The sequence below is a fragment of the Periophthalmus magnuspinnatus genome, chromosome 15 (assembly GCF_009829125.3).
Source record: "Periophthalmus magnuspinnatus isolate fPerMag1 chromosome 15, fPerMag1.2.pri, whole genome shotgun sequence".
Classification (NCBI taxonomy): domain Eukaryota; kingdom Metazoa; phylum Chordata; class Actinopteri; order Gobiiformes; family Gobiidae; genus Periophthalmus; species Periophthalmus magnuspinnatus.
In genome coordinates this window covers 13719169-13780116 of record NC_047140.1, presented here as the reverse complement: position 1 = coordinate 13780116, position 60948 = coordinate 13719169, and the positions used below count along the sequence as shown (strand labels likewise).

The window sequence follows — 60948 nt, the reverse complement described above, 5'->3', positions numbered from 1 at the left end:
TGTTGATGACATTAGACTCAAAGTATCAACAGTGACTTTCCAGACAAGTGTCAGGATGAAAGTTAGAACAGGTCCACAATTCAATAAAATTAGACTTGAGAGAAAGCAAAAATAAAATAAAACAAACAAAAACTGCTACAGTACTATAATGGGCCGATTTTTCTTGTTTTGTTTGTGTGTAGGCAGCACGGTGGCTGAGTGGCAACACTCATGCCTCACAGCAAGAAGGTTTGGTTCGATCCCCGGGTCGCCCAGGCCTTTCTGTGTGGAGTTTTGCATGTTTCTCCCCGTGTCTGGATGGGTTTCCTCCGGGTACTCCGGTTTCCCCCATCAACCAAAACATGAACGCCCTTCGAGACAACTGTTGTTGTGATTTTGGGCGTTACAAAAATAAAATTAATTGAATATTATATCACAACCTGGTGAATTTGTTGGATTAAATGCACAAGTAACATTTTGTATAGGAGGTCATTAAAATGTCTCAGTTGATTTTAAATTAAATATTGCATTCCTAAAGATCATTGATTCATTTACCTCAGGCCATATCAGGGCTGTGGTTCTGTGTCGTTTTATTGAGTATGGGGACCTCTGCTGGACCTTTGGTGCAGTACAGGGGAGACACAGTAACAGCTTTGGGGTTGGGACTCCAAATATATGTAGCCTGCGCTCTTAGTTTTTTTTTTTTTTAAAGGGCTGCACTAGCCCTGATGAATGATTGGCTGCAGGTGCTGGGCTTCAGGTAGTGACCATTCAGATCAGAGAAAGGCATTTTAGGTTTAAACCAACTGGATTTGAAACTGAACCTCATATGTGTCTCTCGTTTGTGTTGCCATTCTGCTTTCTGCTTGGATAATCGTATGGAGAACCAAAAACACCAAATTCTAACATAAATAACTTGACCATCATGTCCAAAGTTTAAGAATAAATCTGCATTAGAATTGTATCAATAAAAGCTGTTTTCCATGTTTACCTCATACCTGGGGACAGAGGGAGGTCAGGTATATGGGATTTGAAATCTAAATCTTGCATGCAGTCCCTTTAAATATTTTATATATATAAGCTTTAAAATAATAATACTTGACCCATTTGTGTTTTGCATTTCACACAATGTAGTGCAGAGACAGAAATACATAGTCTTCACTCAAAATAAAAATACATTTAAGAGGTGCACTAAACCTGTTGAATGTTTAATGTTGTGGAATATTACCAACTTCACACTCACTTAGTCCACTTCTTTATACCATCTATTGTGTATAAACACTTCATAACTTTCAGAGACTAGTTCTGTCTTCACTATAACATTATCGACAACTAGCATGTCAATAGTGATTCCTGATTCTCGGAAAAAAAAAAAAAGATTGTAGTAGACGGGACCTATTTTGATGTCAAGAGCTGCTTATACAATATATCTGTACTAAGACAAGACAAATTTTGCTAAAAAAAAAATTAGGAAAATCTGGCCTTTAAAGACTATTAAGACCAAGATAAGATGAAGATCAAATTAAATTAACAGTTTAAACATTCTAAAACAACACTGTAGACAGCAAGACACTTATTCATCTAAAATATAAATCTTTCACAATGCCATTACAAGTTCTATGAGGATGAGATTTTTCAATTAACACAAATACACATTTTCAACAGATCAGGTTATAAGTAGGATTAAACACCCAAAAGTGGGACTAAAGGAGAGTGATGAGGGGAGGAGGGGTAGGGTCTGGGGGTATAAATAACAGTGATTGGTCTAACAGGTATTCACACTTCAAACTCCGCCCCTCCAGCCAGGTGTTTGTAATCAGAAACACCCGTCTGTAATCAGGGCAGTCTAGCGTGATGTTGCTAAATAGACCGGGGCAGGCCGGGCCGGCGTAGTCCAGAGAGCGGGAGCCAGGGCAGGAGGCGAGAAGCAGCCGGAGACCAAGACGGAACAGGAGGCAAGACAGAGGGGGGACTGTACCGGAGCTGGAGCGCAGAGGCAGGAGCAGGAACGAGCGAGAGCAGGGATGTTGACACGCGGACGGTCTGGTCCGAGACGGTCCTGGAAACAGGGAGAAGACGAGCAGGAATACGCGGACGGTCTGGCCCCGAGTGTCTTCTGCCGAGCCCTCAAATACTCGGCAGCAGGTGGAGGTAATTGCGCTAATGCGCTCCAGGTGCGCACGGGAGGAGAAGGAACTCCGCCCAGCTCCAGGGTCAGACAGGTGAGGGAGGGGAAAGCACACAGGGAGACAGATACTACAGGCATCATGACAGTGTCTTGAAGTAGAGCTGCTGCTCCCTCACAATACAAGAGAAGGAGGAGCAGTGTATAACACATTGTACGCTAGGTTTAGACTATCTGCAGGTCGGGTTCAATACTTTGAATGGGTTACTTGCAGATTGCCTGCCACACAACTATGCCAACTGTGGTGTGTATTTGACCAGAGCAGCATGATTCATGTGGGTTCAGTGTTAACACACATCTAATAGTATGAAACCCACTCCAAATTTCTGCGGTGTCAGAGAAAAAAAGACCACAGACCCATGCCTCAACTGGACCTGCCCTCTGCCAAGATCAGTGTGAGTGGATGCATTGATTTTAAAGACTTTGTAATACCAGTGTACACCCAGCGTTATGGTGTCACACAGTTCTTCAGTAGACTAAAGCTACAGAAGACCCTTTACAAACCTGGTTTTGTCTTATAGTTTCCTCTTCGCTCCTCTTCTTCCTCTTCCTCCTCTGCCTCCTCTGCACTGCTCTCCTCTTCAATTCTTTTCTGCTCTGGACAATCCTCTGTATTCTGTCCTCTTCTATGTGGAAGTGCTGTTCTCCATTGCCGTTGAGCAGCTCCTGGACCTTGGTCAGCACTCTGCGGCTGAGTCTGAACTAAATAATCCTATAAATGAGTGAATTTATACAACAAATTTCTAAATTATGTGTGGCAGAAAATTCATTACCAAACAAACAATAAGCGATTCAATAAATATTTGTTGTTTGGAATCATTTTGTTGCACATTTTATATAACCACTATGACCCCATGCCTCCCTTCTGCTTTATTTGGCCAATTTAAAAAAAACAAAAAAGCAAAATGAATGTTCAAACTCACCAAAGGACATCGTTTCTTCCATGACAAAGCGTCTGAGCTGCTCTCCACCTTTGTAAAAGGAAATGATATTTTCAGCTGTGACTTACAGGAGCTCTAGTATCAGGCCGATCAGAACACGCAGACACTTTAGCCCATTTGGTCGGTATGTACAGAATTCCTAAAAAAAAGTCATGTTGTACAGGTGCTTCTTTTCTTCTTAAATTAGTTTTACGTTACTACAGATATATTGTAAAAGGTAGACTTTATTGCCCTCGTAGGGAAATTTGTCCTCTGCATTTTACCCATCCTTCAGTACCTCAGGGACACGTCATCAGGAGCAGTAGGCACCACAGTGCAGCACATGGGGACCCATCTCCATGATGTTGTTGCTAGTCTTGGTCAAGACTACCTTAGCTGGAGTATTTGACCTATTGTGCATGTTTTGGGTTGATGGGGGAAACTGGAGTGTGCCCAGAACCCACCCAGACATAGGGAGAAACAAGCAAACACACAGAAAGCTGTGAAAAGTGCTTATAAACTCACTGCAGTGAATAATTTGGATGCTAGGAATATGTTAGGAAAATGAGGAATACGTTTGGACCACTGCTCTTTAAATAATTTTATTAACATTTTTAAAATAGTAAAAACAGAGATGGGGAGCAGATAAAATGAACTGTTATGTGATACTAGAAAGCATGAATTGTCTTTACACCCCCTGTCAGCGAAACAATTATCTGGGACTTATCTGTCACACACAGTTGTTTCCACTTGGCTCTCGTCAAATCATGAATAAAATATCCCTGTTCCTGATAGTTGCTTTCTTACAGTTCTCAAACAACATTTTTTTTGACATATGGGCAATATCATAGTCAGCTTGATGTTTTGTTTTGTGTTATTTGACCCTTGAACTATGCATGAATGAATGCACAGTACAGAGGAGGAACAGTGAATACAGAGGAAGTGATGCCAGTGTGCTGTTAGCATGCTAGTTGTTGTTGGTTATACACTCACACCTGAACTGTAATCAGCGTCCAGGTGTTTCGTGGAAATTCATTGATTGATATTAGTCTGGTCACCACTCCCTCTGTTGGGTCTCAAGCCCGGTCAAATAATACGGACTAATAAACGTGCCAATCACATTAGAAAACGGGGAGATTCACCGGTGACCAGACTCACATTTTTGTAAAGTAGTGAAGAGTGTATTCTGGATCCTAGGCAACAATCACATTAGACTTGCATACAAACTTTAATTTGCAAGACTTTGTGGATCAACCAATCACAGCACAGCTAATGTGCTAGTCACCGTGTTTCAAATAGGAAGTGATATTAGGCGTGTTTCTGGCCTCGTCATTTTGGTCTTCAACTGTTTGTATTAACCTGCTCTACATGATCCTGGTATTTTTATTTCACAATTTTGTCCTTGAATCAAGATATGAACATTAATAAAAGACAAATTAGGCACCTTTTTTTTTCCCTGAGGTCACCCCCGCTAGTGTAAGCAACAGGTTTGATTGACCGTGTTGCTTAGGGCTCCGGATTGGCCAAACAATGTCCAATTAGACAAAAACTAAATCCTTCATGCAGACTAATTTTTACCCCATTATAGGTCCTTATCTGGGGCAGGCCATTGAGTCATGATATAGGCTACAGTTAATGAAAACACAAAAACTGTATCATTAAATATGCAGAAGGAAACCATGATAACACTGCACTGATCCAAAGGTTGTGATTACTTTGCAGGTTCAGACATTGTATTTTGTAATGTCCATGGGCAACACACTTCAATCATTTGTGCTCAAAACACAGACACATTCACATAGAAGAAAGGCATCTGAACACGACAAAACTGGAGTGGCATTTGAGACATTTATTTTGGCACTTTAAGAAAACAAAACGTCTCACATTGTAACAAACCCATGTGGAGAACTGCTCCGAGTCACAGACTTGACCGACTGAGAAACCAGAGACTGGAGTTTGAGCGTGATTATTTTCACCAGGTCTTCAATGGACGGAGGCATCGCGTCCAGCCAGGCAGAGACTTTGTTATGGCTCTCAATCAGTCTGCGAGCCTCATCTGCCCCTGAGGGAATAACAGGGACTTTCAGAGAGGATCTAACTTAAGCTGGTAGCACACCCACACCAGAAATATTACATAGTGTACATTTAAAAGAATTCTGAATATTTTAGTTTAGATTTATTCTGGTCTAAGTTTGGGACATTTTAAAGTGGGACAAAACAACTAAACTGCCCACAACCACATTTCAAATATAAGTTGCTAAATGGAACAGTGTCTGTGGACTAAAGGAGAGAGTGAGGAGCAGGAGGGGTGAGCTCAGGGGCACTTTTCACTAGAGAGTTACTAAACTAAAATTAGCAGTGAAAAAGTTGATACAGCGTTTAGTTTCACTTTTAAAGACCATTCAAATGTGAAATGTCTGTACCTGCCCTGACGTAGCTGTTAAACACATACTCCTTAAGCCTCACTTCTCGTCTGGCCCATTCTCTCTCAAACAAACTCTTCCACTCTGGTTTGAACTGGTCCTTCTCACAAATAATGGACACGATGTCTGTATGGAGAGAAATAAGACAATCCAATGAATTAGCATCAAGTATGAAAAGGATAAAACCTGTAATATAATTATGTGAGTGTACTGTCACTGAGCACTCCCATGAGAAAATCAACTTCCTGAATCAAAGTTGGGGTTTCCTGATATATTTCAAATGGAAAAGTAAATATCATGCTGGGGGGTTCTACGTGTATGCCTATGGAGGAACACAATGCACACGTTTGAAAACACTGCCAAAATAGTTTTAATAGTTTTAAGATTTGTATTTAAAAATACAAAGTGAACTTAAACAACACATTTTCTGGAGTCTGTGAACACTCTCAAAATGAGCATTCATGATCCTGTAGGACTAGGAATTTCAACTAAAATGGTGAAAATCAGAGGGACTTGTTTAACAGCACAAATCATCTCACCTACTGTAGTTCCAGCAAAGTAAGTTCTTTATGATCAGAGTGTGGTAACATCTTCAGACAGAGCAGTACTTACTGTTAGCATCACACCCCAAGGGAAAGTTCAGTTCAGTACATCAGCTGCAAAATATCAATAGTTTCTAATTGACCTGGGGGACAGGTCAGAATGTCTATCTCTATCCACATGAATCAAAAACTGGCATAAAAGTCATCCTCTTCTCTGTCACAATAATGTCTGACTGTTCCTTCAGCTGATCCTGACCAAAATCCTGGCAGAAGATAGAAAGATGGCACTGCACTGTGTGTGCACTACTGCAAAGGCACCAACTGAAACATGGCTCTAATACAGTACAGTGAGATACAAAACAATTCTTAAAAAAAAAATAAAAATCTATAAATATTTGTAATAACAAAAAAGCATCTTAATCCTCACCGAAGGCTCCGACCTCCTTCCTGAAGTAGATCTGCAGAGCGGCCTCCACCACCTCCTCCAGACTCTTGCCTCTCATCTCCTCCCTCAGAATCTTCTCCACCTCTTCTCGGGGCTGTCTGATCAGATTCAAATCTGACGAGCCTTTGACTGAATACAACACAAAAAAACTTTGTGTTTGTGTATACACACACACACACACACACACATCCATACAAAGTAATTAATAGGCAATAATAATAGGTAACTGGTCCTGTTTACATAAATGATCAGGTTAGAGATGCTGACATGACATGAAAAACAGAATTAGGTTTAACAGACTGTAGTGGTCCAAAGTTATTTGTTATTTTACTAATGCATTTCTAATGCTTTTCTCAACTTTCCCCTTTTCCCATCATGGTAATGCCACACAAGTATTAGAGTATTTCTTCCAGCTCTGAAATTATGTGGTTGAACTTACACATATTGGTGAGGTGCATGCTCGCTACATCTGCAAATTCGTACAAAGGTCGCTCAAAAAATCTTGCTGCTAATTCCTCAATTTCCCATGATCCCCAGGCCCAGACTTTATGCAGGACGCCCACCATCTTCTGCAGGTCTTCATCCACTGGCTCCTCTGCACCAACAAAATGAATTGTTAAAATCTCTTGAATTCAATTTGGCTTGCAATAGGGTTGTAAAAGGTTTTGAAAATCAGATAATAGCAGTATCAAAACTGGATACTCATTTCAGCAGGTATCGATACTGAAAACAAATCACATAACTGGATGAAATTAGACTGATCTAAACAATTTCATTTTGAGTCTTATCAGAACTAGTGTAAAACCAGATGGTGTAAAAAACAAACACTCTTGAAATTTTAGTATCATGAAAACCATAGTTTGCAATAGTTGACTTGATATTTAAATAATTATTTTCAGGCAGTTTTTTTGACAGTTCTGATTTTGTGTTGCCTTTGTTTACTTATTGTTTACCCCACTGGCAGATGATTTAGCTTGGAATTGATAAAGAAATACAAACTTGAAATGTGTCCTAGTGAATATAACTCATGTAGATTATGGTGATTTACCCTCAAGCTCCTCTGTAGGTTCCTGTACCGTTTTAGGTCCAGGATTTTGGTGTGGATCTGGTCCGGACTCGCACAGGTCCAAAACCATCTGGATCAGCTGGTGTCCCTGAGTCTCCAGTCCACTCTGCTCTGCGTCTCCATCAAACACGAAGTACCTGTTAAAAGGAAAACATTCATTTTGCTGCAAGAAAAATTCCAGACACATTCAATGTCAGCATGGATCAGCGAGAAAGACGGGAGACGAGAGGCTTGCAGGTCCTAATTGTCCTATGTTATTATTTATTAGTTCTTCTATGTTATAAAAAACAATTTTGTATTTTAGACAAGTGAATACCTCCATTGTATGATCATTAATGTGGTCTGTTATTCACATGGCCCAACCTGTTCCCGCACTGCTCCACCAGCCACACCAGAGCTTCCCCTTCGCTCTCGATGTGCTGCTCGATGGTAAACTCCCCGAGCCAGTGTCCTCGCGTGAACACCAGAATCGTGCGCCTCCAAATCTGCTCTCCCAGCGGCCTCATATTGTCCCGTATGATCTTCAACTGCTCCTGAGTGAAAGACGTGTCTGCTGGGATCATCAGAAACACCGCACGGCCCTGAGTAGACCGACCTCCTGCCTCCTGGTACGCCCTGAACGCCTTGAGGATCTCTGCCCTGACATGCTGAGGAACTAAACTGGGAGAGAAATACTTCCACCACCCAGGAGTGTCCACCACAGTGAGTTTGAGATGTTCGCTCAGGTCCACACTGGCCTTAGTACACTTCATAGTTCGACCTTCTTGTTCAAGGTCTCGGAGGAGAGCACGGCGGACTTTGGTCTTTACAGCGAAAACCCAACCCAGCAGAACAACGGTGATCTCAGAGAGGGAGCAGTCTGAAAAAGCACATAAGCAAAGAGTTAATATTTCATGCTTAATTTTATTTTATTTACATTTATTTTATATCAGTACGTTTGATGTTATCACTTTGTTTCAATATGGCATTAAACTCCATGGAGACAGTCGGGTGATATAACCTAACCAAACCAAATTCTTATTTTTTTTAGTCATGAATCTAGTAATTCAATAAATGCAAGATTGTTTGATATTTAGAATGTTTGTAATTTGTGGGTGAAATTCTTCTCACCTGTACTGTCGCTAATATTTTCTAAACAATCCCCAGCTGAATGTGGTACCTGCAGTTGACCCTTATCTTCAACTTGGATCTTTCACTTACCAACAGTGTCTGCACCAGTGTGGATCACCCCAGACTGTCCCTGCAGTTTAAATTTTTATCTGGAGCTGTTTTAGTTTAGTTTTATTTAGTTTCAGTCTGGTTCCATGACTTACCCTTCGCTCTTGTCCCCTCCTCGCTTTTCTTCCTCCTCTTCCTCCTGCGCTCTGCTCTCCTCTTCACTTCTTCTCTGCTCTGGACAATCCTCTGTATTCTGTCCTCTTCTATGTGGAAGTGTTGCCCTCCATTGGCGTTGAGCAGCTCCTGGACCTTGGTCAGCACTCTGCGGCTGAGGTCGGGAGTGCTGGTGTTGTCCATCAGGTACCTGTGTCCACACCTGTCCAACAGCTGAGCCAGGTAAATGCCCTCCCCCTTCAGGTAGTCCTCCAGGGAACTGTGTCCCAGCCAGTCTCCACAGGTGAAAAGCAGAAGACTGTGAGTCCATACGTGTGGGCCCAGCAGGCTGAGGTGGGCTGTGACTGCCCGGGCACAGGCGCTGGTGAAAGGCAGGTCCACCTCACACAGGAGAATGAAGGCGTGTGGCCCAGGCCGAGTGTGGGACAGACTCAGCACCAGCTCCTGCCTCACCAGCTCAGCCGTGTCCTGGAGGTGGTAGCTCCGCAGCCAGGCAGGTGCTTTCACCAGCCGCACCCGCTTACCCTCCACCTCTGCAGAGCGGGTCACGCTGCGGGCCGTGCGTCTGCCCCAGTCCTGGGCACTCGACCCCTCCAGGCCCAGTAAGGAACTGGCCACAGCGTTTGTCCCAAACCTCTGAGATCCCACCAGCACCAGGCGTAGCTCTGAGTCTGAAGAGAAGAAAGCCAAATGTTAATCTGTCTTTTACAATCTCAATGTCTCTGTACATTACACAGGCAGCTGGGTGACATTTCTTTGCGGTGACTGCATACCAATGATTAGAGCTGAGAGTGGGAGGAAAACTATGGCTTAATACAGCTGCTCCTAGAAAGAGTGCTAGTAAAATACAGCATGTTCCTTAGACTAAACACCGCAAAACAAATAATGGTACACAAAAATCTTGAGTACATGTTTTTGCATGCATGTTCTTTGCAAAGGACTTCTTGTAATAGCTTTTAATCTGTTAACTTTGGAAACTATGTGAAATTTCAAAGTTATTCACGTAACAGAGTACTACCTACTCTTGACAATCACACAATATTCTGCAGGGATGTAGGTATGCATATTATATTCTCTGGTTCATTAATGTGCTTTCTCTAATTGATAAATAAATACAAAATATATAGTCTAACATAATTATGTCCCCAGTCCCTTTAATCAGTTCAAGGAGAGAGGGTTTATGCATGTTAGAATTGATTCACTCACCATCAAATCCTTCTGCGTCCATTGTCCAGTATGATAAATCCTTTCAGCTGTTCAGACTAAACGTGATTACGGAATAACCAGGAAGTTTTTATGGTTAAAGGAGTTTCCTGTGTAACTGGTCTGGTAGGGTTACATGGAATTTAGAATCTATGCTGTGTTACATAACTGTGTGGAAAAGCAGTAAAGAGATAAAGAGAAATTGATCTTAAAAGGCTTAAAGGGTTTTGTTTCATTCATACATGTTTAACACACAAACCCACATATTTAGGAGTTTTTCTCTCAAATGGAAAACACTCACACTTATGATGGCATGTGGTAATACAGAAAGAGCTTCACTGTGTTTGGAAAAAAACAAATGACATCACTAGGTGGAACAGAGCATTTTGAGCTTTGGAGATATCCTGATAATGCTGGATTACTCAAATGTGTGAATAAAACAAAACACAACTCAGGGTATGTTTTCGAAGAGGTAACAACATTATAACATCACTTAAAGCTCACAAGGACCCATTTTGTGCACTACAGGACTAAGCATGTAGCTAAAATACCTTCTGATAACAATTATACACTTCACCTTGCTTATGTTGGAATGTGGTTTCATTGGTCCCAGTTAGTTTCATCATTTGGGAATATTTCTTATGCAAATGCAGTTCAACAAAAATATATATGTTCATGATTGGTGTCACTACTCTGGTGTCAGTTTTATTCACCACAACAGTATATTAAGAATTATTTATCCAAAACAATGTCATCTCAACAAAGAAGCTATGAGTTGATTCTAGTTTTGGCTTTTAAAGGTGCACTATGTCACTTTTCTGGTGCAGGGTCTGGTTCATGCTTGTCTCTATAAAGATTTTGCCTGGAATAATCCACAGTAGTGTTTCACATTTTACAGGAGACTATGCTGGTCCTCCACAGTTTAAAAGGTACAGGTAAAACACAGAGACTTGTTTAAAATTGTATTTGTTTAGTTTTGCTCATACACCACTTTATAAGTCAGACCTGGACTAGACCTGGACTAGACCTGGACTAGAAAACAAACTTAGTCAACAGCAGGACTGAACTGGGCTCAAACCAGGATGAGACCAGCATGTTGCTTTGGGAGAATCAACATGGAGATGTTTTAGCATGTTAAAAAATAAAATGAGAATGAAACTAAACTGATCTTTGGTGCCTCAGAGGGGCCTAAGCTTTCTTGATCCAGATCTCGTTGTGGTGAAAGAGGGAGAACTGGCTCTCGTATCCAGCACCGTAGAAATGGCCTGGTTTAAAACTTTCTCCAGCCTCTTCTAGATCCTGCTTCAGTTTGTTTGCATTGTCTCGACCTCCCTCCAGAGACGGAGTTCCTCCAAAAGACCTGGAACATAAAACACAATAATAATGCATTGTATTTATATTGCGACATAAGTGCTTTATACACTCACTCCACACTCGGCGATAAGATACTTATGTGGCACAGCCGTCAATCTGCAGCATTGGCCCCTCTAACCACCACCAACCCTCACGCATACACCACATTCAAACTAAACAAAGTGTCTTGCCTAAGGACACAACAAAAGTTTGCACTAGAGTCACTGCTGTCCCACTGTAGCACCTGATATTCCCAGTGATCTCTCATCCAAGTGGCCAGACCCTGCTTAGCTTCAGAGATCAGACGAGAACGGCCACAGACAAGGAGGTATGACCTGGTCCAGGTAAGTCCAGGTATATCCAGGTAAGTCCGGGTAAGTCCAGATAAGTTCGACGAAGTCTTGGTTTGCGAGCTTGTGAGGGCAGTGACTGGAGGCTAAGCTTTTACAAACACATTTTTCCATAATGGTTTTAAGTTCAAAGTTAATTTAAAGCTTCTATTTTACACAAAATTGACTCTTGTGAGTTTTAAGAAATATGCTGACTTGATAACAGCACTGAACTGTATTCACATGTGCATAGAGAGAGCAGATCAGAATTCACAACAATGAACATATTTACAATTTCCTCCTTTTTTAACCTCAACGCATCTCACATTTAAAACCAACACATTTATAAATGTGTCAGAAAATGTATGAGGCTGAGGTAATGTTGTGTTCATGTGCTCCTCGGAAACTCTGGATTCCGAGATGAGATGCCGAGGTTCTGATTCGCATTCATGTCCTTTTGTCTCGCAAAGTTGGGATTCTGATGTCACCATAAATAAAATAATTGAGTGTGCTCATGAACAGAGTTTAAAAGCTGTTAGCCTTCTCAAAACTTAATGTTATTTGTTTACTTTAGCTAGTTAATGTTACATTGGGAATTAATGAAACAGTTGTAGATCTTTCTTGTTCATATCTGTTGCTCTTATGAAATGAATAACTGACATTTAACCCATGAATGTAATAACTTTTAGTCAAAGAAGTCAAATGTGTGTGGACTGAGTTCTGAAGTTATTTTTCTGACTTGTGTGAGTATTCATGTGCATTTTCCAGAGTTCCCAAGAACCAAAGGAACACAGCAGACCAGCAGTTAGCAAGTCTGCCATAACCTAGGATTATACACTGGTAATCCTAGATTATGATAGATTATTATTACATTATTTATACATTTAGTACAACATGTGGTTAAACATATGTTTTGAAAGGTAATTGTCTCTTGTTTGATATAAATTGTGAAGTTGAATCTGGATCCTCACTTAATCCCATATCGTATTATTATACTATTATTAGTGACCAGAGCAAGAGGGCGTGTTACAGACTTTAGTAAGACTGACCTGACAAAGATGGCAGTCTGTGGGAATGTCGTGACTGTCACTGGCCCTTGGTCACTGTCAGGAAGGGTCACATCTGGATTAACCATCCAGCACATCCCGTACTTCGGCCCCTCCTGCCCCGCCTCCTCATAGACGAGCACAGGCCAAGTGTTTTCAGCTATGGCCACACCTGTGCAGCAAATTAAGTGGACCTATTATACACATTTTTCAGAACTTTTAACCATGTTACAGTTCTTTCATTCTCATTTACCCTCTCGAAGTTGTATTTGGGGTTATTCATGCATTTTGAGTAATCCTTATTCTCCTGTTTTCAAGTCATCATTGCTTCAATTTACCCTTGTTTTCACCACCACCAGAACATGCCCACTGCACTGTACTTTGTTCTCCAATTTTATTTCCTTAATCGATGATACATGTAGGATTTAGCAGTATCATATAGCAATTTTGGTACAAAAAAAACCCCCAACTACTTGCTAGAGTGATCTGCAGCTATCCATTGGAGGTGCCCAAAGCAAAATGGCTTTTTGTTGTGATGACGTGGCAACATCACCTCCCATTCAGCACTGCAGTTCTCTAATACAGAAGTTAGCGGACTTGTTTAATTTTAAGATATAGATAAGATAAGATATGCCTTTATTAGTCCCACAGTGGGGAAATTCCAGTATTGCACCGCACAGTTAAAGAACAGAAGGAAAATGGTACATACATTAGATCAATACTGCTATTTAAAATGCCCAAATGATAACATGATGATCCATATGTCTTCTTTAATACAAAATAAAGGAAAAAAAGATGAGTAAAAAACAAAATGAAAGTTGACAGCAATAAAAATCAAGGAAAGAATGAAGATTTTTATAAAGATTTAAAAATATATATATTAAAAGAAGGATTTGGGAATTATACTGTGTCCCCAGATAAAACAAAAAAAGTTAAATGTCAAATGTTAAATTTGTAAACATGTTAAAATCAAATATTGCATCACTGTTGATGGCCAAGTTGATTATAATCTGGTACTTTCGTTCTCAATATGATAGTCCATTCCAGTTGTCATTGACGCTTGGCTGGGAATTCCTACTTGAAAAATCCAACATGGCTGCAACATGGAATGCAGCATTAAGAAAAGGTGCTGTGCCTGTTTTTCCTGTCTTAAAAACTTAACCATAACTGGTTCATTTTAAACAGTTTGTATTGGCCCAAAGATATTCCTCACTTACATTATCCATTCGAAGCATTCTAATTATTCACCACGATGAGTTTAATAGCATTTTCACAGCTTTCAGAGGCCAGAGTGGAGTTTTGTCATGATGGTCACGCTAACAACAAGCACTTCCTGATTATCGGACAATAAAATGTGATACAATGTGATTTCCTGAATTCTTTCCCCCCATTCTGTCTCTCATAGCTGAAGTGAACCTATGATGAATATTACAGGCCTCTCTCATTAAGAGGGAGAACTTGCACAGTTGGTGGCTGACTAAATACTTTTTTGCCCCACTGTATTATTTCATCAGATGTTTTACTCATAAATAAGTGTCAAAAAAGGCAATGGTGTAGGTGGTGTAGAACATATTTACAGTCTCTAAACCGTTCCTACAGTCTTTGATTTGGTGCTTGGTGCTGTTAATGCACTCAACTGAAGTCTGGAAGCTGCGACCAAGCCCCTGGGCCTGAACATGGCTGCCCATTGAAGTCAGTGGGCAGTGCTTAATGGCACATGTTGCAAGTTTAACCTTTAGCGGCTTGGTACATCTGGTCCTGCCCATGGACCATGCAATCTGCACTTGAGCTTAGTTAGAGCGAACATAGAGTGTAGCTGAAACTAACGATTAAAAAGCATTTTTTAGATAGCAGATGACTCTTGAGCAGAGAAAATAGTTTGTGATCTGAAAATAGGTTAAAAAAAATCGTGACATAATTAGATTTTAGTTAAAGCTGTAGTCACCCTGTCAGCCAAACACAAGCAGTTTGTGATTACATTGCGCTCTTTAAGAATAAAATCCTTTCTGGACAGGAGGGATTTTTTCCATTGTAGTACCAATGAGTGGCCACTAATCCAAATTGTGACAGCTCTAAGATAGCAATACCCTATCCAGGTATTTTTATAGATCCATGGCTGCGATGGGTAGATGCACATGATCGAGCGGCAGGAGAGAGAGAGGGAGAGAGAGAGAGAGAGAGGAGAGTTATAAATAGAATATAAATTATGTTTGTCTATTTCCAATTTATAGTCCATTCTTAAACCTAAATCAAAACAAGAAAAACAATAGGGATCCCCAGTATACATCAGTAGAGATGTGAGATCATAGGGGCGTGAACAATTATGCTAAATATGACTCAGAGACAGTTCATATTTAGCGTAGTTTTATAGACTGAGCCAACAAAGCACAGCAATCTGAGCAGAACTGAAGAAAGTGAAAAGATGAGCGGTGAAATGTCTCCACCCACTGGGACGACTGAGGGATTACACAGACTGTAATAAAGTTCATGTTTTTACAATTCAGATTCTTTGACTTGGTGGGATAGTACGTATGGTAAATATGTAGCTTAGTTTTATATCAGTCAAGTGGCAGTTTGGCGAAAAAAACACTGAGAAAAAAGTTTAATTGTGGAAGTAGCTCTGAGCTCTGAAACAGAATTCCTCAACCTGTATCACCAACACGGAAAACGCCATTCAAAATGTAAAGGCATTTTACGCACAAAGGCATTTTTGACAATTCATAAAAAGAAAAAAAAAGGTGGTGTCATTTATTTTTATTTGCGTAATCAGATCTATTGAATTTAGATACATTTTGGCCCTAACATTTTGGTTGCTCGGTAAGAGTCATGTAATTATCTCTATGTATGTCACACCTGCCGCGCCTGTCCAACCAGGAAGTAACATAAGCTTTGCCAAAAAATGTTTAAATCTAGGCAAGATTGTAATAAAATCTTAAATATAATAATGTTAACTATATCTTTATGAAATGAGCAGTTTAACCTGTCATATGCATCTTAAAGAGGGGGCATTATACTTTAAACTTCAATGGGATATTAATTGCTAAAACATATTTAGATCACCATGAAAATGCTATTAAGTTTAATTTTCTGAATCCCCCCTCCTTTTGCTCTCCACACTAAGTCACTTATCCTTCAGAGCTCTATCATAACGCAATCAGCATGCTTTCCACATTCTGCCTTTGTATATTTACGTAAAACTGTTGTGTAGGAGCATGGGTGATGTAGGGTTGTGGGTTGAGCAATGGACAAAATCGTACCTCTGAGTGTTGTGAGGGTTTGAATAGGGCCCGGAAGAGATCACTAAATTACTCAAACATACAAGAGTGTCATTTAAAACCAGGCATGTTTTTGATGAGGGAACAAGGTCATTACATAGTAGAAAGCTACAAAAAGTCAGTCTTGCTTAATAACTCCTCTTTAAACTGTAATTATCCTGGGTGTGCAGTTTATACCTAGCTGCTTGGTCTTCTGCTTAGCGAAGTGTTTAAGCTCTCCCAAGGCGGACAGGAGGTCACTGGTGCTGGTGGTCCGGACTTTTGTGCATATCCACGTACATGGCTCGTACAGACGCTCCTCATAACCCTGCAACACAATATATAGTTTTTTTTTTTTTTTTTTAAAGCCCTACAAAAGAATGACATCTCCATGGAACCAAATCAAGTGCACCTTTAACTACAACTCCACTGCTGTTTGTGTCTCAGCTCAGAGCAGATGTCTTCATAATGTAACTCTAGGGCTATAAGATTAATTGCAAATGAACTGAAATCACAATTAGAACGGACGGATTAGCAAATCGCAAAGGCTGCAATTGTTGAAGTACCATAATTCCTCCACAAACAACAAAATCTCCTGTCACATTCTGCATAGAAACTGTAGTTTAGATCTGTACAAACATGTTCTTAAATGTGATTCTTGCATTAGTTTGTTGGTTCAGATTTCAGTGTTTTTGTTAATTCTTTTGGACATTTTTAAATGTGAACTTTGAACAGAATTGTATTATCAAAAGAAAAATCACACTTTACATTTGTGCCCAGTAAAACATTGTCCACATGTCATCAGTGAATCAGTCTCTGCTGAAACGTTCATCCATTTCAACACCTTTAAAACAGTTATGCTCCATTCGAAATAGAGCAGCTGGTTAAGTCCAGTCTTAGTCCTGGTTTAGTACAGGTTTTAAGTTCAGGTTTGTCCAGGGACACATTGTTAGTGTATTGGCCCTTCAATAGAGATTTGTTGGCCTGGTTTATGATTTCTCTCTGTAAAGTCTCTGTCTTAAGTCTTAAATCTCTGTAAATACTGGGCTAAGATTTTCTCACAATAGATTCAGAAAGTGGTGTCATTTTTCAACCCTGTCTGTTGAAAGGACATATGACTCTGGACATAAAAAACCCCAAAACATAAGCAAGTCTAATACAGATGGAAGCAGCTTAAATGAATAAAATGCAGTTTTTTGTTGCAATACAATGAGTTCTAGGGTCTAGTCACTAGAATTAATTACACTGTATTTTGCCATGAAATATCCAAAAGATAAATTCATAAATGTTGAACCTGATCATTTCTATTAGTGACTAGACCCAAGAACTCACTGTATTATAACAAAAAACTGCATTTTCACAAAATGAATTTGATCTGCTCGCATTTATATTAAATATTATTGGACTATATACTGTTTTGATGTCATCTGAAACCTAGCAATAGACCCCTGCCCTCTATCTGAAATAATGATGCATTTGTGAAGGAACAGACTGCAGACTAGGTAGAGAGTTGAAAGAAGTTGATCTGATCAGATAAAAGAAGTCACAGACAGCAGGCACATGTGTTACATTTCAAGGGAGTTTTTCCAGTACTTACAGCCCGAGAAAGGTACAATCTATAGAAGGCTGCTCCTATAAGGTCTTAACTCATCGTACATACTGCCCGTACAAGATCATAAATGGATACACCGTTAGCAGTTTACAGGAAGGTAGAATACGTCACTAAAAGGTGTTTTCAGTCACTGGAAAGATGTATTACAAGATAAAGAGCTGTGTCATGTAGAGTAGCAGGTTCCAGTGTAGACATCTTAAAATAAGCATGTGTCACATTCTTACTGAGAAACAAGTTCACCTCAATGTTTAAGACACACAGTATTCAACACAAGGTTTAAGAGTAAAATAAATAAAACAAAAATCATGTTTTCAAATGACATCATCGAATTTGGGAATGTCAACTAAACAATTTACCAGAGATTATGCCTTTAGGAACTGGAACTATATTTCCAGTAGGCTGCCATCTACTTAAATGTACTGTACTAGATGTTATTACAGTGTACCCAGTATTGGATTGTATTATATTGTATAAGCAGCTTGAGGTTAAAATAAGTCACTTATGAACTGTCTGTATTTAATTATGAAGCATTTTATTGTCCAATAATCAGAAAGTGTGTGGTGAGCATTGTTGTTTCTCTGAAAGTTGTGAAAAGCACTTACACATGTAGACAAAAATGATGGTACCCGTCGGTTAATAAAAGAAAAACTCACAATGGTCACAGAAATAACTTGAATCTGACAAAAGTAATAATAAATAAAAAATTCTATGAAATTTAACCAATGAAAGTCAGACATTGCTTTTCAAAGATGCTTCAACACAATTATTTAAAAAAAGAAACTCATGAAACAGGCCTGGACAAAAATGATGGTACCCTTAATTTAATATTTTGTTGCACAACCTTTTGAGGCAACCACTGCAATCAAACAATTCCTGTAACTGTCAATGAGACTTCTGCACCTCTCAGCAGGTATTTTGGTCCACTCCTCATGAGCAAACTGCTCCATTTGTCTAAGGTTTGACGGGTGCCTTTTCCAGACGGCATGTTTCAGCTCAGCGGAGCCCTCTGTCAGGGGGGTCTTCAACTCCCACCTCCGGGAGAGCTTCTCCCTGATTCCGGGGGAGGTTGGAGACATGGACTCCGAGTGGGCCATGTTCTCCACCTCTATTGTCGATGCGGCTGCTCGTAGCTGTGGTCGTAAGGTCTGTGGTGCTTGTCGCGGCGGCAATCCCCGAACCCGATGGTGGACACCGGAAGTAAGGGATGCCGTCAAGCTGAAGAAGGAGTCCTATCGAGCCTTGTTGGCTCGTGGGACTCCTGAGGCAGCTGATGAGTACCGGCGGGCCAAGCGTGCCGCGGCTCGGGCAGTCACAGAGGCAAAAACTCGGGGTTGGGAGGAGTTCGGGGAGGCCATGGAGGAGGACTATCGGACGGCCTCAAAGAGATTCTGGCAAACCGTCCGACGCCTCAGGAGGGGAAAGCAGTGCTTCACCAACACTGTTTACAGTGCGGGTGGAGAGCTGCTGACCTCGACTGGGGATGTTGTCGGGCGGTGGAAGGAATACTTTGAGGATCTCCTCAATCCCACTGTCACGTCTTCCGAGGAGGAAGCAGAAACTGGGGACCCAGAGGCGGACTCGTCCATCACCCTGGCTGAAGTCACTGAGGTGGTTGGCAAGCTCCTCGGTGGCAAGGCTCCGGGGGTGGACGAGATCCGCCCTGAGTACCTCAAGTCTCTGGATGTTGTGGGACTGTCTTGGCTGACACGTCTCTGCAACATCGCGTGGCGGTCGGGGACAGTACCTGTGGAATGGCAGACCGGGGTGGTGGTCCCTCTGTATAAGAAGGGGGACCGGAGGGTGTGTTCCAATTACAGGGGAATCACACTCCTCAGCCTTCCCGGTAAGGTCTATTCCAGGGTGCTGGAGAGGAGAATCCGACCGATAGTCGAACCTCGGATTCAGGAGGAGCAGTGTGGTTTTCGTCCTGGTCGTGGAACACTGGACCAGCTCTATACTCTCCATCGGGTCCTCGAGGGCTCATGGGAGCATGCCCAACCAGTCCACATGTGTTTGGTGGATCTGGAGAAGGCATTCGACCGTGTCCCTCGTGGTGTCCTTTGGGGGGTGCTCTGGGAGTATGGGGTCCGGGGCTCTTTGCTAAGGGCTGTCCGGTCCCTGTATGACCGGAGCAGGAGCTGTGTTCGCATTGCCGGCAGTAAGTCAGACCTGTTCCCAGTGCATGTTGGACTCCGCCAGGGCTGCCCTTTGTCACCGGTTCTGTTCATTATATTTATGGACAGAATTTCTAGGCGCAGCCAGGGGCCGGAGGGGGCCTGGTTTGGGAACCACAGGATTTCATCTCTGCTGTTTGCGGATGATGTTGTCCTGATGGCTTCTTCGAGCCAGGACCTGCAGCAGGCACTGGGGCGGTTTGCAGCCGAGTGTGAAGCGGCTGGGATGAGAATCAGCTCCTCCAAATCCGAGGCCATGGTTCTCGACCGGAAAAAGGTGGTTTGCTCTCTCCGGGTGGGTGGTGAGTCTCTGCCCCAAGTGGAGGAGTTCAAGTATCTCGGGGTCTTGTTCACGAGTGAGGGAAGGATGGAGCGTGAGATTGACAGGCGGATCGGTGCAGCGTCTGCAGTGATGCGGTCGCTGTATCGGTCCGTTGTGGTAAAGAAGGAGCTGAGCCGGAAGGCGAAGCTCTCGATTTACCGGTCAATCTACGTTCCTACCCTCACCTATGGTCATGAGCTTTGGGTAATGACCGAAAGGACAAGATCGCGGATACAAGCGGCTGAAATGGGCTTCCTCCGCAGAGTGGCCGGGCGCACCCTTAGGGATAGGGTGAGGAGCTTGGTCACACGGGAGGAGCTCGGAGTAGAGCCGCTGCTCCTACACGTTGAGAGGAACCAGCTGAGGTGGCTCGGGCATCTGCTCAGGATGCCTCCTGGACGCCTCCCTAGGGAGGTGTTCTGGGCATGTCCCACCAGGAGGAGGCCCCGGGGAAGACCCAGGACACGCTGGAGGGACTATGTCTCTCGGCTGGCCTGGGAACGCCTTGGGGTCCCACCGGAGGAGCTGGAGGACGTGTCCGGGGTGAGGGAAGTCTGGGAGTCCCTGCTTAGACTGCTGCCCCCGCGACCCGGCCCCGGATAAGCGGAAGAAAATGGATGGATGGATGGATGGATGTTTCAGCTCCTTCCAAAGATGCTCAATAGGATTTAGGTCAGGGCTCATAGAAGGCCACTTCAGAATAGTCCAGTGTTTTCCTCTTATCCATTCTTGTGTTTTGAACTGTGTGTCATTGTCCTGTTGCAAGACCCATGACCTGCGACTGAGACCAAGCTTTCTGACACTGGCCAGCACATTTCTCTCTAGAATCCCTTGATAGTATTGAGATTTCATTGCACCCTGCACAGATTCAAGGCAGCCCCAGAACATAACAGAGCCTCCTCCATGTTTCACAGTAGGGACAGTGTTCTTTTCTTGATATGCTTCATTTTTCCGTCTGTGAACATAGAGCTGATGTGCCTTGGCAAAAAATTCCACTTTTGTCTCATCTGTCCATGGGACATTCTCCCAGAAGCTTTGTGAGTTCTTAACATGTAGTTCGGCAAATTCCAATCTGGCTTTTTTATGATTTGTTTTCAACAATAGTGTCCTCCTTGGTCTCCCATCAAGTACGTTGGATGGTGCGATCTGACACTGATGTTCCTTGAGCTTGAAGTTCACCTTTAATCTCTTTAGAAGTTTTTCTGGGCTCTTTTGTTCCCATTCGTATTATCCATCTCTTTGTTTTATCATCAGTTTTCCTCCCGTTGCCACATTATAGGCTTTACCTTTAACATGTTTGTCTATAGTTCTCTTTTTAATCTCCTGAGACAACTCTTTCCTTTGCTTCCTCTGGTCCATGTTGAGTGTGGTACACACCATGTCACCAAACTGCACAGTGATGACCTGTAGCCCTGTATATAGGCCCACTGACTGATTTCATGAGTTTCTTTTTTTAAATAATTGTGTTGTTGTGGAATTTCTAATAGTCAAAAGCCTTAAAGGTATAAAAATCAACAGAGAAGTTGTCTTGAATCAAAGGTCTGGTTTATTGAATCAACTGTGCACAATTGTCAAAGAGCTGTGTCCCTAGCAGTGTCCTCTCGCCCTCAGCTGACAAATGTAAACAATACAGAGTATTTATACCATCAAAACAATCTTGCCAGTTTAGTCTAATCAAAGTGGCTGGAGGACGCCAGACACACGAACAAGAGATACACCCTATACATAACAACAGATGGTACTATGAAGGTTAGGTCAAAATGATCCATAATAATACAAATAAAGATTTATGCTAAAAAAAAGCCATAACAGTGTTGAAGCATGTTTGAAAAGCAATGTCTGACTTTCACTGGTTACATTTCATATAATGTGTATTCATTATTACTTTTGTCAGATTCAAGTTATTTCTGTGACCATTGTGAGTTTTTCTTTTATTAACCGAAGGGTACTGTCATGATCCCTGTCTTGCTCTCCCTGCACCCTCGTGTCCCTCCTCCCTCACCTGCCTTTCTCCGGAGCTGGGCGGAATCCTGACTCCTCCCGCGCGCACCTGCCGTCCATCAACGCAATCAACACCACCTGCCGTGGATAAGAGGGGTCTGGACGAGTCACTCGGCGCCGGAATGTCCGCGTGCTCTACGTGAATATGCTCTTAACACTTTTTGATCCTTGTATTCCCGTGTTTTATTGGAACTTTTCTGCTCTGCTCCAGGAATCCGCCGAGAACCAGCTCCGGATCTCCCCTGCCCCTGCACCTCTGTTCTGGTATGGTCTTGTGTCTCCCTGTCTCGTCGTGCACCCCTGTCTCTCCACGTTCACGGACCCGCACCTACGCTCCCCAGCTCCTATGGATTTCGACTTATAATTTACTAAGACTTTGAACTAAGCTTTTGAACTCTTACCTTTTGTTATCACGTGTGTGAATAAAGACATTGTTAAACATCGTGAGTCTGCACCTTTGGTCCTTACGCCACGCTGGTTACGACAGGTACCAACAATTTTGTCCACGTGTCCAAACTCATTGTGGTGAATAGTTAGGATGCTCAGAATGCATTAAGTAAATAAGGAGCAACTTTGGACCACTGCAAACTGTTTAAAGTTAACTATTTTAAGACGGTAAAAATCAGGTACAGAAATAATAAAATGATCACCGCTGGTATGTTCAAAGGTCACCATTACTGTAATAAAATGTAAATATTTTCATCAAATTTTAACAGTGGCCTAGCTTTAAAATGAGTCAATACAATAATTATATACAACAGATCTAGAATTTTCAATTCAACTCTCACCTTATGTTGTGCCGTGCGGGTGAATTTTGGGCAGATTTTATCTTTGCACTGCTCCAACTGGTCCCAGGCCTGAGCTGTGACTGTGAAGCTCAGGACAAGAGCCAGGAGCAGAGGACAGGCGTGAGGTGGGTCCATGTCTCTGGTTCTCTGTGACGGTGCAAACTGGAGATAAGCTGCATGTAGGAGGATGTCTGAACTCAACAGGTTCAGCAGGTCTCAAAGATACACGCCCACATAGTTTAATTCCATCAGGTGTTTCACTTAAGACATGTCTTACTGTACTTTATATGTTTAAAAAGGACTGAAATGATTCAAAACTGTATTGTGGAGTTTCAGAGTATATCATAACATTCTACAGGCCAGTAATATTTACATAATTTGGGGGAGCTAAAATAAATAAGGTAAAAATGCAGATTTAAGTTTAAATTCAGTGAGTTCTTAGAGCTAGTCATTTATAAAAAATGGTCAGAATTCTATGGTGGAATTTGCTGTTAGATTTTTGATTTGTTGACCTGATTCATGGTTAATGTCACAAAATCCAATACCTTCTGTTAGTATAAATAAAGTAGTATTTTTTTTTTCACAATAGTTTCTGAAAGTGGTACTATTACTCAACCCCTAAAACTGACACTGATAATAAGGTTCAGCATTTATGGATTATACATTTTAATTTTATTTATTTCATTAAAATCAGTCGACTCCTGCCCTTTGTCTGAAATTAGGGCATCATCAGATTCTCAAATGTGACAGAAGGTATAGTGTGTGTGTATATATATATATATATATGTTTCTTTTTTTCATTTTGGTTATGTTTATTGCACTGTAAACCTAGAAAAACATGTTAGTGAGCTTGCATCTCCACAAACCTGACTTATTTGGCCTCCTGTTTGTCTGCATGAAACAATCCTTTGGCTATAATATTACTCAGTATGACTGAAAGAATATCTATTGCTATGGAGAATATTACAAAGTATGGTTTTAATTTTCTATCTTCATGGAATCGTGCAGGTAACATGTCATCTCCAGAAAGTGACATACTGTAGTCCTACTTCACATCATGTGTGATATGTCATGGGGACATTGGGGTTAAGGCGAAATTGCAGACCTATTATATTAGACCTAATCTGTGCATGAGAATGACAAGGACAACTCTTTACAAGAGGTCAAACTGGATTGATTCCTCACGCGTGTAACTGTGAATGTGCACCAGATGGCGCTGTAAGACAAAGTTGCTGGAGAAGAGAGCGAGCTGGATGTGGTACTCGCCTCTCTCTCTCTCTCTCTCTCTCTCTCTCTCTCTCTCTCTCTCTCTCTCTCTCTCTCTCTCTCTCTCTCTCTCTCTCTCTCTCTCTCTCTCTCTCTCTCTCTCTCTCTCTCTCTCTCTCTCTCTCATCTCATCCGTGCCCCTGCCGCTCTCTCCTTTCCTCCCTCCCTCTCCTTTCCCTCATCCCCCTCCTCTCTCTTCTCTCCTCCGTGCTTCTGGCTGTCTCCTCTCTCCATCCTCCCTCCCCCCCTCTCTCCCTCCTCTCTCTCTCTCTCTCTCTCTCGCTCTCTCTCCATCTCCTCCATCCCCTCTCCTCTCTTTCCTCTCCCTCCTCTCTCTCCTCTGCCTTGTCGCGCGTGTTCCCGGGCAGTAGCAGTGCTCGGAGCAGACCCGGCGCTATGCACGTGCTCCGGAGCCTCCCTGCCCGCCCTCAGCTCCATCTCGGCGGGAAACACTGCACCGAGACGTGGACGTGGGGAACCGGCACTCAGGACACCATGAAGCCGACCTAAGAGCGCACGGCTTCGGCTTGCACGGACTCACTTTCCCGGTGGAGTTTGAGGGAGGAGAGAGACGCGAGGATGGAGAAGCAGAGCACCAGCAGCGGGGGTAGTAACACCGGGGAGGACCTGTCAAAGATCCCCGACGAGGAGTTGCACAGGTGGGGTAAAGACGAGCTGGTGCGCCGGCTGCGGAGGACCGAAGCGGAGAAGCGGGGTGTGATCGTGGAGCACGGGAACCTGATGCGAGAAGTGAATCGGCGACTGCAGCAGCACCTCACGGAGATCCGGAGCCTCAAGGTGAGCACGAGGGAGGGACGCACGAGCGCAAGGGAGAGACGTAGAGGCGCGAGGAGGGACGTACGGGCGAGAGGGAGAGACGTACAGGCGCGAAGAGGGACGCACGGGCGAGAGGGTGAGACGTACAGGCGCGAGGAGGGACGTACGGGCGAGAGGGGAGACGCACGGGCAGGCGGGAATGCAAGCACGAGCGCACTTTCAACCTGTGAATCTCTTGCTGTATAAGTCAACAGAAAGTTTATGCAGTCTAACATATTTCTGGTTTAATAACTCGCCTATGTTAACTGCATGGTCAATGTATAATGATCTTAGTAGGTTATTAGTAATAGCCACAGCAGTAGCCTAGTAGTAGTGGTATTTGTTATTCTAGTAATAGCATTCTTACTGTGATAATGTTCCAGTATATACAATAAGGCTACAAACATTTTTCCAAAACAAAAATGCATAGGCCCACCCCCTAACCTCCACCCTGCATGAAATGGAAAATGCTCATCTATTTATCCACGCTATTGTTAATTGTACTGTTTTGGAGGGCACATGATAAGGTACTTTTAGTAAGTGACAGTTAATAGTCAGTGTTGAAAAAGTGTCTGCATTTCTATTTTTAGTTTCCAAATGAAATTGTGTGGGCTGACAGCTGCAGAGTATGAACACAATATGCCTCGAGTTAATAATAGAGAGACATTTTTACTCACAAGTGTAATGGCTTTTTGAGAAACTTATCAGATAATATAGGAAATCAGAAAGGCCTGGATAATCATCCATCCAACCTAAAGCTCTGGAACCCATTTTGTTTTGGTAAATTGGTAAATTTTGGTGTTTTCTGTTGTAAAAGGAGCATTTTCTGTCCAATGAGACCACTGCACGCTGTCAGTAGCTAATAATAAAGCATTATTATTTCTTATTGGATGTTGCTATGGGCGCCGTCCCTGGTCATTGGGGTTGGAGATTATTTTGCCTGGGGTTGCTGATCTTGACAGTAAAAAGTTGTATTTGGACTACAACGCCTGTTTAAAGCCTCCCACAGAATCGGTGCAGTGTTGACTTGTTGGTTCCATGAACATTTTACACAAATCAACATACTTTATATCAAATTTTACCTGCAAAACCTTTCGCTGGGATTCTTGCTTAACCAGAAGTGCCACCACAAACTAAGTGCAGTTTAGTAGCATTTAGGGGCAAACGTGGGCAGGCAGAATAATGACAATATTCACTGTCCCTCCTCCCTCCTCTGTACCATATATTCACTGTCTGTCCTCTGCACCTTATATTCACTCTAATTTCTTTCTCTCTCTGCTGTAACATCTGTCTCTATGCCCCATCTGAAAATCTATTTTGTCTGTTGTGACAGAAATGTATTGTAATTCCTCCATCTTGTCTCTTATCTAAATTCCAGGATGTTAACCAGAAACTACAGGAGGATAACCAGGAGTTGAGGGATCTTTGTTGCTTTTTGGATGATGACCGGCAGAAAGGGAAACGTGTTTCCCGGGAGTGGCAACGTTTGGGCCGATTCAGCGCCGGAATAATGCGCAAAGAAGTCACGATTTACCTCCAAAAACTGCGAGAACTGGAGTCCAAGCAGGCTGAAGTCCTCCGGGAAAACCTAGAACTCAAGGAGGTGTGTCTAATGCTGGAAGAGGAGCGAGCGGCTGCGGTGGCCAATAGCAGCATGGTAGGAGGCGGAGGGGGCGGAGCTACGAACGAACAGGGCGGGTGCAGGGGTTCGATTGACAGCCAGAGCAGCCAGTGTGGTCCCGCCCCTGGATTGTTACGAGATGTTGGGGATGGAAGTAGCACATCTAGCGCAGGGAGTACGGACAGCCCTGATAATCCGCATAGCAAACTGCATTTAGGATACAACCATCCAAGCAAATCTGAAAATAATAAAAAATGTGAAGTATCTGGAAAATGTACAGATCCAAAACACAACTCGTCAGGAAGAAGGCATAGTTCAACTCCGGAATACCATACTTTTCCGCAGAGTTGTAGACCACGTGGAGGATCGCTTACAAATCTGGATACGCACATTCCCGATAGACATAAGTCGCCAAGCAGGCAACCATTTGACTACCAACCCAAGCATTCGGATTTAAAAGGACACGTTTACATATCACAACAACCCGGGAAAAACAAATCCAGTCCAGAGCTGAGCCAGAGATCCCCGCGGCCCGGAAAACCTTCAAGCAGTTGTGGAGGGTCACCAATAGGAACGCCTGAGTACATACGGAAAAATAGGGTGATTGTAGGAAGTCCAGAGTCGATAAGGAATCACCCGCAGTACCAGCAGGGCGGCGCTTTGGAGCAGGGGAAAGGGAGGTACGGCGCAGGAATGTCAGGACAAGACAGAGGACGTCGCCGAGCATCGGGAGAGGAAGCCAGTCCACAGCACAGCCTCTACAACGGTAAGAGAAGTAGATTCAGAGAAGGGGCAAAGTTCTCTCTCAAAAAGGGGCAGTTTTTCTGTATCATTTAAATAGTATCTTAAAGATGGAGTATTACACCTCTATATCGTATTAACTGCTAACACATATCGTGTTACCTTTTATTGTTTAGAAAAGGCTTTATTTGCCAAAAACGTGTTTGATTACTTTCAGTTTTGTTTTTGATGGCACATAGCATCAGGTTTGTGAAACTGTAGAGCATTGTTTTATATCCTGCTTTTGTAGAGTTATGGAAAATTGCAGAACATGGGTGACATAGGCTTGTGGGCTTGGGCTTTGAATGGGATCATACTGTGAATCGTAAGGAGGGTTTGAATATGGCCCAGGAGAGATCACTAAATTACTCAAACATGCTCGGATGTATAAAACCTCTTCAGGCATGTTTTTGATGAGGGAACAACATTATAACATGGTAGAAAGCTTCAAAATCTTAGCAGAATACCCCCTTCTTAAGAATTTTCAAAATATACTGATATATAATGTATTATATAATATATCATGCAATCTGCAGATGAACTCTCCACATTTCGCCTGTCCTCCCCCTCCATTTAACACCTTAAATATCAGTGATGTCATCCGTAATTCTTTCCTCCAAAGTCTTGCGTCTGCTCCAAACCACATACTTTTACTGACAGAGGATTGACTGCCATTAAAAATACCCAAACTTATCACTGACCATTAGACATGACAGAATCTGGATCTCTATTGCGTTGCATTTGTGGAGGTGAGCTTAAATGACCTTAGTTTATCATTGACCTAGCTCTAACTCAAACTCCCACCACGAGAGAGTAGAACATGTCATGTTTATACCTGTGGGACTCAGGGGCAGAGTCTATCAGCTGCAGCAGAGCATTGTGGGAAAGAAGGTGATGCAAGTGCACGGGGAGCAGGTTTACTCACAAACACACAGGAGGCATTAACAAGAGAGGGAGGTGGAGAGAGGAGGAGAAGGAGGGAAGAGAGTGGAGAAAGGGGGAGGAGTGGAGAGAGAGGGGGAAGGAGAGGAGCAAGAGTGATGAAGAGGACAACCAGGGACAAGAGAAAGTGAAGATGAGGAGTGTCAAAGTCTACTAGGGTTGGAACATAAAAATATTGTGTGATATTATTAGTCACATTCTGCATTTCCTTTAGAAAGTGGTAAAAGGGTCCACGGTTGGGCTGCACTGGTTCTGGTTAATTTGGTCAATGACTGATATGTGTAGCACTATGAATTGTGTTACCTGCTATCTAGAACAGCTCTTGGGGAAAATGTTCAGGAAAAGGCAGAGTGTTCAGATGAATACTTGAATCTGGTTGGTCAAAGTGTCATAACAGCGGAACAAGCTGAGAAATCACACTTTGGTGAAATCCAGTTAAGAGAAAAACAGAGTCATCTTTCTCTCCACAAATGCACAAAGCTCTTCCCTCGGTGTTGCCATGTTTTTTATGATTTGTTTGGGCGATTCACCTTTGACTCCAGCCATAGTGCTCTATGATTGGTCCAGCCTGTCAAAACAACATAAGTGAGACAAGATGGATTATTGTTAGTTTGTGAACTAAAATATCGCAGGAATTCGTGTTTTTGTGCAAGCTTAAGTTCCGGTTCCCTCTAACACGTACAAAAGAGATTAAAGAAATGTTAAATTTGCTTTGGATGGTAAAATATATATTGAAACAACAATTCATAATCAATGTTTTCCTATATTATGCTATTTTCTAATGTTGCTTCCTCATCAATAACAGACCTGGAGTTGTGTTTTGTTTCATTCACACATAACATAACACATAACGCACAAATTCTGTGCATTTAAGCTGTGTTCTTCTCTCAAATAGAAAACACTCTGTCCCACCTTGTGATGTCATATGGTAATACAGGAAGTGCTCCAGCATGTTTTTAAACTTCATGCACCTTCACTAAAATCATTTGAATAATTTCAGTGCTGGAATTGATCATTTCTACTGAACTAAAGGTAAAAGGTAGATGTTAATTTGAAAACAAGGTGGAACAGAGTATTTTGAGCTTTGGAGATGTAGACAGACTAATAATAAAGGATTACTCAAACATGTATGAATGAAACAAAACACAACTCGGTGTATGTACAGTATTCGAGGAGGTAACAACATTATAACATGGCATAAAGAGTCATTTTTGCATAATATAGGAGCTTTACTGTTCCACCAAAGCCATGAGATGTGAACTGATGGTCTCTACAGGTGACGTGTCATTATAATCATGTGTAAATGCTATAAAGAAAAATCTGTGAGACGTCTCCTCTGTTAGAAATCCTCCCATCACTTTAACCACTCAGTGATGAAGACTCCTCCTCTTCCTCCCAGAGTGACATGTTTACACGGGCTTTCTCTTGAGAGGGGGAGGAGGTTGAAAGAGTGGATGAGAGGAGGGAGACGGCGAGGAGAGAAGGAGGAGGGAGGAGTGTTTTAATATTCAAACGGCTTCATGCTGAGGCTCATGGGACATTTCACTTAGTTTATGTTTAGCACAGACTGTATAAATGAGAAGTGAACAGAGTAACATGACTTTAGATGTACATGCAATGCTCCAACTACAGGCTGTTGTTGTGTCTTTGGGCAAAACATTTAACCTTATCTTTTCTATGCGAATGAGGGAGAAAAAAACACTCACGATACAAAAAAACCCAAAACTTTCAAAATCTCTATTTTTTATCCTTAAGGCCTAAGCAGTGACACGTGTTGGTGGCAGTAGTAGCTGTTGCAGTAGTAGTAGTACTTACTATTGTTGTAGTAGTAATAGTAGTTGTAGTATTCACTGCAGTACTGATGGAGTGTTTGTGGTTTCCAGTATATGCTGAGAGCAGGGCAACACATTGGGCAGTTGCAGTTGTAGTTTTAGTAGTACAGTAGTAGTACATGAGGTAGTAGTAATAGTAGTAGTAGTAGTAGTAGTAGTACTTATAGTAGTAGTTCACTGCAGTACTGATGCAGTCTTGTATTGACTTAGATCAAGGGACAGACTGGGCAATAGAAGCAGAAGTAGTAGTAGTAGTAGCAGTAGTAGTACTTGTAGTAGTAGTAGTAGTAGTACTTGTAGTAGTTGTGATGTAGTCTTGTGTTGACGGAGAGCAAGGGACAGACTGGGCAATAGTAGCAGAAGTGGCAGTAGTAGTTGTAGCAGTGCTAGTTTTAGTAGTAGTAGCAGCATCAGTAGTAGTAGTAATTGCAGTAGCAGTAGTAGTATTCACTGCAGTACTGATGCAGTCTTGTATTCGCTGAGCAGGGGAACAGGGCTGGAGTCCTGACTCAGCTCTAGTGAAACAAAAGCACAGAGCTCCAGAGCCACAGAGCCGCACCTGCAGAGGTGAGAGAGGTACACAAGGCACATCAGATCCACTCTAACAGGACTGAGACACTCAACTGTGTTAAGCACCACACAGTGACACTTAATTACAATAGGGCTGCATAAGTAATCACACCTGTATTACAAAAGAGGCTATAACCTATTACTTTTCCCCTGAAAATGTCAAAAAGTCTTGTTCTGTGTAAAAGCTGCTAACCCTGTGGTTTAGACCTCTACAAACATGTTCTGACTTGCATGGGAGTCTTGTATTAGTTTATCAGTTCAGATTTCAGTCTTCTCTCAAATGTTAATGTTCCTGGACAGATTTAAAATCATCTCATAATAACATAATAACCATCATTCATATTTACACTAACAAAAGTTTGGACACACATTTTCATTTATGTTTCTTCTTTAATTCCATGATTATTCAGATTGTAGATTCAACATTATGAATGACACATAACAAAAAAAAACTAAACTAAAATAATATTAATTATTAATAATTATCATTAAATATTTTTTTTCATTTTTTGTTAATACCACCCTTTGTTTTGACCCTGACTTTAACTTTTTACATTTCTTGACCCAGACACAGCTGTGAAGTGATTTCATGTTCATTCATCAAGAAGCTCATTGAGAGGAGGCCAAGGGTTTTCCTTTGCTACACAATTCCATATAACTTGCATAACATATTTGATGTCTTCTGTATTTATATAAAATGTAGAAAGTAGCAAAAAAAATAAAATAAAAAAAAATAGTGATGTCTTCTGTATGTATATAAAATGTAGAAAGTAGCTAAAAAAATAGTGACCCGATATTATTATCACTGATATAAGTGTATTGATATATTGCTATTAATTTTGTAGCATTTTTGTCTTATTTGGAAAAGGAATCTTGTGTATGTAATATAACTGAAGTAATTACGGCACTACCTTCAAATAACTTCTTTTATAATAATAGTGATGTATAGTAGGTTATATATGTATTATTGCTGTATCACGCTGCACCTTCAACCAACTAACAGACAGTCGCACAAATACATTTATACAACACAAGAACAATAATCATGCCCTATTCACAACGAACTGATCAGCACCTTTCATTTAGTGAGCGATTGTCAATCTCCCTTCTACGTACAGGATTATCGTCTTTTCTGTATCAGAGAAAACTCATTTATGCCGCTAATATGATTAATAGTGGACTGCCTGTCTGTGGTTGTAATCGGCTCTGTACATGGATCTATATTAGATTATGATTTAAAGCTTTAATCTGATTTCAATTAGAAATTCACTGCGGCCATGTAAATGCTTCCAGGGTAACCACTCTGCCGCAGTAACGGAGTGAGGACATGCACACTCCACTCAGAGGGACGGGAGTCTAACCCACAACCTCCTTTTGTAAGTGGAGGATGCAGGATAACACTGATAGTTTCTTGTGCTCCTACTTTCTTGTGTGGCTTGAATTGAATTTTCATGATAAATCGTTTTGCAGCACTCTTTCTCTCCCTCTTTCTCATTCTCTCCATCCATCTTACACTCGTTTATCTCCTCTGCAGCTCTTTACTAGTCCAATCTTCTGCCATGTATTCTCCGCGTTCCTATCTGTTCCTATGAGCTGAACTTGGCTGTACTACATCTCTATTAAGCCTCATACATTAGGGCCTGTGCATTAGCTGGACGGGTTACGGGTCACTGCACTGCGCACACATAAACCAGGATAAATAATTTAACGCTGTGCCATTTCGTTTTACCTGGAATTAGATTTTTTTTTTTTACAAAAGTTTATGGCTGATCTCAGAGGGTTCGACTCAAATTAAAAGTGCTCCTTCCTTTGTGGGAAATATAGCCTTTTAATGCTTAGATAACCTAATTGTGGAGCTGTGGAGAACTTGTGGGCAGTGGGAGTATTCTAAGAGCATATGGTGGTTATACTGTCTCCTCCTCTTTGTAGAGAGGTTGTGGGTTAGATTTCTGATCTCTGAGGGGATACAAAGCTCAATGACAGGTCTGAATCATCAGAATGAGAGAGGAGAGACAGGAGGTAACAGGAGAAGTCTGAGCCGTGACGAAGCTAAAATCGTGACAGCAACTCAGGCTATGACTCAGAAATAATCAGAAAAGGAGCAGGGAATTTGTGATTTTAAAGGTGCATAACCTTTTTTTTTTTAAACTTTTCTGGTAGAGCTCTGTCATATACTGTTCTCCTTGGAGATGTACTTGTTTTTGCATATTTTTGACTACCGGTGATTTTATTTCTCGTTTAAACATTCATAAATTGTGAGATGGGTCACCTCTCCACAGATCTGGCCGTAGATACAATATTGTGGAGCCAAGCCGGGAGCAGACCCTCCACTACAAAGGTTTCATGGCATTATAAACTAATCAAACTCCACGGAGCAAGCATATGACGCCAGCAAGCCAAGTTATAGGTCAGATCTGTGGAGAGGCGACCCCCTCACTGTAATAATAGATGTTTTTCAGCACCTTTTTTAGCAATAAAAATAAAAAACTGTAACTGAATAAATAGTCAAGGCAAGGGAAGTTTATTTGTATAGCACAATTCGTACACAAAGTGCTTTACAGAATAAGAAAGACATTAAAATCACAATACAACAAATCAGAACATAAATAATCATCATAAAATTAACATTAAAAAAGAAACATAGATAAGTTTAATGTAATACCATGGGACGTTAAAAGCAAAGCAACAACGTATCCATGGAGATTAATGGTGACTGATGACTATTCAGAAAAGTTACCTAGTGCATCTTTAAAATAGTGTGTTTTACTTTATTTAGACAGTAGAATGTGATTTTCAACATTGAATCGTACTATATTCTTTTATTTTACCGTGTGGCCTTAGATCTGTGTATATCTGTCTCTCAGTTGTCCAGGTAGGTTCCATAGTGGTCCATATTAGTCTGTGTGGTCTTATACTTGTTCTGATACAGCTCAAGATGGTTCTAAAGCTATTCAGATAAGGTTCACTCACTCACTGCTGTAAATGTGACTTTTTTAGTATAAATACCTGCTCAAATGAGTATTTAGTTTTGATCGATTAGTATCTGATTTTCTACACATCTGTCAACCCTATGTTAAAATAATGGAGAATAGTAATGGTGATTTTCATTTGTCTTAAGTTGAACATTGGTCTCTGTGTTATTTGGTCAGACTATGAGGAACAGCGAGAACTTTAGATCAGATTACAGCCACTGTGAAAGTGAAAGTTTGATTATTTTTATGTCAAAAATGTCCTGGACCGAAGTGACCAGAAAGCTCAGAACACACTGTACCTCGATATGCACCTTAGGGGGGAGAGAGTGTGAGAGAGGGAGTGAGAGAGAAAGAGAGGGGGCAAATAGAGAGAAAAGAAGAAGGGACAGAGAGGGGATAGAGAGCGAGGGGTAAGAGCGAGAGAAAGAGAGGGAGGAGAGGAGTGAGAGGAGATTCACTCAGTTTCCTCTCCTTGAACGCTCTTCGCCAATTTGTTCTATTCTTTTTCTCCCCCTCACTTCGTTCATTCGCTACCCATCTCTTTCCTTTAAGCTCTCTTCCATTTTCTCCTCTCCCTCTCTTTATATGTCTCTTCCTATCTCTTCGTCTTGCTCTTCACTCACCTCTCTTAAACTCTTTCTCTTCCTCTTTCTCTTCCTCACTTTTTCACCCCCTCTTTCCACATCTCGCTCTATGCCCCCTACCCCTCTTTTACCCCTCTCTCTCTTTTTTTACCACTTTTCCCCCCCTTCCTGCTCACTGACTCTCTCTAAATCTTTCTCCCACTCTGTTTTTCTCTCCTCTCTATCTCTCTCTCCTCCTGTGCTTTGTATCAGAAGGACGTTAGCTTTGACACTTGTGCGTTGCTAATAATAACCGGAGCATCTGGAGCCCAAACGTCATGACTGTAACGTCCCATTTTGTTTAGTGTGAACAGAGCAAATCTATTGTCATTATGAACCATTATGTGCAAAAAACACAAGTGCTGGTACAATGTAGAATAAACTGAGCTGGAGACAAGTCAGAAGTCTATGGTGGAATTTGCTGTTTAACTGTCAGATTGCAGATTTGTTGACCTGGTTTATGGTTAATATCTCTGTAATTACTGGGCTTAGCTTCAGAAAGTGGTGCCAATTCAACCCTGTGACTGTTGTCAGTTGAAAGGACTTTAAACCATAAGATTAATATGACAAGTTTGTGAAGCCAATCCCAAACAAATCATGATGAGGTTCAACATTTGTGGATCATAAGTTTGGAGATTTCTTTCAAAAACAGTGAATCTCCCACAGAATTATACAGACCCCTGTCCTACATCTGAAATCAACAAATTCTAGAAACATACTAATAATAATAATAATAATAATAATAATAATAATAATAATAATAATAATAATAATAATAATAATAATAATAATAATAATAATAATAATAATATTATTATTATTATTATTATTATTATTATTATTATTATTATTATTATTATTATTATTATTATTAATAATAATAATAATAATAATAATAATAATAATAATAATAATAATAATAATAATAATACAGCTTTAAAATGAAAATGAAATACATTTACAAATTTACCAAATTGCACATTTTAAACTAGATAAGATGCATTAAAATTTGACGTAATTTGAGGGAAGGCTAAAATAATGCATATGACAGGTTAGACTATTAATTTCACTAAAACATAGTTAACATCATTATATCTAACATTTTACTTACACTGCTGCCTAAAAAAATGTGTAATTTTACTTCCCGGTTGAATATGGGCAGCAGATATGACATAACCATAACTGGCGCCAAAACTTGTCTAAATTGAACGATAGTTATAAGTAGACTAATAAAAATACAGAACAACACATTTATTCTGTTAATCCATCAGAAAAATGCCTTTGTTGTACATAAATTATCACTTAAATTTGGATGTAATTCTTAGTGTTTATGACATAGGTAGAGGTATTCTGTTTTACAACTCAGCGCTACTTCCAGTATTTTTACACTTTTATTTTTCTCCCAGCAAACTGACATTTGGCTGATCCAAGACTATGATAAATATTTATACCCACCAATCCAAGGAATAATTAGAAAAACATGAAAATCTGTCTAATACACGTGAATATATCTAAGAAGATTGTAATGTCGTTAATGTAGTCAGCTCTGCAACTCTAGTGTCTTATACATAACCCCAACCTTTGCCCATCGCTAACGGTGAACCCTATGGAAAAGTAGAGGTCCTTTAGCATAGAAACACCTACACGCCTCCATTTCTCACCTTTGAAGAAAAGTAGAAGAGAAGCGAAGACTTTCTCTAGCTGTATAAAACCGTCTGATCACATGGTCTGGCCCGAGGAGCTGTACAGTGATATCTGAAATAGTGATTTTCAAGGCCATAAACTCAGGCAGTTTAGTCGGTAATTATTTGTGTTTTATGGCTGTACAAGAAAAGTGGACGAGGCTTGGAGTGAACAGTGTGAAAGTGATGATAAGAGTAATGTATGTGATGTTTATAGCACTTCTGGACATTGCATTATTTATTCAGTCAAAACCTGGTGATCGTTGATGCTTCTGTAGCCATAGGTGCCCTGGGGCAGACTGACAGAAGTGAGACTGCCAATCTGCACTATGATTACACTAGAGCCTCTGCTGCTCCACTATGGCACCTGGTCTCCTATTCAAGTACTAACCAAAGTTTTTGTATTATTTCAGATTAAAATGAAACACTGCCCTCACATGGTTTAAAAACAACAATAATCAGTATGTGGTCATTTTAAATACAGTTAATGGTTAATTAAACGTTGACATTTCCTATGACAGACACAGGATTCCTCCCTCCCCCTTTTCTCCTTTTTCTCTTTCTCCTCCCCTCAAGACCTCTTTTTGTTTCTCTCCTACTCCCTCCCTCTTTTTTCTCTCTTCTCAGCTCACATCCTCCTTACATCCCTCTCTCGCCCTCTCTTCTTCTGTCTCTTTCTGTCTCGTTCATTGGCTCAGTCTGACCTTTACTTTAATGACTGGTCTGTCTCTGTGAGAATGTCCACAAATCAATATCACTCTAAAGCACTAAACCTGGACTAAACATAGTATAAACCTGGACTAAATCTGGACTAAACCTGGACTAAATCTGGACTGAATCTGGACTAAGACTGGACTAAATCTGGATTAAACCTGGACTAAACCTGGACTAAATCTGGACTAAACCTGGACTGAATCTGGACTAAGACTGGACCAAATCTGGATTAAACCTGGACTAAACCTGGACTAAATCTGGACTGAATCTGGACTAAGACTGGACCAAACCTGGAATAAACCTCTATGCCTGGACTAAACTTGGATCAAAGCTCAACTGAACCTGGATACAATTTTTACTAAACCTGGACTAAACCTAGTCTAAACCTGGATTAAACCCAGACTAAATTCGATCTAAACCTGGTCTAAACCTGGATTAAACTTGGTCTTCACCTGGACTAAACCTTGACTAAACCTGGAAAAAGCCTGGTCTAAACCAGGACTAAACCCAGCCAAAACCTGGTCGAAACCTGGACTAAACCTGTAGTAAACCTGGACTAAACCTAGACTAACCTTGGTAGGTAAATTTATCCACTGTATTTGACCCATCCTTCTACCAGTGCTGCTGGGGCAACCTGTCAGGAGCAATGATTGTCTAGGGACTTATCGCCAGTCTTGGTCAGGACTACCTTAGCTGGAGGATTTGACCTGTGGTGTATGTTTTGGGTTAAAAACCAGAGTGACCAGAGGAAACCCAACCAGACAGGGAGGACATGCAAATTCCACACAGAAAGGCCCGGATATAACTTGGGAATCAAACCCAGAACCTCCTTTCTTTGAAGTGTGAGTGCTATCAACAACATGCCGCATTAGTGACTAAACCAGGACTATACTCGGACTGAACTACCGGCATACACCAGAACCCGGAACAGGACTAAACCAGATCTATTTTTGTGTTTTACAAGCTTGAAAATGCTGCAGATGAGTGCCAATGACCTGATTCACGCAACACAAATTATATACCCCTGTATGCCCCGGTTGGAGCTGGAATTGAACTGGTCACCCGTCTTCCAGTTATCAGGCTGCTTAACCTCCTAAGCCACCGAGGCCCCATTAAACCAGAAGTAGAGTTCCACTTCGTCAATTCGTTTTATTGCCTGTCCGACCTTTTCTGTAATGACTGCTGTGTCTCTCACTGAGGTGTATACAAATCAATAAGACTCTAGTGGTTGAAACCTGGTCTCAATCTGGTCTGGATCTGATCTGGATCTGGTCTGGATCTGGTCTGGATCTGGTCTGGATCTGGTCTGGATCTGGTCTGGATCTGGTCTGGATCTGGTCTAGATCTGGTCTCTTAACTGTCAACGTGCAGATTTGTTGGCGTAGTTTATGGTTAATATCTCTGTAATTACTGGGCCTATCCACATGAAACAAACTGAAAGTGGTTCCGTTATTCATCTCCAAAGACGTGATTGTTATGGTAAATTTGTGAATCCAATCCCTAACAAATAAGGATGAGTTTCAACATTTGTCGCTCATAAGTTTGGATATTTCTTCCAAAAACAGTAAATGTCCCATATAGTCCCCTGCTCTCCATCTCAAACGTGTCCTACAAATACATGACCTCAAATGACCTCTTAACAAATCTAAACCAGGCCATAATGAGCGGTGTATAATTTACACATCTAATTAGTCAGACTGAACATGTGACCTGATTGTTCTGGGATGTGCTAACATGTATTGCTGTGTAAATGAGTTTAGGAGCTTTTCAGACCAGTGAATTTTCAATGTAATTAAAACAGGCTAACACCCACATGGTCTTTACGGTACAGTGAGCTGCAGTGGCTTGAGACAGATGCCGAAGTTAATGATCCTAAAATGTCATAGCTGTTCATTTAAATGGGCTGAAATATATGGAGACTAAACAAGAACTCAACCAGGACTAAACTGCAGGCTAGATTGACAAGATCGAGATTTAGTCATTTTCAATAGGTAAGTAAAAGCATCTGTCAGTAAAATCATCTGGTTTGGAGCAGATGGAAGACTTGGGGGAAAGAAATTTGACTATTTTTGGCAATAAAGGTGCACTATGTACCCAAAATCTTTTGCACCTTTTGTACCTTTTTTGCACACAAATACCAACCATTCTGATTGAGATTGTCATCTGACCTGTATTCTGGCCTAATGGGTATATCTGCTTGTCAATTTAAGTTTTTGTTAAGTTTAATGCCAAAGTGTGGAGGATTTCAGCCAAATCAATAATGTCTCCATAGAAACAAGCAGGTGGCTCCAGCAAAAAAGTTACATAGTGGACCTTTAAATGGCAATGATAATAAACTGTATTGTTTATCTGGAAATTCATTTTAAAAGCTATTTCATCATATTACTCAGCTCTGATCTAAGCTTTTAACAAAAATAACCCTCCTAAACCTTTTAAATAGGAATCAATCCGACTCATAATAAATGTCTTATCAGGTTTAGGCAGCAGTGGCTCAGTTGGTGAAGCATTTGCCCTCTGACCCAAAGGTCAGTAGTTCAATAACAACCATAGGCAATTTATCCTTTTCTGAATGTCTTCTTGATGTGAAGTACTTTTCATGATCAATAGAGATTGGAAAAAATATGTTTGAAATGACAACTTATTAAATCATGGTTGAATTATTATGCTAAGTTTGAATGACGTGAAGAGCTCCATTCACAGCTGCAGTGTTTGAAGGCCACAGAGCAGGTAGGAGGAGGTCAGTCCAGTGAATCAGAGCGTGCTGACGTAGAGTGTAGGTAAACAGGAGGAGAAAAGGGACAGAGAGAGAAAAGAGACTAAGGAGAGAATGAGGTGAGAGAGTTTCAGAGGGTAAGAGAGAGGAGAGAGGTGAGAGAGGAGCATGAGAGAGGGAAAGAGTAGGAAGAGGAAGAGAGAATGTACTTGCAGAGGGCACTGACGCAGCACTCGCCCTGTCTTTCCTCTGTGTCCCTGAGGACTTCTGTGAGTTCCAATAAAAGTTAAAACTCCAGGTCTCTCTCTCTCATCCTCTCTCTTCTTCTCTTTTTCTCTCTGTGCTCTGTGCTGAGGCTCTATTGTCTCTAAAGCCTGGTCAACGAGGTTGAGCTACAAAAATTCACACATGTGTATGCCACAGACTGTATATATATAAATGGACATAGCTAACCTGCTAGGCGTCATGTTCCAAATAATAAGTGAGGATGGGGCACTAAAGGCTGAATAATCTCCAATTCACCTTCTATTGAAAAAACATAGCAAAAAACCCCAAAACATCCCACTCTCTGTAACTGCTGCTATCAGGCTCGTCATTATGGTCTTAAAATGTTCGTATTAACCTGCTCTACATGATCCTGGTGTTTTTATTTAGCTAGTTTGTCCCTAAATCAAGATATGTACATTAACAACATATAAATCAGACACCTTCTTTCCCCGAGATTGCTCAGTTGCGATAAGAGCTCGCCCCCTGCTAAACCAGCAGTGTGGACCATGAAAATCACGGTCAAAATTTCAAATATGGAACTCGTTCCCAAATTCGCGCCCCCCTAGCCTCGCCCCCCTAGCCTCGATGACCTTCATTTGGCTGAAGCCAAATGCTATGGGTGACGTCACAGTCCCTTAGACCACTTCTTTATACAGTCTATGGTGTATACTAGTGAAGCTCCAAAGGGACTGTGAGAGCTCTGTACCAGCGTCCTCCTTTCACAGTTTCAAAATGAGATACACAAACTTTAAAACTATAAATAACGTTATTATAAAAGAGGATTAAGAACGGAAATGTAATTGTGTTAAGGCAAATATAAAAGACAAAGATAAGAAATACACAGAGCTAACCTTGTAAATTCTGGTATATAAATGAGTTGGAGGTGTAGTATTCAGATGTAAAAGTGCAGAGGTGTGAATGAAGTGTGAACATCTGCTCTGCCTCTGTTTCCAGGCAACACTTCAGGCCTGACGTTAGCACACAAGCTAACAGACGCAGGAGACTAGCTTTCTTAGCCATTTTAGCCTTTTGGATTTTATGTTTACGTTTATGTGATTGTGTAGCCTTTATGTAAAACTGAAGTATCTGATGAAACACAGATGAGCGGCTCAATTGTTAGTGCAGTGGTCCCCCAACCTGAAGGTCAGTTTATGGGTTACTGCCCCGAGTGCTCTGATGTGCTCTTCTTTGAGTACTTGATATTTCTCTAGTTTCCTTTTTCCCAATGTTCCCATCACTTGGTTCTGTAATGTCCATCACTCACAGCTGCTTTGCTCTGTTGTTTATCCACTACCACAATGTCCGGTTGGTTCGCCGTCACCATTCTGTCGGTCTGTATTTGGAAGTCCCACAGGATCTGGGCTTGATCACTCTCAATTACCTTTGGAGGTGTTTCCCACCTTGACCTGGAGACCCCGAGGTCAAGGTGGGAAACATATATATATATATATATATATATATATATGATGTATATGTTTGCATGAGGAAGTTAACATGAGGAGGTTAGCATGAGGACATTAGCATTAGGGCAGTGGAGGACAGAGCTGGAGCTGAATATAAAACAAACAAACGTGGTTCTGGTGCATTTATTAGAATACATTAGGTTTAAACAGGTCCCAGACACCTGCTCCTTTGTGTCAGAGGAAAGTAGAGAGGGGATCTGTGAGTAATGGCACTGTACTTCACAAGCACAGGGCTCTTTTCAGTTCATAAAAAAACAAACTTGAAAATGTTTTATATTTGAATTGTTCATTTGAAGTATGTGCACATGAAAATATCAGTCCTAATCAAAGACAGTACTCTGACAGTTACACTTACTTAATAAGACTGTACTCAGGCTAGTTTCCAGATGCTATACATTTACTCTTACTTGAGTAATATATAGTACAGTGTAACAGTATTCTTAATTGAGTAAAAGTTGTGGTTACTCCTCTCACTGTGAGTAAGTCTGCAACTGACTAAAACTTTATGTCGACAAAATGAAATGATTTGAACATTTGTGTTTCTTGCACCACTCCTCTGCATACTTGTCTCCATGGAAATGGTATTGATTTGCCTGAAATGTTTCACAATATGGCATTAAAAATATTTATCTCCATGGACACAAGCCTGTCAACCAAGTGAACTACATGTGAGATCTGTAGAGAGGCTCACATTTAAATGCATATTTTAAGGTATTTTTTCAGAAATAAAAACAACTGTAATAAAATAAATGCAAGATAAATTTAGAAGCACACCACACTGGAGACAAAGCAATGACATCTCCATGGAGACAAGCAAACCCTCCATAAAAAAGTTACATAGTGCATCTTTAATTACAAAACTATTACATCCTTTCCTATTTCAGGGATATTATAGAATGTTTCACTTTTACTTGTTTTAACATCCAAATCTTAGGACATTTACAGTTGAAACCAGAAGTTTACATACACTACATAAAAAGACACATATGCTAAATGTTAGAATAATGAGAGAAGAAGTTTTTAGAACATTTCCCATTACTTTCTTCAAAGTCAGATGTTTACATACAGGAAGATTACTGTGCATTTAAAGAATTTGGGAAATTTTGGTAAACCTAATTGAGCTAAAACAGGACAAGTTTAGTCTGATTTCATGTCAGACAGTGAGGAAAAAAAGCATATGTGTCTTTTTTTTATATAGTGCATGTAAACTTATGGTTTCAACTGTATATTTTCCCACTTGCACCAGATGAACCTCCTCTGTTCTAGTATTTGTCAGTTTCCTAAGCTCTCTCTCTCTGCCATGGCTCACTGCTTCTGTAGGTCTTCCTCCTTTTGTCAACCTGCCTGATTCGTGTCATGGTCGGGCACACACTGACACCACGAGCACTTCCTATTACCCACCATGCTCGGCTGTACCCTGCTGACAGTTACTATGGCAATGTCAAAACCTGCACAAACAAGACCCATAGCTATCAAAATTTAGTCAGGCTTTTTCTTTTACTTTTGGTTGAGAAAACTAAAATCTCAACTCTCAACTATACACCAGAAATGTTTTTCAAATTTTACTATTCACATTAGTAATCAGCCGGTGTTTACGTAGTTGTTTATGGCGTTATGAATGGCCACATAAATAGTATTAGCGTTGTCATAATACTTAACCCTAATTAATATGCTTGTTACATAGTGTACCAGTTCAAAACCAGTGCCAATTGTCTGTTATGTCTCCATGTTGGCAACAGCAGTGTAATGTAGGCTTTATTGATCTTGCATCTTTATCTTGCAACCAAGATCACAGAATAGGCTGTATTTATGTTCTGTAACTAAGAAAACTTCCCCAAATCCACAAATGTTGAACCTTATCAATATTTCTGTGGGATTGGCCCTACAAACTTGCCATATTAATCTTATGGCTTAAAGTCATTTCTACTGACAACAATCACGTCTTTGGAGTTCTATAATTGCACCACTTTCTGAAGCTGTTCTGAAAAAAAATATTTTACTTATTTATGCTGACAGAGAAGACTTTGTGCAATTTTTTCATGTGGATAGGTGCAGTAATTATGGTAAAATTAACCATAAACCAAGTCAACAAATCTGCAATCAGGCAGTCAAACAGCAAATTCCACCATAGACTTCTGACCTGTCCTCCAGCTCAGTTTATAGAGGGGGTATTATGCAAAATTAAGTCTTTGGAGCTTTCTACCATGTTATAACGTTGTTCCTTCATCAAAGACATGCCTAAAGTGGTTTTATATGTCATCCCTGCGTGTTTAAGTATTTTAGCAATCATTCACTATTCAAACCCTCCTTACATTTACCTGTAAGGTTTGTCCAGTGTGCCCCCCAAAAGCCAACATCAGCCATGCTCCCACATGACAGTTCTCCTTAAATATAGAAGAGTAAAACAATACACTACAACTTTACAATCCTGATGCAATGTGCAGTGGTGTCATTAGCAAAACACATGCTGATTGCAATGTGATAGCACTGTGAAGGGGGAGTGAATTTATAATGAGTGAATTTAACTTAGAAAAAATGGTAATATGTTGGTTTTGGCGAATTTAGCATTTTCAAAACAATAAAAGGTAAGATAATGATTTAAATTTGTTATATGTTAGCAGTTAATAACCCCAGAGAAGTAACTGTAGGGAATATACAAGGTTGTGTTGTCACATGAACACAATTATAGTTTACTTGAAGCATGGACTTTTGGCTAATCCAGTGAAGCAAATTATAAAGGAAGTTTTTAGCAAGGTCAAGAGTTCAGATCACCAGTGCTAACTTTAGTGCATTAACGTAAAGGCATTTCCTAACTATAAGTTGAGCTCATTTCAGTTCATTTTCAGAGGCACTTTTTGTTAAGTTTTCTTCAGCAAAAAAAACAAAAACAAAACACAGATGCACTGGAGCTATGTTAACATGTTTTATTTGACCAGTCTATCTCCAGTGTAACTAGGCCACAGCTGCTTCTGCCTTTCCATGTTCGTCTCTGTCATTTTCCCAACAATTTTCCTACATATGAGCTTTGTGCTGAAAAATACTTATGGAAATATTATCAGTCTCTGCAAGATCCACATTATGGAGAGTATAAAAATAAACACAAACAAACAAACAAGCTAACTTTAGCCAGGGCACTTAAGCCTCGTAAGTGACACTGGCTATTTTCACATGCACCAAAATCAGATGAGTATCTGATTTCCTGACAGTTATTTTTACTTGAACAGTTTGACCAAATATTTTAATACTCTAATTTCTTGGACCACTATTTTGTACATCTACATGAGTAATATTATTTTTAAGTAATACTAAGCTTATTTGAGTACACTTTGTGTCTACTCTACCCATCTCTTCTACAGCACTGGAACATGGGAAATTAGGACTGTTTTCATTGCAACCCACAACCTACAGTTAAACATTTTATTCTTGCAATGTTAAAAAGTCCTCAAAATGGCATCCATATCAGGAAAAGCTGTTGCGACTGAAACAGGACTCAGACACATGGTCTTGCTTGTCTGCTCCAGGTGAATTAGAATAGAGAAAGTCTCCTCTGTGGTTAGCTCTGTTAGCCTCCTCTGGGACAGGCTCACACCGCGTGCTCCTATTGATCGCTGGTATTGATCGCTCAGTATTGATCATGTTATTGATGTTTCTCTGTGTATCTCTGTGTTGCAGCTCTGATCTCCGCTGGCTGCTGCACCAATGGCTGTAGGAACACCAAGCTCTGGGACAGGTGAGACTCCCATAGCCAACAGGCACAGACAGGCTGGATATGTACTGTTATATTTATGACTATGTTTACATGCACACCATCACAACCAGTCCAATTTACATTTTAATTAATACACAAACTGCACAAGGTAAGAAACAGCAAGAAAAAATAAAAGACACGTTTGGACATTTACTCACTTGTTTTAGATTTCCAGAGATGACAAACTACAGCCTCTCTAAGGAGCACATGTTGCTTTGTTTTGGTCCACTTTGTTAAAGAGGTGGTGTTTTTCTATATTTAAATCACTATGTTACTTTATAGTGTTTTGAAAATGCTATATTCGCCAAAAACAATTTATTAACATGTTTCATTAGTTTCAGTTCATTTTTGGCACTCTGTGTCGTCCCTCCCTTTGCTCTCCTCATTAAGACACTCCCTCTTCAGAGCGCTATTACAACACAATCAGCGTGGATCCTGCTAATGAAACTAGTGCACATCACATCAGGTTTGTCCAGTTGTAGTGTATTGTTCTGTATCCTGCTGTATATTTATGGAAGATGGCTAAAACTTCTTCAGGCATATTTTTAATGAGGGAACATTATAACATGGTAGAAAGCGCCCAAAATTTTATTTTAATATCTCAACTTCAATCTTGTTACCGTAATTAGTAGATTCACTCCTCCTCCCAGTTACTTTTCAGTGTGGCTCGTGTCTCTGGGAAAATGAGCTTTCTCTTACTCTCTTACTAGCACCATAGTTTTGGATACAGTTGTTTTTATAATGTGATATTTTTCTTGTAAAAAGAAGAAGACCAGTTATGGTTGCCTCAAAACTGTGGATCATCACTCACCATGCCATTCTTTAAGGGGAATTAACCAAGTTGCATTCAAATTACCGGTAATCAATATTTAATGAACATGTAGTGGACAGCAAGATACAGCTGGATAATCACTGGCAGTGTTTTGAAACGCTTATGTAGAATGGAAACATTTCACTGTAAAATTATGTGTTTTTGTCTCTAAGCTAATGCTAATTGACATTAAATACTGTTTAATTTTAACAACACTCAGGTAATTAACATAGATAATGAATCCTGCATAAAAACTGCTAACTTTAGATCTGCACAAACATGTTCTGATCATGTTTTTCAGTTCATACTTTAGCATTTTGTCTCAATTCTTCTGTGCATTTAAAATATGTACTTTAAATAGAATAGAATTGAAACACAAATTATGAATCTAATCACAATTGCAATGCTTGTCAGAAAAATCACAATTATATATTTTGTTCCCTAGCGTTTAAACAAAGTTGTGAATTCAGTTCCTGATGTTGTCATTCATGATGGTACAGTCCATAGGTCCCTCAGTGCTTTTGTGCTTAGACTGTGTCTTACACCACTACACCTGATTGTTCTTTTGCAGATAGTAAATATATTCTCTTTAGCCTCCTGTATAGACTGTCTGTGTTGATAGAGTCCCAGATCGATGTGAGTCTTAATGTAAAGGATGTGAATGCTCTCTCTCCTCGGGTCACTCTGTGGTCACCTCTCTCTCTGTCCCTCACTCTCTCCTTTTTGCTCTTCCCTGTGGTCACCGCTCTCTCTCCTCCTCTCTCTCCTCTGTAGATCACCATGTGGTCACCTCTCTCTCCCTCTCTCTCCCTCTCTCTTACTTACTCTCTCTCCCTCCTCTCTCTCTTCTCCCTCCCTGTGGTCACCTCTGTCTAATGCACAGCCCACATCATTCTTCTTAAATATTTCATGAACCTGAGCACCTTAATGACACTTCACAGCTCTGTGCGTGTGCAGCTAACATACATACACCCATACACCCACACATAAAGGACAAGTGGACGACACATTTTTACGTCATGTCTTTTTATACAGCACAGTTGTTCATGCGTGCACACACACATGATTTATGTTTGCAAGTCCCCATCTGCCCGGAGAGACTAGAGGATAAGAGGAAAAAGTGAATGAACTTTGCTCTAAACTCACGGCGAATACAGGCTTACCTTCGACAGTGACAGGTTAATCGAACCTAGCCCAGTATCTGGAATAGTCCAGTGGGTGACCTGCTCTGCGGTCACCCACTGCTCCCGACACGTTTAAACCACACTGAAGGATGGGTCAAATGCAGAGGACACAGGTGTACCTTAATCTGATCACTCAGGCTGTGTTTTTCTTTTTTGTGTTCCAGCTTTGACGCCTCCTGACCTCCAGAAGAACTGCTGCTGGACTCTGGGTCTGATCAGGTCTGACCCCAAGAAGACTACACCCACCACATGGAGCAGAAGGAGGAGGCCTGATGACCACACATAGATGGATGCTCGGTTTAGGTTGTGTTCACGTGACTTTTTAGAATCCTGATAGTTTGAGCTGAGCTGGAGGACAGGCAGGAGTCTAGGGTGGAATTTGCTGTTTAACTGTCAGATTGCAGATTTGTTGACCTGGTTTATGGTTAATATCTCTGTAATTACTGGACCTATCCACATGAAACAGAACTGGCACAAAGCTCAACTTCTCTGTCAGCATAAATAAGTGATTTTTTCCACAATAGATTCAGAAAGTGGTGCTATTATTCAACCCCAAAAACAAGATTGTTGTCAGTTGAAAGCACTTCAAGCCGTAAGATTAATATGAGAAGTTTGTAGAGCCAGTCCCAAATAAATAAGGATAAGGTTTCAAATTTGTGGATGGTAAGTTAACAATAACAGTGAATCTCCCATAGAGTTATATCGACCCCTGTCCTCTATTTGAAATTCCAACATCATCAAATTGTAGAACACGAACACAACCTATATCCTGTCGTAATCACACCTGAAGGTCAAATTTGAACCGGAGTGGAGGAGGTGACTAAAATGGTGGCCCCTTACACATTTGAGCTCCTGTACCTGCCCTGTGCTGCTGCTGCATTCTCACATTGCATTAAACAGTGTTCGTATCCTCCGGAGGGGCGTTTGTGGAGGATTTTGGATCAGCCGGGAGGACATCTATGGACAGTACAAGGAAAGACCAGAGGATTTTTTGTGTTGCCAACTAAATAGACCTACCTCTTTGGAGCGCCTGCTGAAGTGGTTGTTGGAGTTTAAAGTCTTTTTTTTTCAGATATTGGAACTAAATTGAAGCTTCTATGATGTCATCTGTACCAGCGATTACTGCACAAAGCCAAATGCATGGTATAAGGACAATGAGTAACAAGGTACTAGCTAATCAGTTTTACTACAGCCTGGTTTGAATCCGTACGACACAACCTATCACACAAATTTGATATCCAAAAAAAACCTGCATTTTATTATTAAAGGTGTACTATGTCACTTTTCTGGTGAGAAGTCTGCCTGTTGCTTGTCTCCATGGAGATGTCATTGCCTTGCCTGGATGTTCCACAGTGGCATTAAACATATTTTTCTTGCCTTCAGTCAATTACAGGTGTTCTTTCAAAATTACAATCGTGAATTCTTATTGTGGAGGGGCATGCCTCTCCACAGATCTGACCTGGAACCTGTGGAACACTCCAGGAAAGATGATAATATATTCATAGAACTGTCAGGAAATGTTACACTGTGGACCTTTAATATACAACACAATACATTTCTGTCTATAGTTGAAATTTTCTTAGTGAATATATACATGAAACAAATATTAGGGTTTGATTTTGCTTAAAAAGTTAAATTTAAATGAATTATTAAGAAAACTAAGATTGCTGCAGATCTGAGCCTGTCAACTTTGGGCCTTAGGTGGGGTATATCTTGGACAAGAGCTGAAGATGGCAAGTACCAAGTAATTTTTAAGTTGGAGGGTCTGAAAGCTTCTTTTCTCCATGGAGATGTTGCTCTTTTGCCTGTGATCTTTCATAAAATGGCATAAACTTAGCAGTCTCCATGGAAACAAGCAGGTGACTCCATCAAACCAAGTATTTCTGGACAATAAAAACTTGTAATCAATTAAAGTTAAATAAACTGTGAAACATTCCAGGCAATTCCAGCAATAACATGTCCTCCACCAGAAAAGTTACAGGGTGCACCTTTAAACCAGGTGGTAATAAACTGAATTGACTTCATTGTTGAAATATATTATGAACTCTATATTCTCGCCTTACATACGCACAGGCTGAAGCTGATTGGCTGATTGGAGCTCACTGTAGCTCACTGTATAATTTGGACACGCAATGTTGCTCTTCCTATTTCCGCCAGCACAGTTTGAACAGGTTTTGGGTTAGAGATTCTGGTTTTCCTTAAAGTCTAAACTTGGGCCAAACTGACAGCTTAAAGCACAATAAGTCATGAAATAATTAAACTTTTTGGTTGTTTCCTTCTGAATTCTGGAGCTGAAGTGTGGGCGATATAACCTGTATATGATATGGTGATTCAGCGCTATGCTCATATATAGACACGCCCCCTCCTCCCATCGGTCAGCCCCTGAGTGAGTGACAGGTGGAGTCAACCAATGACAGTGAAGAGTAAACTCAAATAAGTATTGTACAGAGTTGTCCTATACACTTTCTTGCCTTTTCACCCTACTTCACGATAAGCTTTTTCTGTGCTTATTTGAGGACAAAATTATGTGATGCTCAAATAGTGAAATATTATATGGAGTTATTCTGCAAACCATCAATCATATTCAAAAACTATATATATATATATATATATTAAAAGCGTTGTTTGCCTCTGCTTGGTTAAACAGGGTCATTCATCAGAAACAATGGACCAATCAACTGTTACATTTATGAATTTAAAAGAACTGTATGTAAGATTTTGGTTTTGTATTTCATAAACTTGAGATAGACATGTTCAAGTCAAATTGAGCTTTTACTGATAACAATTTGAATTCTGACTTATTCTTAATTACAAAAAAATTAGACGTGGCCCAGTTGTTTATAATCTCTCATTTGGGTTGCCAGTTTCAATGCTGAAATCCAGTTGTTTTAAACCTAAAAGGACTCGCTCTGATCTGAATAGTCATTTTCTAAACCCCAACTGTATGTGTCCTCTATGACGTCCAGGTTAAGTCACTGGCAACCCAGGTTCAGTTGTGATTATAGTATTTAAAAAACAGTAAGAGTGCAGACTACATACAGTTCCTTTAATGAGAAACAAAATAATGTTTGCCTAAATATGAATTAACTTTCCAAATTGTGTCTCTACTGCCAGCCTTTACGACTGCCTCTCAGATATAGTTTAAAATGCTCTCTTAATGCTTAATATTAAATGTTTTGCTTAATTAAATTCCTGCAGATGTCAAACTATGAAGCACTAAGCTTTAAGGGCTAAAATCAAACTTGTGACCAATTCAGATCATTCCTGTCGATTACAGACAAACAGCACAATTCAAAGACGACTAGAACAGTAACATGAGATTTCACGCTTTGCACCTGTCCATAACTGTGTCCTACTGCGCTGGTGGAAATTTACATGAGGATCTGTACGTTTTCAGAATTTAAAGGTTAAAGACTGAAGACTGAAATTTGTACTTCTGGAAAATTTGATATGAGAATTTGGAGAAAGATTTTGGTAAATTTTGATCATTTCTGCTTTTGTGGAAGTCTGTTCCTAGTGTTAGCTCTGCCTGTGTCAGCGTTGGGTCAAATGTGAGAGGGTTTGGGGACAGAAATATAGGAAAACAAACAGTTTAAGATTTCTATTACACCATCAAAATGAAACCAGGAAACCACCACATTCCAAATTTGAAGTAAATTAATAAATTGTATCTATTTATGAATTTGTATGGAAAAAATTAAAGGTCCTATATTACGCAAAATTGAGCTTTAAGCCATGACATCACAAGGTGGAACAAAAAGATTTCTGTTTGAGGGAAGAACTCTGAAAAAACATTATAACAGTTTAGAAAACACCGTAATATGGGCCCTTTAAATGACATAATAATAGAATAGAAATAATTGTTTGCACTAACTTGAGAAAAATGTTTGTCTTTTTTATTTTAAGTTAAACAAGTGATTTTATGCTTGTTCCACTGGTAATTCTGGTTTAATTATACATCTTTTGCAGTGGTCCAAGTGGTTATAATGTTCCTGACGTATTCTGAACATCCTAATTATTGACTACGATGAGTTTGTTGTACCTTACACCAGAAAAGTTACATAGTGCACCCTTAATTGATAAGTGACATTTTTATTTCCAGATTTGAACCATTTGTGATCTAATATAAATGCTACCTGAGATGAAATAGGAAAAAAAACCTCAGTGATTACTTAAATTTGTCCCCAGATCCTCCTTTGGCCCTGGTCTGTGGTCGGTCTGTCCTGACTTAGCACTAGCATCACTCTGTATTATCAAACTGTTTTTCCAGCTCAGATGACTGTAGACTCTCAATAGTTTTATAAATATACTTATATCTATTTATTCTGACTCCTGCTCATATATTATACTTATATAGAATATATCCAGAGACCTGTGTACTCCAATAAAGTGTCTTTATGAAAACTACATTTGTCAGTTTTCTTTCCCCTTGTCTCCTGTGTTGGTGAGTTTGAACGTGGAGTTTGTACTACTATTACTGCTACTATTACTGCTGCTGCTACTACTATTACAACTATTACTACTACTGCTATTACTACTGCTACCACTATAACTGCTACTGCTGCTACTTTTACTACTCAAACATCTTATATTGGCTAGTGCTTCTCCAGATGCTCAAAATTTATTTATAACTGCTTGCATTATTCATTTATATGCAGTAAACTACTAGCCACAGCTGCCCTGGGCATTGGCCTTTACTACAGCTACCACTACTACTACTACTACTACTACTACTACTATTATTACTACTACTACTACTACTACTACTACTATTATTACTACTACTACTACTACTACTACTACTACTACTATTACTACTACTACTACTACTGCTACTACTGCTACTATTATTACTACTACTACTACTACTACTACTACTACTACTATTATTACTACTACTACTACTACTATTATTATTACTACTACTACTACTACTACTACTACTACTACTACTACTACTACTACTACTGCTACTATTATTACTACTGCTACTATTATTACTACTACTACTACTACTACTACTACTACTACTACTATTATTACTACTACTACTACTACTACTTCTACTACTACTACTACTACTACTACTACTACTACTACTACTACTACTACTACTATTATTACTACTACTACTATTACTACTACTACTACTGCTACTATTATTACTACTACTACTGCTACTATTATTACTACTACTACTGCTACTATTATTACTACTACTACTACTACTTCTACTTCTACTACTACTACTATTACTACTACTACTATTATTACTACTACTACTATTACTACTACTACTATTATTACTACTACTACTGCTACTATTATTACTACTACTACTACTACTACTACTACTTCTACTACTACTACTACTACTACTACTACTACTACTACTACTACTACTACTACTACTGCTGCTACATTGAAAGGCTTGTAATGGATGATATAAATATTTTCAGATTTATATCATCAGATTTCTATTTAAAATGTATACACTCATTTAGCAAAAATATGAAAATGGAAAAGCAACATAATATATTTATTTGGCTAAAGAGGAACCTTCTGTCCTGTTGCTTCTGTCCATACCAGATGCCCTCCCGACCTCCTCTTAGTGACTTCCTGTTGTCTCATATATAATGTTTGGCGTTTCCTTGGTCAGCGGCTCAAATCGATGCTGGTTGCTACTTATGAGACCAGGTCCTAATGCAGTGAATAAATAAAGTACAAGACATGGAGCATATCCCTGAGCTCAGCATTTAACAGAGGAGGAGGAGGGGCGGGGCAAGAGGCTAATGCTAACCTTACCATTAAATCATTTTTGTTAAAGGCACTGTACCTGATGTTTACTGTCATGAGAATGTGGAAAAACTGTTCATTTTAAACAATTTGCAGTGGACCAAAGTTATTCTTCACTTAACTTATGCATTCTGAGCATCTTAATTATTCACCCTGATGAGTTTATAAGCTGTTTCACAACTCTCAGAGACCAGAGCGGTAAAGCTAACAACAGCTAGCATGCTAATCGTGCATTTCCTGATTACTGGACAAGAAAACGCTTTATAATTAGAAAGATGAAAGAGGGAGAAGAAAAAAAAGACTGCTGTCTCAAACTAAATGGCCAGGGGACATTACAGTAATATGGATTTTACTGAGAAGAGAGTGAGGGAGAGAGAGATAAAGGAGAGGGAAAGAGGAGAAGGGAAAAGAGAGATGAGACAGAAAGAGAGGTATATGGGTGTGTCTGTGTGTGCGAGAGAGAGTTTTATATAGATGGAAATGTTTGTATGTGATTGAATTTGGTATTAACGCTGAGTTTGACTTTGAAATTGATTAACTCTGGCTCATTTGTGGAGAGCTGCTTCATCTGTCTCTCATCTCCAAATGTTTTCTGCAAAGGTCATTTCAACTGCACAGAACACACAGGACTGCAGAGTCTGAGTATGAAACTGAACAAGCACTGAAAAAAAGGAGGAGAGGGGAAAGAGGGAGAGGGAGAGGAAGAGAAGCCTGAGCATGGGAAGAGGAGGAGAGAAAGAGAGGGAGAGGAAAGAGGTGAAGAGAAGAGAAGAGGAGAAAGACAGAGAGCGTCTACTGCAGAGTCCCAGTCTTGTCCCGAACAAGCATGATCCTAGAGAGAGAAAGAGGGAAGAGGGAAGGAGAGAGAGGAGAGAGGGGGAGAGAGAGAAGGGGGGGGGGAGAGAGAAGGGGGGGATAGAAAAGAGAAAGAAAAAGAGAGAGACAGACAGAGAGAGAGAGAGAGAGAGAGAGAGAGAGAGAGAGTCTACTGCAGAGTCCCAATCTCATCCTGAACGAGTATGATCCCAGAGAGAGAAAAAGGGAAGGAAGAGGAAGAGAGAGAGAGGGTGGAGAGAGAAATAGAAAGACAGTTAAACGATACAGTGAACGAATGAGAGACAGAAAACCAGAGGGAGAGAAAGGAGAGGTGGACAGAGAGGAAGAGAAAGAGTGAGAGAGAGTGTGAGAGAGGCAGAGACAAGGACACAGGAAGAAAAGAGAAGAGGGAGATGGAGAGAGAGAGTTGAAGAGAAATAGATAGAAGGAAAGAAAAAAAGAGGGAGAGAGGAGATAGAGTGAAGGAGAGAGAAGGAGAGACAGTTGATAGGAGAGAGGGAGAGAGAGGGAGTGGTGCATTGCAGATTGAGGAGGTGCAGTTTGTTTGCTGACAGTGACACTCTTTAATAAAACTGAGACAGACTCATCTATAACAGAGGAGTGTGAGGTATACCTGCGCTCGTACTGCACAAGAGCACAACAACAACAGAGAACAGAACCACAGACCAAATGGATGAAAGTATTATATTGTGGGTGGCAGTAGCTCTAAAGTTCTGAGGTTCAGTTCCTGCTCAGTGCATTTGTTGTGTCACCTCAACCTCTCTGCTGTCAGTTATTTATGAAGTTAAACGTATTATAACATTAAAAGCTCATAAAAGTATAATATGTTTAAAAGTGTCTTGCCCAAAGAGACCACAACAGTATGAATTATTACTAAGGCAGGATTTAAACTAATACTACTACTACTACCAATAATAATAATAATAATGATAATAATAATAATAATAATAATAATAATAATAATAATAATAATAATAATAATAATAATAATAATAATAATAATAATAATAATAATAATAATAATAATAATAATAATAATAATAATAATAATAATAATACAAGGACAGGATTAAAAAATGTACGTCAGGTAAGGTCAGAGGTCAGTACTTTGGTTTGACTGTAGGAGTGAGGAGGTCAGAGGTCAGTACTTTAGTTTGACTGTAGGAGTGAGGAGGTCAGAGGTCAGTACTTTGGTTTGACTGTAGGAGTGAGGAGGTCAGAGGTCAGTACTTTGGTTTGACTGTAGGAGTGAGGAGGTCAGAGGTCAGTACTTTGGTTTGACTGTAGGAGTGAGGAGGTCAGAGGTCAGTACTTTGGTTTGACTGTAGGAGTGAGGAGGTCAGAGGTCAGTACTTTGGTTTGACTGTAGGAGTGAGGAGGTTGGAGTTGGGTGACCGGAGGCGGTGGGAGGGGCGGTGAAGCTGGAGGAGGTCAGTGAGGTTTGGAGGTGCATGATTATGGAGGGTTTTGTCACTACCAATTCTTAGTGTTAGTTTATATTCAAGCTCTATTTTCCAATCTCAAAGCTAATCACACACTTCCTGTTTATTGGATTCAACACTTAAGGAGGTGTTCTGGGTATGTCACTTGGCTGGCCTGGGAATGCCATGGTGTCCCATCGGAGGAGCTGGAGGATGTGTCTGGGGTGAGGGAAGTCTGGGAGTCCCTGCTTACACTGCTGCCCCCACAACCCGGCCCCGGATAAGTGGAAGAAGATGGATGGATGAAAAAATGATTTATAATTAGAAAAGGAAAAGAGGGAGAGAAAAACCTGTGACAGTTGTCCCAAACCAAGTGACCAGGAGACATAACTTAATTGAGAGGAGAGAGAGATAGAAGAGAGATATGGTGGAGAAAAAGAGCAGAAAAGAAATGAGAATGAGAAATAGAGAGGGAGAAAGAAAAATCATGAAAGGAAAGAAAGAGAGGTGTGTGTGTGTGTGAGTGTGTGAGAGAGAGTTTTATATAGATGGAGGAAATGCTTGTACGTGTGTGTATTTGGTTTTAAAGCTGAGTTTTAAATGGATTAACTTCAATGAAAAGTAGTGACATTTCTAATTTTCAAGTTTTATAAAGTCATCTTACAAGAAGAACTAATGAATTAAGCCCTCTACATTTAATCGCCTTGACAACGCCTCCAGCTGTAAAAAACATTCATTTTATTTAATTATCCTCCTAAAGTCCAGCGACACAATGGCCCAGCATCTAAGAGCCTACAGGCAAAACGTGCTTTAAAATACACACTTTTAATCTACATAATGCGTCGTTTATATGTTTTATTATCGCGCAGATGTCCAGTGACCTCATAAAACGGACCATCAATTATGAAAATATCTAATATGCCAACGGAGTAAGGATAATGTAAAACTAATGAGAAACAAGTGGTAATTACATTTTTTACATCAAATTGACCAGATAAAAGTGACATCTCAGGATAATATTTTGTGAAATTAACTGTCCATGATATAAGGTTGGTTAATCACATTCACACATGTCTATGGATTCATTTTTTTGTTTAAAGATGCTGTACCTGATTTTTACAGTCTGAAAAGCATTAAAAACATAACTAGTCACTGTTCTGCGCATTCTAATTATTCATTGCAATGAGTTTATAAGCGCTTTTCACAACTCAGAGACCAGGACAGAGTTTTGTTCTCAGGGTCAAGCTAACGAAAAACTAGCATGCTAACACACAGTTCCTGATTGAAGGACAATAAAATCCTTTCTAATTAGATGCAGACAAGACACAGCGGGACCTTTGACCTCAAGAGCTGCTTATTTAATATATCAGTACCATAGACTGTATATATACATGGACATAGCTAACCTGCTAGCTGCTGCGTTCCAAATAAGAAGTGACCATCCAGCTCCATCAACACTGGCTTCAATTCACGTTCTATAGAAAATCCCCTTTCTCTGTAACTGCTGGTTTCAGGCATATAGTTTTGTCTTAAAATGTCTGTATTAACCCACTCTACATGATCCTGGTATTTTTATTTTGCTATTGTGTCCATAAGTCAAGATATGAAGATAACTAACTGGCACCTTCTTTCCCAGAGGTCACTCCCACTAGCATTAGCAACAGGTTTGATAGGCAGCGTTGCTAAGTGACCGCTCCCTGCTAAACCAATGGTGCAGGGGAGCAACAGTCTTGCTCCATATTGGCTCTTTGGTTGCTGTGATACTCGTGGTCAAAATTGCTCCAAATTCGCTCCTGTAACTGCTAGCCTTGATGAGCTTTATTTGACTGGTGTTGAACGCTATGGATGACATCACACTCCAGTGCATCCAGTGCCCAGTCCAGTCTATGATCTGTACTAAATATATTGGAAAGTGCAAATTTTATTATCTTGTGTCCAGATGCTAAAATGTGATGATGTCATACTACCAGATGGGGGCAAGAGTCAGATTTCCATATTGATTATGTTGTACTTAATCATGAAATGTCCAAAAGGTAACGACACAAATAATAACTTAAGCTGACTCCATCTGTATTAAATATTATCGGCCCATAGACTTTTGTGATGTTGTGATCATCTGAATAAGGAGCATGTGTGACTGAGGCTTGAGTGAGTCTGAGTTGAGTTTAAGCCTGAAGTCTGTGACCTCAGGCCTGGACTATTTTAAGTCTGGATCTGGAGCAGCCTGAGCCCATGTGTCATTTATTCTCTCTGCTACTGGATTTAAGACATGTGAAGGGAGAGAGGGATGAGGAAAGAGAAGGAGGAGAGAGAGGAGAAAGAGGAGAAGAGGGAAAGAGATTGGGAGAGGAGGGTAAAGAAAAAAGGAATGGGGGAGAGAGGGGAGAATGGCAGAGGAGAGAAGAGAGGAAGGGGGAGAGGAGAGAGACAGGAAAACACAGAGAGAGAGAGAGAGAGAGAGAGAGAGAGAGAGAGAGAGAGAGAGAGAGAGAGAGAGAGAGAGAGAGAGAGAGATAAATAGCCTGAACCCGGGATGACCTAGGACTAAACCAGGACTGAACTAGGACAGAACCAGGAGAAAACCAGGACTAAACCAGGACTAAACTGAGAATAAACCAGGACTGAACCAAAACTGAACCAGGTCTGAACCAGGACTAAACCAGCGATATGTCCAGGACTGACCCGTATCTCGATTGGGTGAGAGAAAAAATTTAGAAAACATATAAATTACACTTTTCAATGTCCAATTCAAAGGACCAAGTTGGCTCAATCAGGACAAGTTTGGTGGAGATGAATGGACAATAGAAAACACTATGGAACCTAAAGGATGTAGAGCTGATATATTTTGCATAAAGTATCTATGTATAATGTCCTACAATGAGTTGACAGAGCGGAAAACAAGCAGCTCTTTCTGCCTCATTGACCTAAACGTGTTACATCATCATTATAACAAATGTGTGTGTGTGTGTGTGTGTGTGCGCGTGTGTGAGGGGGGTGGGGAGGTGAACTTGCAGTAAAAACATGACCCCATCGCCATAGCAACGATCCCAGGCTCTCATCACTGCCTTTAACATCTACAGCTCTGTTATATGAACCAAAACTACATTATGTATCAAAATCATTACCCAACAAAACATTTGAAAGAAATAAAGTACCAAAAATGTTGTTGTCATGAGAAAAACATTTGAGATTTTGATTTAAAACAAATTAACAACATTTTATATTGGTAAAATCTGTTAATTAGTAATGAAATATCTTGTGCTTTGCAATGGACAGTACTCTATTATCTCTTATTACAACAATTAATTAATCAGTATTTTTTCCTGTTCTTCTTGTTCTTCTTCTTGCTCTTCTTCCTGTTCCTCTTCTTCTTCTTCTTATTATTATTCATTAATTATAATTTATCCAGAGTATTATATTGTTTTTCTTCCCTCCTTCTTTCTTTTTTTTCCCCGTTTACATTCTCTGTATCTTCTTTTCTCACTTCCGAATTACTAGTACTAACATTCTCCTCTGCTGTCCTCACCTTACCTCCTCCAAAATCATGTAAATATCTCACACACACGCCCCCCCCCACACACACACACACTCACACACTCAAACACACATGCACTTTGACACCAAGACATATTTTTGTTTTGTTACGTCTTAATACCACTTGTCACCACTGTATGTGACTCTCCATTATGTTTGTCTTCCATTAAATAAATCAAATCTACAAACCGATATTGACCTATTTAGGCTACTTAAGGTCCCTCATGAGGAAAATTCATTCTCTGCATAGCTTGGTCAGGACTACCTTATGGAGGATTTGACCTATGGAGCATGTTTTGGGTTGATGGGGGAAACTGGAGTGCTCAAAGGAAACACGAAAATAACGCAAACTCTGCACAGAAAGGTCCGGCTCAGCCACCGTGTCGCCATTTCATTAAAGCCATCGTATTAAAGCCACCGCATAACTTTTTTAGCTAAAACATCAGCTTTTTTGTACTGAAAAAACTTGCATCCTTACTGTGATCGGGCTTGCATCTCCACATGATTTTGTCTAAATAATATCTGAATACTCAACTTACTTCCAGAACATGGCAGAAGTGTTTACCTTGTCATAAAACACGACCTGTCCTGTTTCTTCTGACCCTGACATCCTGATGATTTGAGTCTGTTTGATTGACAGTCCATTTTCTCTACTGAATTTTTAAAGATGACCGACATGATGTTATTGGACATGAGTCTGGTCCTATTTGGTCTCCGGGGAAACTGAGAAGATTTACAGATGCGAGCTGAAGTCTGTCCTCACATCTGCAGAGGAGAGGCACTACAATCAATGAGAGATATCCTTTTAAAAATCTGGCAAAATAGTTTTCCAACGTTATTTTTTCCCCATGAATTTGAGCAAAATGTGTCAAAATAAGTCAGCTGTCTGTTTACTGTCTGCATTTATTGTCTGAGAATCATGAAGTGCGTGTTAGCATGCTAGTTGTTGTTAGCTTTACTGTGACGGCGAAACTCCGCTCTGATCGCTGAAAGTTGTGAAAAGCACGTATCATCCTTGTGATTTAGGATGGTCAAAATGCATAACATAAGTGAGAAGTAACATATATAAGAGTCTGCTTTAAAAATATTGGTTTATTTTGTTGCCACATTTTATTGGGATTGTAGTTATTAGCAGGTTGTTTTCTAAAGATAATCGTGGAAAATTCTGTAATTGAAATTTCACCTTGTTTTCAGGGTTACAAATGCAATACTGTTCATTTGGTAAGAAATTTGCCACTAAAGCTGCACTATGTAACTTGCCCAAAATATTCCACAGAGGAGATTTGGAGACAAGTGACTCCACCAGGCCGAGTGACATGTCAGATGTGTGGAGAGGCGAGCCTGCTAACAGTAAAAAAAGGCTTTTTCAGGCTATTTTGAGCAATAAAACAGCAAAAATTCAATAAATACAAGATGCATTGGTTCAATTCCTTGGAACTGTAGAACAAAACAATATCATCTCCATGGATATTAGGTAGTATACTCTCCTCCAAAACGTTACATGCCTTTAAGATATCATTCTGTAAAAACTTAATTTGGAGGAAAACGTCCTATAAGTTATTCTTTCCCATTTAAAACCATGAATGAAATTGGATTCAGTAAAATAATAAACATATTTTTGTGTCAATCAACCAATTTCATCTCTTAAATACACAAGCTTTCCCCTTCCCCCATCTCAATTAAACAATGCATGAATATAGGAGGTTATAATATACTTTAGTCTGTTGCCTGCCTCTTAAACGGTAAATTTCCCTAAGCGTCTCTAATCCACTCTTGCTTCCTTCGTTAGTGCCTTTTGAGGGATTAGCCTGTTGTAAGAGTGGGTCTTTGTGCACAGAGCTATTAGCGGTTTCCCCAAGCGCTAACAGGCTAACAGGCTAACAGCTCCAGCTTATTTGAACATTGAGTGAAGCTATTATTGAAGCAGCCACCAGGGGGCATTTAGATACAATCTAATCTGACTATGTGCATGAGACAATATGTGCAAATATGTGACAGGAGAAAGCCACTGTGTGATATAATCTATAAAACTGAAGTAAAGATAATAGATCATTCATTAGTATAACAAATGAAAATATAGGCCTAAACATGAAGATTGAATTGTTATGTTTAAGTCTCAAATGTACAAACAAATGCAAACAACAGGGGAGTAGTAAGCAAGTATCACCTCAAGAAGGTCTCTAGTTTGATTTCCGGGCTAGATGGGTACTTTCTGAGAGGACTTTGCATGTTCTTCCTCTGTGTAAGTGGGTTTCCTCTAGAACTTTAGCTATTGTGCTTGTTTTAGGGTGTTAGCTCTATCAAACCGTGCTCAAGACCCTAAAGCACAATGAGTGCAAACGGTCTTTGGCATGGTTGAAGGAGGTGGGTCAAAGGACAGTA

General features: G+C 40.3%; 3 protein-coding genes across 3 annotated transcripts; 1 reads left to right on the top strand and 2 right to left on the bottom strand.

The window, feature by feature from the left end:
* Window positions 1–3671: 3671 nt before the first annotated feature.
* On the bottom strand, window positions 3672–10171 carry LOC129456851 (GTPase IMAP family member 8-like). Its single transcript, XM_055227340.1, has 8 exons — window positions 10099–10171; window positions 8874–9563; window positions 7924–8419; window positions 7543–7697; window positions 6934–7089; window positions 6477–6623; window positions 5508–5633; window positions 3672–5146 (listed from the first exon to the last, which is right to left on the bottom strand). Exons 1-8 carry the CDS (start codon window positions 10118–10120, stop codon window positions 4965–4967), a joined length of 1974 nt encoding a protein of 657 aa, XP_055083315.1. The 5' UTR covers window positions 10121–10171; the 3' UTR covers window positions 3672–4964.
* A 1095-nt stretch (window positions 10172–11266) lies between these two features.
* On the bottom strand, window positions 11267–23113 carry soul2 (heme-binding protein soul2). The gene is made up of 4 exons (XM_033980194.2): window positions 22975–23113; window positions 16276–16405; window positions 12827–12995; window positions 11267–11455 (listed from the first exon to the last, which is right to left on the bottom strand). Exons 1-4 carry the CDS (start codon window positions 23107–23109, stop codon window positions 11284–11286), a joined length of 606 nt encoding a protein of 201 aa, XP_033836085.1. The 5' UTR covers window positions 23110–23113; the 3' UTR covers window positions 11267–11283.
* A 1591-nt stretch (window positions 23114–24704) lies between these two features.
* On the top strand, window positions 24705–47221 carry ccdc85a (coiled-coil domain containing 85A). Its single transcript, XM_033979391.2, has 4 exons — window positions 24705–25038; window positions 26435–27443; window positions 44908–44965; window positions 47143–47221. The coding sequence occupies exons 1-4, from the start codon at window positions 24820–24822 to the stop codon at window positions 47156–47158; spliced, it is 1302 nt and encodes a 433-aa protein (XP_033835282.1). The 5' UTR covers window positions 24705–24819; the 3' UTR covers window positions 47159–47221.
* Window positions 47222–60948: the final 13727 nt, after the last annotated feature.

Coding starts and splice junctions, on each gene's coding strand:
- soul2 (XM_033980194.2), bottom strand. CDS start 23,109: ATGGACCCACCTCACGCCTGTCCTCTGCTCCTGGCTCTTGTCCTGAGC. Junction 16,406..22,974: donor CCCGCACGGCACAACATAAG/GTGAGAGTTGAA, acceptor ATTGTGTTGCAG/GGTTATGAGGAGCGTCTGTA. Junction 12,996..16,275: donor GCAGAAGACCAAGCAGCTAG/GTATAAACTGCA, acceptor TTTGCTGCACAG/GTGTGGCCATAGCTGAAAAC.
- ccdc85a (XM_033979391.2), top strand. CDS start 24,820: ATGGAGAAGCAGAGCACCAGCAGCGGGGGTAGTAACACCGGGGAGGAC. Junction 25,039..26,434: donor CGGAGATCCGGAGCCTCAAG/GTGAGCACGAGG, acceptor TCTAAATTCCAG/GATGTTAACCAGAAACTACA. Junction 27,444..44,907: donor ACAGCACAGCCTCTACAACG/GTAAGAGAAGTA, acceptor TCTGTGTTGCAG/CTCTGATCTCCGCTGGCTGC.
- LOC129456851 (XM_055227340.1), bottom strand. CDS start 10,120: ATGGACGCAGAAGGATTTGATG. Junction 8,420..8,873: donor GGAGGGGACAAGAGCGAAGG/GTAAGTCATGGA, acceptor GTGCTTTTTCAG/ACTGCTCCCTCTCTGAGATC. Junction 7,698..7,923: donor GTGGAGCAGTGCGGGAACAG/GTTGGGCCATGT, acceptor TCCTTTTAACAG/GTACTTCGTGTTTGATGGAG.